General features: G+C 48.9%; 1 long non-coding RNA gene across 1 annotated transcript; it reads left to right on the top strand.

Annotated features, from left to right (window-relative positions):
• The first annotated feature begins 10116 nt into the window (after positions 1-10116).
• On the top strand, positions 10117-33104 carry LOC109272270 (uncharacterized). The gene is made up of 3 exons (XR_002082377.2): positions 10117-10225; positions 11796-11941; positions 32981-33104. It is a non-coding gene; the product is annotated as an uncharacterized LOC109272270 (long non-coding RNA).
• The last annotated feature ends 27891 nt before the right edge of the window (positions 33105-60995 follow it).

Below are 60995 nucleotides of genomic sequence, written 5' to 3'. Positions count from 1 at the left end.
AGGCATAATTGGGTTTTCGGGCCCAATTTATCATTTCCCCCAACCTTAATTTTGAAACATTTCAAATCTGTAGGAAAGGTAAAAGAATAGTATAATAATCCTCTTTATACCTCTCGTTTAGATTCACCGATTGTTGCCATTTGGCATTTTTGCCACTTTTTTTATTTTTTCCCAAACTGTTTGAAAGAAGACCGCAGACGTTATGATCCTTCACTTCCAAATACTGCAGCCTGCCTCCCCTAAGAAGAAGGACATTCTCCTATATAACCACAATACCATTACCATGTTCACAAATGCACTGACTGATATTATAATTTTCTTTAATGTAGAGTTCATATTAAAATTTTCTCAATTATCTCATTATTGTCCTTCGAAGCTATTTTTTTTTCTTTTTTTTTGATCGGATATCCAGTAAAGGATCACAGATTGCGTTTAGTTGTCCTGTCTCTTAGGGTTCTTTAATCTAGAATGTTCCCCACACCCTCCTCCCCTAACCTTTGTTCTTTCTGTCTCTTATGACATTGGCATTTTTGAAGAACCAGCCAATTGTCTTTCAGAGTGTCCAATGACTTGGATTTGTCTGATTATTTCTTTATGATCAGATTGAGGATAAACCTTTTTTGGCAAGTGTAATACACAAGGAATGGTTTTTACTTCCCACTGTGTCACATCGGGAGGTCCAGACTGTCAGTCATGATCCATTACTGGTAATGCTGCATCTGAATACTGAGGCTGTGTCTACTAGATTTCTCCCTGTAGAGATACCTCTTTCCTTTTCTTATTTCTAGAAGTTATTTATTTATATTTAGAGAGAGAAAGAAAGTGAGAGCAAGAGAAAGAGAGATAGAGAGAGCAAGAGGGAGGGAGGGGCAGAGAGAGGGAGAGAGAGAATCCCAAGCAGGCTGCATGCCGTCAGGACAGAGCCTGACACGCGGCTCGATCCCACGAACTGTGAGATCATGACCTGAGCCGAAACCAAGTGTTTGTTGGAGGCTGAACTGACTGAGCCACCCAGGCGCCCCTGTTTTCTTTTCTAATTAACAGTTGAGGCTACATGACTATTCTGTTCCCAAAGGCCTTTCCTCAATGGTTTTAGCATCTACGGATGATCCTTGCCTGCATCAGTTGTTGCATTGGTAGTTACAATCTTCCAATTCTGTCATTCATTTTTGTATTTATTAGCTGATATTCTTGTGTAAAGAAACGAAGGAATTGGTGGGTCAAATTAGGGATTGGGATTGGCGGTCATAGGCATATGTAGTCTTGTTAGATGTTGCCCAAGTTCCTTCCATAGGGATTGTGCCATCATATGCACCTGCTACCAACATATGAAGTACCTATGTCCCCCACGGACTTGCCAGCACATTTGGTGTTAAGCTTTTGAACTTGCAATGTCGATAGGGGAATGTAGTTTTAATTTGCATTTCTCTTATTATGAATAAAGTTGAGCATTTTTTAAATGTAGTCATCATTCCTCATTTTAATTAATGGTTTTCATAGTCTCATAACTTTAGGGTCAATTCTGAGATTTCGCTCTTTTGCATGTCTTTATTCAACTAATTACCAAGACTTGGTGTTTCCTCTTCCTAATATTTCTTGAATCTGGTATTTCCTTTCCACAGACCCATGGCTAACATCTTAGTCATTGTGCCCACATGGCTGTGGGAGCCATTCTCTGGGCTCCAGGTTTTTTGATCCTCTGCTGCCTTAATGATCTTCTTAGACCTCTTAACACGATCCTGAAAGTTTTGGAGGTTCTGTTGATTATTTTTTAGAAATCATTTTTTTCTCTCTTCTTCAGATTAAATAATTTCTCTTGACCTAGCTTCAAGGTAGGCAACTCTTCCCTCTGTTATTTCCATTCTGCTGTTAAACTTGTACACTGAATTTTTTTTTATATACTGTATTTTTTAGTTCTAGAATTTCTTTTTTTTTTTTGCATTTTTTCTTTTCCTGCTGAGATGTCCCATCTTTTCTATTGTCATGAGCATATTTTCCTTTCATCTTTGAGCAGTTATAACCGTTCTTGAGAATGAGTTACATTTTCCTATTTCCTATCATGAGTAATTTTGGTTTATATCTTGGACATTGTGAATATTATGTCATGGAGACTAGATTCTTCTACTTTTCCAAAACATGTTGATTTTTAAAATTTATTTTTAAAAATTACATCCAAGTTAGTTAACGTACAGTGCAATAATGAGTTCAGGAGTAGAATCCCGTGATTCATCCCCTATATACAACACCCAGTATTCATCCCAACAAGTGCCCCCCTTAATGCCTCTTGCCCATTTAGCCCATCCCTCCACCCACACCCCCTCCAGCAACTCTCAGTCTGTTCTCTGTATTGGTCTCTTATGGTTTTGTTCCCTGTCCCTGTTCTTATGTTATTTTTGCTTCATTTCCTTTATGCTTATCTGTTTTCTATCTTAAATTCCAAATATGAGTGAAGTCATATATTTGTCTTTCTCTGCCTGACTTATTTCGCTTACCATAATACCCTCTAGTTCCATCCACGTTGTTGCAAATGGCAAGATTTCATTCCCTTTGATTGCCAAGTAATACTCCATTGTATATATATACCACATCTTCTTTATCCATTCATCCATCGATGGACAATTGGGCTCTTTCCATACTTTGGCTATTGTCAATAGAGCTGCTATAAACATGGGGGTGCATGTGTCCCTTCGAAACAGCACACCTGGATCCCTTGGATAAATGCCTAGTAGTGCAATTGCTGGGCTGTAGGGTAGTTCTATTTTTAGTTTTTTGAGGAACCTCCATACTGTTTTCCAGAGCGGCTGCACCAGTTTGCATTGCCACCAACAATGCAAAAGAGATCCTCTTTCTCCGCATCCTCGCCAACATCTGTTGTTGCCTGAGCTGTTCATGTGAGCCATTCTGACAGGTGTGAGGTGGTATCTCACTGTGGTTTTGATTTGTCTTTCCCTGATGATGAGTGATGTTGAGCATTTTTTCATATGTCTGTTAGCCATCTGGATGTCTTTGGAAAAGTGTCTATTCATGTCTTTTGTCCATTTCTTCACTGGATTATTTGTTTTTTGGGTGTCGAGTTTGATAAGTTCCTTATAGATTTTGCATACTAATCCTTTATCTGATATGTCATTTGCAAATGTCTTCTCCCATTCTGTTGGTTGCCTTTTAGTTCTGCTGATTGTTTCCTTCACCGTGCAGAAGTTTTTATCTTGGTGAGGTCCCAATAATACATTTTTGCTTTTGTTTCCCTTGCCTCCAGAGACACGTTGAGTAAGGAGTTGCTGTGGTCAAGATCAAAGAGGTTTTTGCCTGCTTTCTCCTCCAGGATTTTGATGGCTTCCTGTCTTAGGTTTAGGTCTTTCATCCATTTTGAGTTTATTTTTGTGTCTGGTGTAAGAAAGGGGTCCAGGTTCATTCTTCTGCATGTCGCTGTCCAGTTTTCCCAACATGACTTGCTGAAGAGACTGTCTTTATTCCATTGGATGTTCTTTCCTGCTTTGTCAAAGATGAGTTGACCATACGTTTGTGGGTCCATTTCTGGGTTCTCTATTCTGTTCCATTGATCTGAGTGTCTGTTTTGTGCCAATAACATACTGTCTTGATGATTACAGCTTTGTAATACAGCTTGAAGTCCGGGATTGTGATGCCTCCCGCTTTGGTTTTCTTCTCCAAGATCGCTTTGGCTATTCGGGGTCTTTTCTTGTTCCATACAAATTTTAGGATTGCTTGTTCTAGCTCTGTGAAGAATGCTGGTGTTATTTTGATAGGGGTTGCTTTGAATATGTAAATTGCTTTGGGTGGTATCGAGATTTTAACAATATTTGTTCTCCGAATCCATGAGCATGGAATATTTTTCCATTTTTTGTGTCTTCTTCAATTTCTTTCATAAACTTCCTACAGTTTTCAGTGTGTAGGTTTTTCACCTCTTTGGTTAGGTTTATTCCTCAGTATTTTATGGGTTTTGGTGCAATTTGGTGCAATTTGGTGCAAAATGGGGTTTGGTGCAATTTGGTGCAATAAATGGGATTGATTCCTTGATTTCTCTTTCTGCTGCTTCATTATTGGTGTATAAAAATGCAACCGATTTCCATGCATTGATTTTATACCCTGCGACTTTGCTGAATTCATGGATCAATTCTGGCAGTTTTTAGGTGGAATCTTTTGGATTTTTTTTTTTAAAGCAGGCAGTTAACTTGGTTGAACTAACACTGCAAAATGTCTCCTGAGTGGCAGTAATATCTCAGTTCAGGTTTGTGTTTGTTTTGTTTTTGCTTTTTATTTTTTTTTTAACTGTATCTAGGCAGCTTGGAATCTTCCATATGTAATTCAGAGATTAGATGGAGATTTGTGCAAAGGTTAAATACAGAATTTGGGGGCCTTCCCTCTGTATCTCTTCCTTTCCAAATTTCCTTCTACCCTTCACTTTCCCATGGCTGTGGTTGTTCTGAACTCTGTCTTCTGGTTGTTAAGGCCAGAAAGATTATGGGTTTTCTTTCTTTCTTTCTTTCTTTCTTTCTTTCTTTCTTTCTTTCTTTTTAATTTTTAATGTTTGTTTATTTTTGAAAAAGAGAGAGAGTGAGGGGCAGACAAGGGCAGAGGGAGAGGGAGACATAGAATCCGAAACAGGCTCCAGGCTCTGAGCTGTCAGCACAGAGCCCGACGCAGGGCTCCAGCTCAAGGTGAGGCCATGACCTGAGCTGAAGTCAGATGCTTAACCGACTGAGCCACCCAGGCGCCCCAAGATTGTGGGTTTTCAACCGGAGTTTTAGATGCCCATGCAGCACTGACTGTGACCTGGCCTCAGACTGAAAAACATCAAATGCTGGGAACCAACCTCCTGCCATTCCTTTCTTCCAAATGTCACCTCCTCCCTAGAATCCACCTGCTTTGGTTGACTTTCCAGCGCCTTCATGTAGCTGTGTCTTCTGCTCCCTAAGTTTGTAGTTGCTGTTTGTGGGGAGATCAGTCCACTAGGAGCTTACTCAACAGCAAGCAGAACTCCTATTATCAGTCTTTTAAAAACATTTTCAGCTTTTCCCTCTTTGTCAAAAGCTGGCTCCCCTTTTGCTTGTCATAGGTCATCGGCCAGGATGCCCACAGATAGCACTTGGAAATATTTGTAGTTTTAGTTGATGTGCCTTCATCCACGGGGCCTTTACTGTGGGGATGGACCCATCCACAGAGTCTTTATTTAACTGTGGAAAATAAAAACATCAGTGAGCTGTTTGAAAAGAATATTTAAAAGAATAACAGGGGCGCCTGGGTGGCTCAGTCGGTTAAGCGGTCGACTTCCGCTCAGGTCATGATCTCACAGTCCGTGAGTTCGAGCCCCGCGTCGGGCTCTGGGCTGATGGCTCAGAGCCTGGAGCCTGTTTCAGATTCTGTGTCTCCCTCTCTCTGACCCTCCCCCGTTCATGCTCTGTCTCTCTCTGTCTCAAAAATAAATAAACATTTAAAAAAATAAAAATAAAATAAATAATAAAATATGTATGAATAGGAGGCAAGGACACACAGTACTAATTCTTGCCTAAATTAACAATGCATTTGGGGGAAGTTATGATAGGCTTCTTTTATTACACTTAATAAAAGGAGCTATTTGGGGCGCCTGGGTGGCTCCATCGGTTAAGCATCTGACATCAGCTCAGGTCATGATCTCACTGCTCATGAGCTTGAGCCTCGCATTAGGCTCTGTGCTGACAGCTCAGAGCCCGGAGCCTGCTTTGGATTCTGTGTCTCCCTCTCTCTGTGCCCCTCCCTTGCTCACACTCCGTCTGTCTCTCAAAAATAAATAAACATTTAAAAAAACGATTAACATTTTTAATTTTATGTATAATTTTAAACTAATCTGAAAAAGAAATATAAATTTTTCTCTTAATTTTTTTTTTAAATTTTTTTTTTCAACGTTTTTTATTCATTTTTGGGACAGAGAGAGACAGAGCATGAACGGGGGAGGGGCAGAGAGAGAGGGAGACACAGAATCAGAAACAGGCTCCAGGCTCCGAGCCATCAGCCCAGAGCCCGACGCGGGGCTCGAACTCACGGACCGCGAGATCGTGACCTGGCTGAAGTCGGACGCTTAACCGACTGCGCCACCCAGGCGCCCCATCTCTTAATTTTTTTTTTAATGCTTATTTATTTTTGAGAGAGACAGAGACAGAATGCGAGTGGGTTAGGGGCAGAGAGAGAGGGAGGCACAGAATCTGAAGCAGGTTCCAGGCCCTGAGCTGTCAGCACAGAGCCCGATGCGGGGCTCCAACTTGTGAACTGTGAGATCATGACCTGAGCCAAAGTCAGTCGCTCAACCAACTGAGCCACCCAGGCGCCCCAAGAAATATAAATTTCCTAAAGCTGGTTACTTTTTTAAAGATTTTATCTTTAAGTAATCTGTATACCCAACGTGGGGCTTGAACTCACAACACAGAGATCAAGAGTCCCATACTCCTCCAACTGAACCAGCCAGTCACCCCCAGGCTAATTACTTAAACATTCACAAAAAAAGTTTTCACTTCAATAACACATTAGTAAGTAAGGACAAACTTTCACTATATTTTATTTTGGCAAAGAAAAAAAAAGATAACCTAAATGTACATCAGAAAACTGAATTATTATATATTGATAATAAAATACTATACGGCCTCTAAAAATGTTCACATACTAGGGCACCTGGGCGGCCTCATCAGTTAAGCGTCCGACTTCGGCTCAGGTCATGATCTCACGGTCCGTGAGTTCGAGCCCCGCGTCGGGCTCTGTGCTGACAGCTCAGAGCCTGCTTCGGATTCTGTGTCTCCCTCTCTCTCTGCCCCTCCCCTGTTCATGCTCTGTCTCTCTGTCTCAAAAATAAATAAACATTAAAAAAAAAAGAATAACAAACATGTCTAATTATTTTTAATGATTAGTATTTGCATACTTATTCAGTGGAGGATGGAATTAAGAGCATGTTCTAAAGAAATACAAACCCCTAAGACCGTTAATTATCATCCTAATGTCTTGCATTCTTTATTACCTGTGGTTGCTAAAATTAATTCTGGTTTTTCTTATTTTGCTTGAAGAACCACCTTTTCCTACATGTACCCTAGCTTTGGGCTTGTTCACAGGTTTCCTAGCAACTGGGCTAATGATTGCAGTCAATTTTTTTTTTTGTATTCCAGTATACCATGCTATTTTTAAGTACCAAAATACAGTTGTTGTTGTTTTTTAAATGCGATACTGTTATTGTGGTATTTTAAGAAGTCGGAAAGCTGAATCATTTACATGTTGAGATATTCTAAGAGAATTTTATGCTGCATTAAAAATTCTAATTGAACAAAAGATCATTTAGAAAACGTCTTTCTCATCTCCGTTGTCCTCAAGAGAAAGAGAGGAATCCTACTTGACAAGGCAAAACTCGTGTCGCAAAGATAACGCTAATAAAAATTCCCCATGTCAGTGGGATGTGCACATGACAGTTTGAAACCGATGCAGGTAACTCCGCCGTAGCCGATGTGCATGATTCTGCGGCTGTGTTGACGAAATGCAAAAATACGAAGCTGAATTGGTAACAGTTTCCTTAAAACAAAAACACCAGGCTCCTAGCAATAAAAATTACACTCTCTGTGAAGACATAACTTATTCCAGGGGATCTCAAAGTTATTTGAGTAGGAGACTGTCAAAGGAGAATATTTGGATCAGCTAACTCTCTTCTCTCTGTTCCTCTGAGTTGTGTGGCGGCATAAGCATTTTTTAATAGCTGGGAAAATGTTCACAATGAAATGCTCGGGACTCAACTCTGACATCGCTGATGCACACTTTTTTAAAATTTTATTTATTTTTTTTAAACTGTATTTATTTATTTATTTATTTAATTTATTTATTTAAGAGAGAGAAAGAGAGAGAGAGCAGGGGAGAGGGGAAGAGAAAGAGACAGAGAGACAATCTTAAGCAGACTCCACACTCAGCATGGAGTCTGATGAGGGCCTTGAGCCCATGACCCTGGGATCGTGACCTGAGCCAAAATCAAGAGTTGGATACTTAACTGACTAAGCCACCCAGGCGCCCCTTATTTGATTCTTTAAATGCAGTCATTAAAAGTAAAAGCGTATGGGGTGCCTGGGTGGCTCAGTTTGGTGAGCGTCCGACTCTCGGTTTCCACAAAGGTCGTGATCTCGCGGTTCGTGGGTTTGAGCCCCGCTTCTGGCTCTGAGCTGACGGTTATGGAGCCCGCTTGGCATGCTTTCTCTCTCTGCCCCTCCCTTGCTTGTGCTCTCTCTGTCTTCTCTCTCTCTTTCAAAATAGGTAAATAAACTTAAAGAATAGAATCATGTTTATTTAAAAACTTCTCAATTATTTAAAACTTTAAAAATTTTTTTTTTTAAATTTTTTTTTTCAACGTTTTTTATTTATTTTTGGGACAGAGAGAGACAGAGCATGAACGGGGGAGGGGCAGAGAGAGAGGGAGACACAGAATCGGAAACAGGCTCCAGGCTCCGAGCCATCAGCCCAGAGCCCGACGCGGGGCTCGAACTCACGGACCGCGAGATCGTGACCTGGCTGAAGTCGGACGCTTAACCGACTGCGCCACCCAGGCGCCCCAAAACTTTTAAAATTTTTATTCAACGTTGAATTCAACGTTCGTCATGCGTTATTAAATTTTACCTGCTAGTAATTTGTATTACATATTCAATATGTGCCACCTACATTTTATACGCTCATCGGAGGCTTAACGTTTTGCAGTGTTTATAAATTTATGTATTCAAAATATATTGGATGATTCACTGCAGCGATTTAAAATAGTTTTATTAATTCCATACACTTTTTGATAAAATAGCGGTATTGAATACAAAATGCTGATATAGTCATTTTTCTCTGGTACCTGGACTCATTTATCCAGCCACTAGTTGTGTTCTACCTGAAGTCAGTGTTCAATTCCTAGTTGAAGATTCTTATCTGCGTTCTGTTAATCCCAGGAGGGCTTGCAGAGGGCCAAGGGTCAGCTCATGGTCAGAGAGGCACCGTGGCGAATGAGAAAGAGAATGAATTGAGGTGTTAGAATGCAAACCCAGGTTTATATTCCTGTTTAAGAATTCACTTCTCTCAGCCTCAATTTCTGTGTCTGTGAAGGAGGAATGATTTTGTCTCCCTCCCGGGTTTATTTCGGTCGTTAGATGAGTGTCTGCCGGGGGGCTGCCTCCTCGTAGACTCTCACCCCATGTTAGTTCCTTCTGTCCCTCCCTCCCTGAAAGAGGCTTTGTCTCTTCTAGAACAGAAGAGGAGTTGGAGGGGCTGTGGCTAGAGTGGGGTGTGATATGACTGATGACACATGCCTCCATCGGGGGCAAGCAAGTGTCCTTGACAGGCCAGCATGGAGCCCACCGCAGCAGGGCCCTGGGAGGTGAAACAAGGCAGGTGAGTGTGTCGGGCTCATTATTTGTAGTGATTCCAAGTTTATCAGAATATAAACTTTGGTCTGTGTAGCTGATTCCATGACATAAATCTAATTGGTTTGAAAATTTGGGCTGACAAATCCCATCGCGTTCAGATGCTGCCCAGGCTGTGATGAGCCCTCTCTACAACGTGCCATGCATCCCTTCACCAAGTCAGTTTTTAAAATACTGGTGACGTTGTTTATTTAATAAACTCAAGCTTTGCGCCTGGGCTGGTTAAACAGACCCGCCCACGGGATGGAGATGTATATTTCAGAGCTTTTACCTCCCATTGGCCGTGTCATTGGCCGTGTCTGTCTGCTCCATTCCATTGTGAATAAGAGCTCCAACCTCCTCACCTTCCCCCCCCCCCCCCCCCGCCCCAGCACGATTTAACCCCAAACCAATTAAAACCTGGACAGAGGGAGATGGAATGGATATGTCACAGACACCATGGGACTCTCTACCCCCAAAGCGCCCCTGGCAGGGCAGGGTAGGGCAGTCCTGGGTGGAAAGAAGCAGTGGCTAAAAAGTGTGGAGCCCACCCTGGAGTCTATGCTGTGGGGTCTTTACCTTCTGTCTCTGTTTCTCCCACACCTTGAGATGACCCACTTCTGGTTCTCATTGCTTTGCCTTAAATGATGTCTTTGAATTAATGTCTTTGAATTAATGATATTGACCAGCTGTCTTTGAATTAATGATATTGACTACCTCCTCCTCCCAGGGACGATACACTTTTGGAGTAAGGCACGCTCCTTCCTCACCTCTGGACCTCCACTCTGCTCCGCCTCCCCTGACTCTGTGTCTCAGCTGCCCCAAGAGGCCCATGGGTAGGTAAGGCTGCTACTGACTTAAGCAGGCTGTGTAGCATGACAATTCAGGGCACGAGATTTGGAGTGAACTGCCTGGTTTTGAATCCCAGCTCTTCCAGCTGGATGCCTTTGGGTGCATCACCTGTCTCCTTTGAGTCTCAGTTTCCCTCTCCTTGGGATGAAGATAACAACGGTTCCTACTTCTGAGTATAGTCATGAGGATTCAAAGAGATAGCACCTGTAAAGGGTTAGCACAGTCCTAGCGCATGATCAGCAGTTGGTAATAGCGATTACCGTTGCAGTATTGACATGAGCTGATGTGCTCATGGTGTTGGTTTTCCGAATGAAGGTGGCTGGAAACTGGTGATGAGGCATGGATGCTGAGATCCACTCATTCACTGGACACTTACTGAGCGCCCCCTATATGCCAGGCACCATTCTGGCACAACAGACACAACAGACAAAAATCCCTTTTCTCAAGGATCTGGCATTCTAGTCTGTGAGATGATGGATAAATGGAGACTTGGATGTATGGCTTTCAGCTGCAAGTAAGAGACACCCCAACCAACAATAGCTGAAATCATAGATCAGCCATTATTTCCTTAACAAGGATAGATGGTCCTATGGTTTGCAACTCAGTGATGCCACCGAGCACCCGGTGTGCTTCTATACTTCAGCTCCACCTCCCTCAGCGGGGTGGATTTTCATCCTTAGGCTTATTGCTTCATGGTCACAGAATAGCTGCTGCAGCTCCAGGCATCACATCCGCCTATGGGTGTGATCCAAGGGGGAAAGGTAAGAAAGGTAGCGAGAGTCTTCCTCTTCCTGTGACTCTCCCTTTTATCAGGGAGAACAGGCTTTTCTACAACCCCCCACAGACCTCCCTTTCGAGCTCATTGGCTAGAAGCAGGTCACGTGCCCAGCCCGGCCCATGCACTGACAAAATGGAAAAGGATTAGCAAGATGGGTCTACAATGCTACTGCATCTCCCTTGGTGCTGGGCGCATTGCTGCCTGAACAAGTTAGAGGTACAAGCTGGAGGGGCCATTTGGGGATATGTAGGGTTCAAGACACCACCTGAGGCTTCAGTGGCTTGTTCAGTAGTGAGTTGGGAGGGGGCTTCCTCCCTTTTTGCTGCATGGGACACAGAGGGGGCATCTGGCCTAACTGCGGAGTGGCAGTGGATGGGTCACCTGGATGACAGGTGCTGGAGAGGAAAACAGGCAAGTGAAAGCAGCCCCGCGGCCCCTCTCTTTCTGACTGGGGAGCCTCCAGGAACCGGAAAAATATATACAGAGACTCCTGTATCCGGGGGCCTGCGGGACTCCCCCTCGGGTATCTACAGGCCAGCGAGCATCAGGTGCACAAGACCCAGAGCCTGAACCGACCGGGACCTGGCTTCCCACACCAGCAGCCTGATCCTCCCCGGCCGTGCCCATCTCCGTGACCATCACCGGGCACCGGGCAGCTCAGAACAGCAGCCCGGACATCCTACTCAGTTCCCGCGCCCCCCCCCCCCACCCGCCGCCACTTCCCCCAGATCAGTGCCTTGTTAAGTCCAGAGTCTTTCTTCTTCTGTCTCGAGCAGGTCCGTTCACCATGCTCCACCTCCAATGCCACTACCCGCTCTGAGCTGCCCGGATGACGAGGCTGGTCCGCCAGCTGTGCGCCCGCGGCTCTTACTGGCCCCCGCACCAGAGTCCACGCTGCAGCTAGAGTGACCTTAACACACGTGTATGTCGTGCACGTCGAGCAGCTCTCTTCTCTGCATTTAAAAGTCCTCCCGGCTTCCCATGCCCTTAGGACACGATCCTGTGCTTGGCCCCAGAGGCCCTCTCCCGCTCGCAAGTGCCCGTAGCACCTCTCCCACCCCATCGTGCCCTTCTTCCTCCCCCCCTCACTGTTTGAGCTCCAGCCACCCTGCCTCCTTCCCTTCCAGGAGGGCTCAGGGTCTCTCCTGTCTCATCATGGGTCATGACCGTGATTGTCTTTCTGTCTTTCCCTCCTTCCTCTGGCTTGTGCTTATCCATTCTGTACATTTTAGCTTAAACAGCACATCCTTGGGCAGGGTCGGGGGGGGGGGTTGCTGCTCCCCAGACTAGGCTGAGACCCTCCTCCCAGGCTTTCCCAGTGCCCTGTGTGTCTCCATCAGGCAAACCTGTCTTTTCTGCTAGACTCCAGCAACTGGACTGTGGCTGCACGGCACAGGGGTTGGTCTTTTTTTTTGTTCTCTGACCTCAGGGTCTAGCTCGGTGTCTGGCACACGGCAGGGGCTGAGTAAATACAGAGAGAAAGAATGAATGAAGCTTCACAAAGCATAATGGAAATGCATAATGGAAATGGGGGTAGCTAACTCTGGGGGAAGGGTGGGAAAGTCACACGAGGAGGTGATGTCAGCTAGGTACTAAGGGATGAGTCGGACTCTTCCAGATGGAGAAGGAGGGTGGCTTTGCAGGAAGAGAGAGGTGCAGGTGCAAATGCATGAAGGCACGGGAGAGAACAGCGTGCTTGCAGAGAGGTTTGCACAGCAAAAGCCTAGGGCGGGGAGCCGTGTCGGTGAATCTGAGGGGGTTGGTAGAGATCACACAAAGGACCTTGTGAGCTGCGCTTGGTCGTGGGCTTTACCTTGGAGGTCATTGGAAGCGACTGGATGTTTGTGCGCAGATGGATGAGACGGTGAAGTTTGTGTTGTAGAACGACGACTCAGGCAGCGGCGGCCCGGAGGGTTAGGAGTCGGGAGCAGAGGCTGGGGTGGGCTCCCTCTGATATGTCTGGAAGCCGATTCCCGTCCTTACCCCCAATTCCTGGCACAGGAGGCGGGATGGTGGCAACCACCTCCCTGTCTCCACTGTGAGGGAGGCAGGGGAGCAAATGTCAGCCTGGATCATGAGGGGACTTTCCCGTCACCTTGGCTGTCATCCCGGTGACCGCGTGGGAGCTCACTTGGGGATGCCTCCCCCTCCTCCCACCACATGTGGGGGCTCATCCTGAGGCTCCGCTCCCCTATCTGGCTTCTAAGACAAGTTGAGCCAATTTGGGAGAAGTCTGGGATGGAACCAGAAAGGGCAAGCAATGGAGTTGATAAAAAATTCAAGGTAGGTTGGGCTCCTTGGGGGAATCACTTGCTAATTTCGTACCTGTGAAATCCACAGTCAGCAGCTGCCTGCTCACTGGTGTCTGAAGAGAAGGCTTTCCAAAGCCAAACTTGAAGGTAGACAAAGTCACGGACCCACCGTTTCTTGAGAAGCTCTTATGTGCCAGGAGCCGTCTCGTTTGCTCATCATGCAACCCTCCCGGGGAAGTATTATCACTTTATTAATTTTCAAAAGAGGAAACTGAGGCAGAGAGAGATTAAGGACCTTGCCTAAGGTCACATTGCAGAGTCTCAATGCAGCAGGCAAATGTGGAACCGGTTCTCTTGGATCAAGGGCAGTCTTCTCTGATTTTTGTCCCAGATACATTATCACTGCTCAGCCTACGTCTCTGTGCAAGCAAATAGCCAGTTTTTATTATTTTTTTTAAAGGCGTATTTATTTTTGAGAGTGGGGGGACCATGCAGGACTTGCACTCATGAACCATGAGTTCATGACCTGAGTTGGATGCTCAACTGACTGAGCCCCTATGACACCCCCCCCCCCAGCCAGTGTTTATTAAACACCCTCACAGTGCCAGGCACTGGCCACTGTGTTATTCCGAATCCTTGCAACACCCACTTGAAGTGAAGGTATTTATCCCCATTTCACAGACGGAGCGTTGAGGCTCCAAGCGTTTAAGGGACTTGTTCGAGGTCACTCACATAGCTGGGAAGCCGTGAAAGCAGGTTTGAATCCAGGCAGTCTGAGGCCAGCGTGGGAGCTCATCTGGCTTCCTCTTTCTCCCTCTGCTGCTCTCCCTGAGGACAGCGCTTCTTCCCTGCTTAGCCTTTCCCCAGACCTCTCTTCCCCCCCACCCCTGCGCCCAGCACTTCTGCTCAGACCTGTCTGTTAATGAGCAAAGAGAGTGAGCATGTGTGCGCGTGTTAAAATGAGTCAGCAGGTTGTCCAGGCGGAAGTCTCTCGACGACAGTGTGCAACGCCGTTGACAGAGTCAATTACCGTAGCTCCAGGGAAGGGCTGTTTAGCATCTTGAAAGAATTAACCAGCCAGTGCCTAATTATTGCCGACGAACCGCCTCTTAATTATATCCGCGTTTCTGTTACACACGCCGGTGCGCTCCGGCCCCCGCAACCCCCGTCCCCTTTGCCGCAGCCGAGTTCTCGGAGAGGACGGCAATGCTGTGCGTGTGGGAACAGCGACTCTTCTTAAACTATTAACGTGAAGGTCACGTCTTAGCTTGTGGACGCTTCTGCCAGGAAGACGGGAAAAGAGCAAAGTGGTTTCAACGGGCCCCCCCGGCCTTTCCAGGCTCTCGTGGCGCTGTCTTCCGCCAGGTCTAATTTCGTTCAATAGCAAGAGCTGCCTTTGCTGGCAGAACTCCCGCGTGCCAGGCACTTTCTGCGATTCTCGCCTGCACATACGCACGGTGAGTGTCCGTTTTACAGATGGGGAGACTGAGGCCTGGAGGTGCCAGGGCTTGTCCAAGGCCATCTGTGCGGTAAATTGCAGAATTACTATTTGACCCAGGGTCTGCCTGGGATGTGGGTCTGTGCTCTGGGCTGGGGGAGCTGGCCACCCCCTCCCCAAAGTCGACCCCACACGTGTCCGGGGGCAGGGTGCGGGCAGGTGGCACGGCTCAGCTTCTGCCTACGACGTCTCCACCCTCGGCTGCAGGGAATCCATCTCTCCAGGTTTATAGTTAGACTTCGTCTCAGATCCCGTGTGGTGCCAGGGGCCGGGTTCGTTCTGACCCTCCCGGCTGACCAGCCTTTCTCTCCCCCACCCGCAGGGTAACTCGACATTTGTGCACACAAAGGGCCTCACAGACGTTTGGGGGGAAGGTGAGGAGGTGTGTTATGTGGCCGAACGGCGGACAATTTTCCAACCGGATGTTAGGCATTCTGTTGTCGCACGTACACTTTTTGTTCAAGTACTTACAGAAAGTACGTCACGCATGTGTCGCCTCGTGACTTTGCCACAAAGTGAGCACACCCGTGTTAACCAGTGCCTGGGTCCCCACAGGCCTCCTCCCCAGACTCAGAAGCCCTCCCCGCGTTTCCCTTTGCCATGCACCGTGCGCACAGCGTGCGGCTAATACCGAGAGAACACTTGCCGTGTGCTGAATGCTTTACACGTATCACCTCGTCTCATCTCCCCATTCACTCTGAGAGAAAGTTACTCTTAGTGTCCCCATTTTGCAGATGGGGATGTCAAGGCTTAGGTTAATTTGCCCAAATTGTTTCTGCAGGTGGTGGAGGCGGGATTTAAACCAGGGGCCACCTGGCTCCAGCCTCCTGCCTCTCATCCTCTGGTCGGGGAAAGGACGGTGCCCTTGATCCCTCTGTGTATTCCAAGCCCTCCCGGAACGCCAGCTCCCCTTTCCAAAAGTGGGACCCTCGTAGTGGCCTTTGGTGGCTGATAGGGGGCGGTGCATCCAGAAGGCACCTGATAAGTGCCGGATGGATGACTGACTAAACAGAATGCCGTTGTCTGAGCCTAAATTGTCTACTGGGACCGGGCTTGGAGAGAAAAAGCGACGTAAAGGGCAATGATTTGTAGCTATTCTCAAGAAACCAGCCATTTGCACATGGCTGCCTGCAAGGCGGTGGATTGCCAGGCCTAAGCCATCCTTGGGCGTTTTTTTCATTAACATTCCCTTGTGCTAATTTGTGGTAAGAGGACGTGAAAAGAAATAAACCTAGCGATGAACTTCTCCTTGGCTCCCGTCGGGGCAGTCGTGCAAGATGGATGGAGAACTCTGCCGTCCTCTCAAAGTTCACGCTGTTTTTACTCCAGAGTTGTTTCCCTGAGTGATTTATCGTGCTACCTAGAAAATCAAGTGCTTTTTTTTTTTTTTTTTTTTCCCTCAAGCCCACAGAAGAGTCTCCATGTCCTTAAAACTAACATATTCAGTCTTACTGCCTCTGGTATCTGTGCGTAGACCCATTCCGTGCTATTTTTAGGGTCATTTCCAGAAAAATAATTTACTTTTCATTGTGGAGTCTGTCAAGCTAAGTGGAGTTATTTTCTTTCTGGAGTTGGATGAATAAATCCAATCCCTAAAAGATGGGGATTTAAAACCATGCCTGCAGAGATGAGTCTCATAGTTAGGTTTATCTTGTGGATTAAAATAACGAGGAGCTACCAGAAGGTCTTTGTGTCCAATATGCTTTGTTACCATGTATCAGATCTATTTTCTTAAGTTGTCAGAGCTGTTTGCACTCGTAATAATAATAGCTCTCCCAAAATTGCCTTTGGGGGCTAAAAATAGCTCCTGTCCTAGGGTCAAAAGCTGAGAGTGTAGACTTTGGAGTTGTACTTACCAGGATTCAAATCTGGACATTGACTCAACCTCTCTGGCTTTAGTTCCCTGATGTGAAAAACAGGAAGAATAATGTTACCTGCCCCGTCAAGTTCTATCAGGGGCAAAGCAAGATAAGGCACGAGTATCATGGTGGACGTCTCCATTAGGCACAGGAGGCATGAGGCCATGATGCTTTTAGGGACCCCGCAAAAATGTTTCCATTTTAATTTTTTAAAATCAGAAGAAAAATAGGAATGTCATAATAATGAATACATAATAATGAATCTAGCCCAGATTATAATGTCCTTACACCAACACAGTCGTAAAACATAATTTTAAATATTTTTAATGAAGAAAGGAGCCCATGAAGGCATGTGTCCGGGATCCATGAAGGTCATAGTGTATCGGCTGGGATTAGACTACCCAATAACAGTAATGTCAACAAATGGAGGTATATTTTTCTCTCATGTAAAACAAGTCCAGAAGTTGGCAGTCTCACATTGATTTGGCAACTCCTTGGTCTTCAAGGTCCTGCACTTTTATTTTTCTGTAGCATGGCCCTTACATTTGCCTCATGGCCCAAAATGGCTGCTGAAGCTTTAGCCATCATGTCTGCATTCCAGGCATCAGGAGGAAGAAGGGGCAAAGGGCAAAAGGAACCCACTTCTTAGGGGAGGTCCCTTTAAGGAACATTTTTTTTTTTAAATTTTTAAAGTTTATTTATTTATTTTGAGAGAGAGAGAGAGAACAAGTGGGGTAGAGGCAGAGAAAAGGAGAGACAGAATCCCAAGCTATGTGCTAATGGCACAGAGCCTGATATGGGGCTTGAACTCACGAACTGTGAGATCATGACCTGAGCTGAGATCAAGAGTTGGATGTTTAACCAACTGTGCCACCCAGGCACCCTCCCACCCCCCCCCCACCCCCACTTAAGGAACATTCGAAGAATTTCTGCACAACACTGAACTTATGGTCCCAAGGCCAAGCTTAGCCAGGGGACCAGGAAATTTCATGTTTTGGCTCAAATAATTGCCTTTTTAATGAAAGATGAGTTTATACCAAAGAATGGAAGAACAGGCCAGGGAACACGACCCAGAAGTACGGAAGACAGTAGCTTTCTCTGTGGGGAACGCCTTGACTAAGAGGGAGACAGAAGAGAGCTGGGCCCTCCTCCTTCCAGGTCCCTCACCTGGGGTGTGGGTGGCTCTCAGTCCTGAAAGGGGCGGGGCATCCCTGCACACACAGGGCTTTGATCGAGTGAGAGGGTCGAGAAGGAAGGGGTGGAGGGAATCTGGGAGGTTTGTGGGCTCTGTGCCCCAGGCACCTGGTTCGCTCACTCTACCAGTTCTCAGTACGAGTATCCCTTGCTTGGAGAAGCTGTCCCTGACCCCTGGATCGAAACACCAAGCCTCCTTTCCCTCTGCCCCACTTTTACTCACCTTGGGCTATTTTTTCCTTCACGCACATCTCACTGCCTGTAGGTTTACTCATTATTGTCTGTCTCCCCCAGCTAATGAGTAAGCTGTATTGGAGGCAGGCTTCCTGCAGCATTTCGTGCCCGGCAGGTGGTAGGTGCTCCTGCACGTTGAATGAATGGCCTGATGCGTGACTATCGGCCCCGGGAGACGGAACTAGCATGGGCTCTGGTGCCTTCTCCCTGCTCTGACACACTCTCCTCCATGCATCTCAGTTCTCTGGCTTCATTAATTGTCATTCAACAGAGGGTTGTTGGGAACTTACTCTGTGCTAGGGGCTGTTCTGGGCACCAGGAATCCAGCAGGAAGCAAAGGAGATGAAAATTCCTACCCTCAATAGAGTTTGTCTTCTAATGGGGGAGAGAGACGGATAAATATGTCAGCTGATAACCTGTGGTATGGAGAAAACCAAAGCGAGAAGGGGGCTAAGTTCCGGCAGTGGAGTATTGTCATTTTATATGGAGTGGCCAAAGGAAGGCTTTTACTTGGAAGTGGTAAGAGTGGACTAACTGCCTGAAGGAGCCGGGGGGCCAGCCACGTGTACATCTAGCATAAAAATGTTCTAGGCAGACGGAACAGTAAGTGCAAAGGCCCTGAGGCAGGAGCATGCCTGGTGTGTCTGAGGAACAGCAAGAGGGCCAGCGTGGCTAGTGGAGAAGGTGGGAGATGGGTGGGGTGCCAGGGTTAGGGAGGATCAGTTAGGGCCTTTGGTTTGTATTCTGAAGGCGACGGGAAGCTATTGGAGAGTTTGGGGCAGAGAAGGGGCATGATGTAACTTTTTCTTTTTAAGTTTATTTATTTATTTTGAGAGAGAGAGCAAGAGAGAGAGCAAGTGAACTGGAGAAGGGCAGAGAGAGAGGGAGACAGATCCAAGCAGGCTCCAGGCTGCCAGCACAGAGCCCAAAGTGGGGCTTGAACTCACAAGCTGTGAGATCATGACCTGAGCCAAAGCCAAGATACAGATGCTTAACCCACTGAGCCACCCAGACACCTTTTAACTTTTTTTTAAAAAGGATTCCTCCTGGGGCGCCTGGGTGGCTCAGTCAGTCGAGCATCCGACTTCAGCTCAGCTCATGATCTCATGGTTCGTGGGTTCGAGCCCCGCGTCGGGCTCCATGCTGACAGCTCAGAGCCTGCTTCGGATCCTCTGTCCCCATCTCTCTCTGCCCCTCCCCCCTGTGTATTGCGGATGGGCCGTGGGGGGTGTGAGTATAAGCAGGGAGACCGGTGAGGAGTCAACTGCCTTGTGAAGGTCAGTTCTACGCGTCAGCTTGGCTGGGCCAAGGGATGCCACGTAGCTGGCGAAACACTACCTCTGAGTGTGTCTCTGGAAGAGATCGGTCTTTGCACTGGTGAAGAAGACTGAATGAGAAAGAAACCTGCCCTCACCACTGCGGGCGGAGAGCATCTATCCAGGGGGCGTCTGAAAAGGCAGAGGAGGAGCGAATCTGCTCTTACTCGAGCTGGCACATCCACCTTCTGCCTTGGCCCTTTGGACTTGGACAGGGTCCGAGAGCAAGTCCAGGAGCGTCCCAGTTCTTGGGCCTCCGGGTCTGGATCAGAACTACAGCACCGGCTGCTCTGGCCTGCAGCTTGAAAACGGCAGGTCTCAGCCTCCATAACAGTGTGGACCACTCCCTCGTGTCCCTTTCCGTATGCATCCTCTTGGTCCTGTTCTTCTGGAGAACGCTGCCTAGCGTGTGCCCCTTCCCGCGAGAGGTGACCGTGGCTTGGACCAGGCTAGAGGCCGAGGGGGGGCGGTGAGAAGCTGCGGGCTGTCTTGACAGGTCAGACTTTTCGCTTCTCACCCTGAAGGCTTGCCACAGATGCCCTCCCCCTGGTGACCAAGCTTCCACAGGAGAGGCTCCATTCTGTCGGAGGTCTGGCTGTGTTAATCCCACTTGCGGACAAAGTTCAACCCCAAGTCCTCAGCAGGTGCAGATGGAGGGGTTTCAGTCGCAGGGCCCAAGATGAAACTAGCCTACAGACAAGGCATCAAAAATATTTGCATTTCTTTTACAGCAGCGTGCTGCCATTGACTTTTGCCACAGACCCCACTGCTCTCTACTGCCTTTCACACACTGCCGGTTCCACCCCTTTACGTTATCTGGTTTCTGAAGGAGACACACGAGGCTAGTGTGAAATGGGGTTGCTAACTCTACTTTGTGCCAGCTGGGACCCATATTATACCGATCTCGTTAGCCCCATTTTATAGATGGGAACAAATAGGCCCGCTCAGAGCGATGAAGTGACTCACCCAAGGCTCTATGGTTTGAGCTGGTGATTATGACTCTCTGGCTTTTGTGACTCTCGCTCTCTCCAATCTACTGGCTTTTGCAGTTAGTGAGACTTGAGAGAGAATTCTCTCTCCATCAGACAGATATCCTACCCTACTTGTCCGTAGATGATTCCAGAAACAGGGTAATAGAGAAGGGACCGTGTTCGTATTTCCTCCCCACTCTCCAGTAAAGAAAGGAAAACTTTCCCTGGTGTGTTGGCCACTGATATCACAAGGCCTGAGCGGCATGCCGCATGGGCTTACTGTGTATAACAAAGCTCGCATGAAACTGTGCACTTATATTTCCCCAAATGAAGGGTTTCTTTCCAAAAGACAATATCTGCAGCATTTGTGTGGTCAACAGCACTTATTACTATGCTTTTGCATCCGTAGTTCTGTACCTTCTTCTTTTGTACCTCTGGTCTTCGAAAATGATCTCTAGAGGGTGGTTCTTAGTAAAACTTGCCATATTCTAAGTTAAATTTCAACCACTTGATAAAACCCTTGCCAGGGAATAAGAAGGCAACAGAAGTAGAATCATACTCCCAAGTGTTCCCAGAGCCTGTTCCAAGGACCAAGGTATTCAGAAGTAAAAAGGCATTTGCCCTCTGTGGGTTTCCAGGAAAAAAAAAAAAGACATCGAACAGTCATTTACCCTTTTTCTACATTTTTCCAATTTCTCAACTGTTCCTATAGCAACCTGAATAGAGATTGGGTTGCTAGAAAAGCATTCGTTTCTATAGAAACAATTCGTTCTATAAGAGAAAAAGTTTACTTGGTAGCACATGAAATCTAATATTAGGATGTTGGTTTCGTTGGTGGATTTTTTTTTTTTTTTTTTTTTTTTTTTTTTTGTCAGCCAGAAGAATATTTCCCAGGCCACCTACAGACGTATGGTGCATCTTCAGGCTCTAATAGTATGTTGTCATATGGGTTCTGGATAGAGGGTGCAGAGTCTGAGTCCCTTGGGATCTTTGCTGAGACTCTACAGTTTACAACATTTTAGTCCTCTCGTATGCTCAGACACAAGGGGCTGGACCAGATGATCTCTTGAGATTTTTGGGTCAGGAATTCATGGTTTCTCTTGACTTTCCTGTGAAAACCATGAGGGGGTTTTACTAGAAGCAGATAGATGATTAGGGTGGCAAGTGACAGGCATCAAACTCAAAGCTGGTTGAGAAGGAAAAAAAAAAAAGAGGAGGGGTGGGATATATTAGTTCTCCTATTTTAGAATCTGGAGGTTTCAGGTACGGCTGGATCCAGGGCTCATTGACGTCCCGCCTTCCACTGTGTGGATCCAGGGCTCACTGACGTCCCGCCTTTCACTGTGTTCTTCTTCATTCTCAGTATTGGCTCTTCTGGCGAAGTGGTCTCCAGCCTTATTCTCTGCCACATCCTCTGCATCCCAGCTAAGCATCTTCACTGGAAAGAAAGTACCTTTTTTTCCCTACTAGTTCCCAGAGACTTCCTGGGGATGCCGCTACTGGGACTGGCTTAGGTCACATGCCACACCCCTGAACCCATCCTTAGGAACCTCAGAATGAAATGAGTGGATGGGCCAGGGCTGGATCAGAGGCTTACCTTCGGGGTCAGAGGTGAGGTCAGCAGTCCCCAGCCTCCACAGACTGAGAGAAAAGGAGCAAAGTTTCCATAGGGGGAAAATCAGGAGGCAGAATTAGAAAAAAGGGGGGTGGTTGTGATCCCGGCACCAGCCAGTCACGCCAGCGACCCAGCTGACCACATTCTAGAATTAAAGGCTTGGCCCTTAAAAGCTGCTTCCTCCCAGCTTGGGCAGAGAGAGACGGTTCAGTTTTCCAATTTTCCACCTCGAGACCATCTTTCAAGCAAGATTTTTTTTTTCTTCTAAAAGGAGTTGGGAAAAAAAAAATCAGAATACATTTGCATGTTACCTAAAACATTTTAAACTCGTGTCTTATCTTTGTGACTGCACAGTCTTGTCTTTTCAGTGCTGGTAGCTATATAATTACAGTCACCTTCAGCCTCACTGATTCCTTCTTGAAAAGGTTATTGTGAACAGGGGACAAAAAGTCATTTGGAAACACCACCGAGGTCTGTTTTCCAATTGTCTTTTCATCCCAAAGTTCAGAGATTTCTAGAAAATCATATGTCAGCAGAAGCAGCATATAAACAACCTCATATACGTTTTTTGGGTTTTTTTGGGGAGGGGGGAAATACATTCCCCGAGACGATTGAAGGTGTGAATTATTTCAGGGAGCGTGTTGGTGTGTGGCCAGTAATTTAAATTAACTGGATTTCCAGGGCTTATTAAGAGCTTAAAATCGGATTGTTAAAATTCAGAGAGCGTTGTAGTTCAAATTTCATGTCTGCTATAGGGGCTTGTTCGCTTTAAAAATGCTTTGTTTTCCTTGTTATTCGCTTGCAACGTTATTTAAAAGTTTAAAATGTCCTTAGGAGTATTTTTTTTTCCTTGTTAATAAACTGGGTTACTGATTTCCATGGAGATTACTCCCAGCAAAGCTCTTATGTTTAGGCAAGGAGCTATCATGTCGGGATCAAAAGGGAATCCCTTGAAACCTTTAATCCTGTGGCAAGACTAAGCGTTACTTGTGAATGAATCCTGGGGTCTCCGTGGGGTGTCGAGAAGCCCTTCAAGATACCCAGCCTGTACTTGAGAAGAGAAAACCCTTGCAAGTCGGGGTCGTACACGAGGGACTTCAAGCCTGGTGGTAGGAAGTGTGCTTCTGTGCCCTGTGTTGGAGGGATTTGGGCTCTGTTGCTGGGTGAAGGTGTCCTTGATGCGGCAAGAGTGAGGGTTGATGTCCAGTTTTAAAACCCCCCTGTGCAGCCACCCCAGAGGCCTTGACATCAGGACAAATTCAGGTGCAGATGGAGAATCGGGGACCAGTGTCGTAGAGCAGTGCCCCCCCAAACCCGAGCGTGCCACGTCCCCTGGGCATCTTGTTCAAATGCACGTTCCGATGCCGTAGCTCAGGGGTGGGGCCCAGAATTCCGCACTGAGAGCAAAAAGTCTGACAGGGCCCCCGTGCTGCTGGTCTGTGGGCCATCCTTGGAGCAGGGAGATCGGAGACCGCTTCTCTCTTTCGCCTCGACTGGGAAAGAGCCTGAAAATCAGATTTTGGATGTTGCCGGTCTTTGGCAGTGCTAGCTCTGGCATATCTTGGGACTTTACGTCATATCTGGAAAAGAAATCCCATTCGAAGGGTAAGGCTAAATCAGAGGCGCTAGATGATGTCTTAATTCTGGCAGAGTATCAGGCTGCAAGCAGAGAGAGAGAGGAGAGAGAGGACAGATCAGCAACGATTCAGGCAAAACTCACCTTTCAAAGCAGGAATGGAAAGGAAGCCTGTTGTTCCTTCAGAATTTCTTTAAGAATCTTAACTGTGGGGACTGTACTCCCCAAGGGAGTGGTGGTGTTCAAGAATATCTTTGTTCATTCAGCTGAAGGCAGCTTTGTCTGTTCTCCTCACTGGGGGCTGATCTTGTACCTGACTAGTTAGGTAAGAAGCAGCCGTGCTGAAGCGTTTCATCAGAATCCTCGACGTGGCTGATTCGGAAGAGAGAAAGGAGCAGGTGCCTCTGAGCTTTTGGGAGAGTCGCCAAGCAGGCAGGCTGCATCGGGTAGCGACCGCTGAGTAACAAACCACCCCAGAACTTTGTGGCTTTAAGCAGCAACCTCTTATTATTTCTCATGTGTTTAAGGGTGAGCTGGGCGGGTGCCCCGACCTCAGCTGGTCCCACTCACGTGTCTGTGGTCAGCAGGTGGGTCGGCTGGGTGGTCTAGCATGGCCTTGGCTGGGATGGCTCAGCTTTCCTCCATGTGTTTCCATGTTCTTCACAGTTCAGGCGTGTTCTCATGGTGGTGGCAGTGGTCCAAGAGAGAGCTAGTCATTCAAGGGGACAAGCAGGAACACCCACCCGCTTCTCGAGCTGTGCTTGTATCACATTTGCTAATGTATCCCACGGGCCAAAGCAAGTCATATGCCGGGCCCAGCAGAGGGAGGGACGGCAAAGTGGGGACAAAGAGTATGGAGGCAGGGAGGCCTGTAATTGGGGCCACTGGTAAAATCAGACGAGTGCACAGCTCTGACTTAAAGCCTGAGGTTGAGTCTGTAAAACTCCGAGCATAGGTGGGATTATTCCATTCATTCACTCACTCACTCATTCATTCATGAAACATTTATTGTCTTTCTCTTATGCAAAGCACCAGGCTCTGTCAGACTTTACTTGGACGTTTTAGTTGCTTCAAGATTCACACCCACTTAAATTCCACCTCCAGACCGTCTCCTTGTGGAAACTGTGAAAAGCTTTTGCTCACTCTTCTGGAGGAGCTATAGGGCCTGTGGAGTGGGGAAGAGGGTCCACGTCCCAAAGCCCATGGGGCCCCTACTGCCTGTCACCGTGGAGACGCTGGGTAGCTTTAAGGAGACCCTACCGGCCACTTACTCTGGGGCCTCCGCCTTTCGAGACCCAAGGGCCTGGCTAGAGCTCAGAAGGTCTGTGGTGCACTCAGTTCCTGGGGTTTCTCTCCCTCTGGAGCCTACTTTCATCATCATCGATGTAAATAATTTTTATTTCACGGTTTTGTTCGATTTTGATGGATTTAAAAGCATAGTGTGAACCCCAAAGTGACATGAAAATGTGAGGGTTTTTTTTTAACTTTTTTTTTATGTTTTATTTTTGAGAGCAAGAGAGACAGAGCATGAACGGGGCTGAGGCAGAGAGAGAGGGAGACACAGAATCCGAAGCAGGCTCCAGGCTCTGAGCTGTCAGCACAGAGCCCGACATGGGGCTCAAAGTCACAGACTGGGAGATTGTGACTGGAGCCGAAGTCAGACGTTTAACCCACCGAGCCACTCAGGCGCCCCAAATGTGAGGGTTTCTTATCCCCACGTGTAGGAAGGAGGACCCAACGGACCCTCCTAGTGTGGTGGTTAATGATGCGCTCACAAATTGGCTGTGGGTGGGGGTGCGGTGAGGGATGAAGGGAGAAAGAACCCAGATTTCTAACAGCTGCAGATTTCCTGGGTGTAAATCTTCACATCACGGCTGATTTCTACCATGGTTGCCACCAATGATTTAATAACCTGCTTGCAGGGGCGCCTGAGTGGCTCAGTCGGTTAAGTGTCTGACTCTTGGTTTCTGCTCAGGTCATGATCTCACGATTCATAGGTTCGAGCCCTGGGTTGGGCTCTGTGCTGACCCTGCGGAGCCTGCTTGGGATTCTTTCTCTCTCTCCCTGTCTCTCTGCCTCTCCCTGGTGCCTTCTCTCTCTCCCTCTCTCTCCAAATAAATAAATAAACTTAAAAAAAAAATTCTAAAAAAAAGAAAAAAATAACCTGCTTGTAAAATTCTTGCCTAGCTAATACCGGAATTCCTGGGTATTGAACCACTGGCTTTCTCAAGCTCACCCAGGCCCACCCTGGGTCTCAGATTGCCTGGATTGAAACAAAGTTTAAATGAGATGGTGCATGTGAGGTGTTTCCCACGGAGTAAGTGCTCAGTAAAGGCCAGTCGGTGTTACTCGTGCTGCCTTGCTTGGTCAGCTGCTGGTGCAAGGGTCTGGGTAGACACACTCACACCACAGGGTCAGGCAGGCCCATCCTGAAAGTGGTTGACATACCCCATTTCCTGCCCAGGCCCCTCCTGAGCCACCAGCCTCTTACAGATCATTTATTCATGCAGAGCTCAAGGCACTTGCCTGGGGTCAGGCTCCTCACAAACAACACCCCACTTAGTCCCCACGGCAGTCCTGTGAAGGAAGTACACTTGTAACATACCCATTTTATGGATGGGACAATTGAGGCCCAGGGAGACTGAGTAAGTCTCACAGCTACAAGGAAGGAGAGGCAGGATTTGAATCTAGAGTGCTTGGATCTAAACCTCCCCCTCCTACTTTTTTAAAGGGGGAAAAAAAAACACATTTATTTACAGTAATTTCCTGGTTTTCTTTATTCTTTTTTACAGCAGCTTTATTGAAATTTAATTTGCATACATAAAATTCCTTTTAAAGTGTGCAGCTGAATTTTTAATATAATCACAGAGCTGTGCAAACATCACCATTTTCTAATTTTAGAATCTTTCCACCACTCTAAAAAGAAAACCCCCGGGGGTGCCTGGGTAGCTTAGTCGATTAAGCGTCCAACTCGATCTCAGCTCAGGTCTTGATCTCAGGGTTGTGAGTTCAAACCCCGTGTCGGGCTCCGCGCTGGGTGTGAAGTCTACTTAAAAAAAAAAGAGAGACAGAGAGAGAACCCAGATGCCCCCTCTTCTTCCCAAAGAAACTCAGAGACACTGGACGTATCTCTCGGCTTCCCCAGAAACCAGCCTCAGCTCAGCCAGCTGGCCCCACCGGGACGTGGGGAGACTCAAGCAGGAGAGTTTTGCCCACATTCACTGAACACCTTGTGCAGTCCCAGAAAGCGTCACCTGATTATATTGAGCTATTTATTCTGTCCCCTGCCCCGATGTGAAGGGGGAAAATGTAATTATTTCCAGGGCCACAGGCTGTTCCCGTTTTATTGCCTGGTTCCCTCTCCCCACACATCTTTCTTGGTTTTAGGAGAAAGAAGGCAAGTGGGGAGCACTGGTACCCTCTTTGCCTCTGATGAGAAGCCCTTCTTGCTGAAGCTTTTGCTCTCCTGTCCCCCCCGCCTCCTTTCAGCCCCCTTTCCCGCAGTCAAATAACATCTGATTTTAGGTGCTGGGTGAAGGAGGCATGATTGGGACCCCCCGGCGTGCCAATCAAATACAGAAATCAAAGAGTAGTTTCTCCAGACCAACCTGGAGGCTGCTAGGTGGTACTTAAAAATCAGGCTGTGTTTAATCACTGGGGGGAAAATATGTATCCACTGCAGTCTGATCATGGTATTGTCTAAACAGCCCTTGAAATTTGTAAATGACATGTGGCAGCGGTATTTTTAGCTCCTGTGTTTCAGAAGGTGAGCGGTCCCTCCTCCACCCCCACCCCCACTCACGTGATAACCTCTGGTTATGTTCTTTCACCTTCCACGGGGCTGTTGAATATGCAAATCGCGTTGGGCTCCCTCACCTTCCAGACTTTTCCTGTGTTTCCTGGTGGTGGGTGTGATGGAAGAAAGGTGGTTGAGCAAAATAATTTATCTTTGGTTGTTTTCGAGGCTGAGAGTCTTCGATTTGTAAGCAGTGCCTTGTGGGTGCAATCGCGTTTCCTGGAGGCTTTTTATTTTTTGTTTTTTTGGTTTTTTTTTTTTTTTGCAGTGAATCCTGTTGGCATTTGGAATGAAAGAATTTCAGCAATATTCCCATGGATCCCGCGGTTAGAGAAAGACCCTGTGGCAGGACCATCTCAAGACCCATGAAAGGTTTTCCGGGACCCTCATCCCCCAGTGCCCTTGGGGATGATTTCCTGGATTTACGTTTAGGCTGAAAGCCCAGGGCTTGACCCTGTCCTCAGGACAGGACATTTCTCTTGTCTGTGGGCCACAGCCCCTTTCCCGTGGAGGGAAGTCAGTGAATACTTGATTACATGAGTGAACTTAAGGACTGAAGCGTGAGGGCGCTCCCAGCGTTTTTTCCTCTTGTTGTAAATAACCCGGACCCCACAGGTGCAATAGTGTGTGAGCAACATCATGAACAAAAGTAGTCATAGCTGGTTCCAAGTCTTTATACGAACAGAGTTTTTATCTTCCTAGGGTGACAGGGTGTCTCAGATTTGGCACTGTTGACATTTGGGGCAGACAGCTCTTTGTTGCTCGGGACCGTCCCGTGTGCTGTAAGATGTGGGCAGTATCTCCAGCCCTACTGTGCCCGCCAGCCCCCCCTCCCCCCAGTACAACCACCACAGAGGTCTGCAGCCATCACCAAATGTCCCCTGGGGGTGGGAGCGTTTGAGGAAGCAAAAAAGAAGGAGAAGAAAACCCGCAGGGAGAAGTGAAATAGGAAAACAGGAGAGAAATCCACACATTGGAAAGGCGAGGTGTGAGAACAGAGGGAGAATGTTCGGGGCGGAGTCAGGCTCAGAAGACCTGGCCCTGGGGCTCCACCCCACGAATGAATTGGCTGCGGGCGCCCTGGGTAGGTCTTCACCATCCTTGTGGCTTGGTTTTCGCATCTGTAAAATGGGCATGTGGCACACAAGATTTGTGGCAGAGAGCACATGAAAAAATTGCCTGTCGGGAAAGCGCAGCGGAGATCCATGTAATTCTTATTGTTGCCTGCGTGCTGGCGACATATGCGTGCAGTCAGATGGGTTATGTTTGTCTGAGTCAGTTGGGCTGGAAAAGAGGCTACTCCTGAATTTGCTGTCCACCCTGCAAGGATCAATAGGACACCACGGCAGTCTCATTTACGATCAGGAAGTAATTGGATGGAAAGCACTGTTGGAGAAGGAACAATGCAAAAAAGCACGGATGGGCCAGCCAGAGGTGAAAGAGTTTTGTGCAAGGGAAACCAGGTTTGGGATTTCCAGGTGTAGATGCTTCTGGATGCCCCCCCCCCCCCCCGCCCCGTCCCTTCTCTGCAAAATTCAGCCGCAGGAACTTCTCAAGTAGTCTGGAAAATGCAGCTCTGAAAATTATACTTGGCAACAATGGCTCTCTGTCCAGGCCCTTTGGAGAACAAGACATGGAACATTATTTTTGTAAATCTACTTCAGGCCCACCTCCTCGGGACTCCCTGCACCACCATCGCCCCACGGTGAAGAAAGGTTGGGGGGACATAGCCCTGAAGCCCTGGCCAGGCCCCTGTAGTTATCTGTCCACAGTGCTCACTCTGGAGACACATATTTACCCAGACGTGCCCATGTCTGCTGCTTCTTTCCTGGCCACTCTTTGTCACGCTGGGACCCTGTGACCATTCCATTCCAGGGGCACAACACTCTTCCACACACCTGCAGCACGGCCAAGGACCAGGGTCCCGGACCTCTGCTCAAAGGCCCATGGTCTCACGGAATCTCTTCATGCCATAGGCTCCTCCCTCCCTCTCCCCTTTTCTGTTCCTTAGGGGCACTGATGTCCTCTCCTGGTTTTCCAGGAGACATGGCTGAATCCCATCCAAGAGCCATTTGTCCTCGCCAACAAAGCTGGTGGTGAGATTGTCTTCTAGACCATTCCAGCTTCTGTCCTACAACCCTCTTGCCTCTCCCCTTCTCTCTGAAGCCGAGACAAGCAAGCATAGAACTGACCCTTTGCTAGAATGGGAGACAGGAAAGGGAATACATAGGGAGAAACCCAGATGTTCAAATTAGAAAAAAAATGGTCCTACATTCTATGTGTCACTTCCAGAATTCTTGGCCCACATGGCCAAGGTTGCCAAGCATGGAGATCCATGCAAGACCAGAGCCAGGAGACATGGGCAGTGCTGGCACGTAGTACGTGCTCAACAAACGTCTGATGGGTGAGAGAGTGAATGGAGCTTCTTTTGCGAAGTCAGACTCCATGCCCTGAAAAGGAAACTCACCCAGTGCGGGAGCAACGAAAGGGAGATTGGGTTCTGCCATGTCCCCCGGTTGCCTTCTTCGTGTCACAAAGAGTCATTTTTGTTCAATGTGCTGCGGCTTGGTACAAGGTGAAGATCTGCTCAGTCATGCCAAAGGGGCTTTTTTCTCCTTTAACGTAGGTTTGTGGCTCTGACATTTCCCCAACTCTCTGTCCCCCTCCATCTTCCTGGTTGTCAAGGAAACAGTTTCCTGGACAACCTGTTGACTTATTTGGCTGCCTGGTTTGTATTATCCAGTGTGGGGAGCTGTTGTGGAGGCTTTTTTTTTTTTTTTTTTTTAATGTCACCAAGGTAACCGCCAGCAGCCGCTTAATTATAGTTTTAGGTAAAGATGAATTCTCTTTTGCAAATGTTAGTATATTTTGGGGCTGGGTGGGGAGTGGAGAACTGCCCAGAGATTAACGTTCTCTAATTATATGCTTCGGTTTTGGACAATTCAGTTTTATTTGCAACTAAACTTGGTTTCATTCAGGATTGGGTTTTTTTTTTTTTTTTTTTTTTGGTCTAAAAAAAACCAAGGAAAACAAATAATGAAAACAGAGAGGAAGAGGGGATCGGTGTGGTAGGAGGAGGCTTTGAGTGCGGTGGGCATGGCGGGGGTGCAGGATTGCTACGTGATGTCTCTGGCGGCTGTTTCCTGAAACACGCATTCGTCTGTGGTTCCGAGAAGTGGTCTGTATACTGGTTACCGGATCCCATCTCCGCAGCCTGCTGGCTGTTTGAACTCGGGCAGGTGACTTCGCCTGTCTGTGCTTTAGTTCCCAAAGCTGAAACGTGGGGAGATGGGAAGGAGTTCAGCTTCACTATAGGTGTGTTGTGAGGGTTCTATGTGAGGGATCTATTTGTTGGGCCCCTAGGAGAATACCCAGCACGACACAGGCGCTCCAGCATATCAGCCACCATTTAAAGGCACGGCCCCCTACGAAACCATACTTTTCGGATGCCTGCCTACGCGTGAATCATTTCAGCCGTCAGTCACTGCATCTGCTAATCTTAAGGGTGCCTTTGTTAGAGGGTAATAGAGTGACTATAATCGTATCTGACATTTCTTGGAGAGTTACACTGTTGTGAGCATCTCACAAGTCTTTACTTCATTTCTCGTTCCCAAGGGCCCTGTGAGGTACGTATTACCATGATCTGCTTTAGGTCAGTGAGAAAACCGAGAGGGGAAAAAGTAAGTTGTTGTTGTTGTTTTTAACTTTTTGAATGTTTATTTATTTTGAGAGAGAGAGAGAGAGCACGAGCGGGTAAGGGGCAGAGAGAGAGAGGGAGACGTAGAATCCAAAGTTGGCTCTGGGCTCTGAGCTGTCAGCACAGAGGCTTGAACTCATGAACCATGAGATCATGACCTGATCTCAGGTCATGTCAGACGCTTAACCAGCTGAGTCACCCGGGTGCCCCAAGTGCTTTTTTGTTTTTGTTTTTTAATTAAAAGATCAAACTTTCAAGGAATTCTTTGAGCTGTGAGTCACTTTGTTTTATGTTTCCTCCTTGGTGATGCGGTACTGCTCAACCCAAGTGGAGCCTTTGGAGTTGACCCACGCGCCAGGATTTGGTCCGGGAGGTTCTTAGGGAGATGCCAGATACTTGCAGATTCCTTAGGCCCTAAGCGGTTGCTGTGCAGCTCAAGAAGTCCTGGGTCCTCCTCAGCTTCCTGTACCTCAGCACCCTTTCCAGGTGTGGGGATAGTCAGGCTGCAGAACCACTGAGGAGGGGGTTGCACTGAGGTCGGGGATCCCCCCCTCCAGCTGAAGGGTGATGGGGCCCGTTCGGCCCCAGCGGGACCTGCCAAGTGTAGTTGTCTGAGCCGCCACAGGAGTTTCCCTTTTGCTCCCACAGGTCTGTACTTGGGAAACCAAGGAGTTTAAACAGACCATCTCCAGCGTTGACCAAGGTTTTATTTATTTATTTAAATGTTTCTTTATTTGTGTGTGTGAGAGAGAGAGAGCATGAGCAATGGAGGGGCAGAGAGAGAGAGAGAGAGGGAGACACAGAATCCAAAGCAGGCTCCAGGCTCTGAGCTGTCAGCACAGAGCCTGACGTCGGGCTTGAACCCACAAACCACCAGACCGTGACCTGAGCTGAAGTCGGAGCCTTAAGCGGCTGCGCCCCCCAGGCGCCCCCATCCAGGTTTTAAATACTGCGGTGCCATGGCAGAATTGAGGGTTGCAGACCCAGCACGCACACCCAGGCCCGTCTGCCTCCAGAGCCGTACTTTCAGCCACTGCCCTAACTCCTGCTGTTCTGATCATTATGGACCGTGTGGCCTCCGAAGTCAGTGTCCTTGGGTTAGAACCCGCCATTTTCCAGCGGAGTGACCTGGGCAAGTAATGCACCTGTCTGCGCCTCCGTTTCCTCCTTGGCCAGATGGGGACAATGACAGTACCTACCCCTGAGGGTTGTTGGAACAGGGAATGAAGTCAAGACTCCTGAAGTGCTCGTAGCACCGTAACCCTCCACTAAATGTTAGGTGTGGGTAGAATCACTCCCGAGCGCTGCAACACAATTACCATCGGTGCTAGTGGCTGAAACAGTTAACAGGCAGCCAGGTGCCCACCATCATTCGTATGTTGCTTGTAGTATAGTTCCCACATAGATTTCTGTATCATTAATCTCGTTATTTTGTAACCTACATTATGTAGGCAGGCGTCTCTCTCTTCTTTATAAATCTCCCACTGGGGCCCTCTTTTTTAAAAAAAGAAAAAAAAAAAAAACAGCTAAAAACCTTCTTTAATTGAGATTCAGCTCCACAGGCCAGCCCCCGTCGGATATGCCATACTAAGCCCACCGGGGAATATTTGTTTTGTGTGTTTTTCCCCTCTTCCCGTGGATTATGTATACTTCCATCATTTTAGAACGAGGGCCGGAGTAGCAACAAACATGTTGGTCCAGAACAGCAGGAGCAGTTGGGTTTTGGCGTCAGATGCCCTGTCCCCACGGAGATGGATTAATTGAGGTCCCCGAGGCCGCTTCTCAGGCCAGTGGCTTCAGAGAGTGTGATGAGCAAGGAGCCATACGGCCCCGGTCTGTCTACTCCCGACCCCACCCCCTGCCTCATATCTTTTATTCATGACAGTCTTTCGCAAGGAACAGAAAAATCAACAGCACAAGCGTGACCTCCTTTTCTTCTCACTCTCCCTCCAGGGACCGCAGAAGGTTCTTTCTGGACACTGAAAACATGTCTCACCCGTTCCCCACCCCATTTCTCAAAAAGCCTCAGCGCTGGATTGAAAAGCACGCATTGCAACAGGATGATTGAGGGAAGGTAATTATGTATTATTAAATGCAAAAAAAAAAAAAAAAAAGAAAAGAGAGAGAGAGAGAGAGAGAAATTGTTCTTTGCAACACCCCTATGGCTTGGCAGAAATGAAAATAGCAAAATGCTAAAATGGTTTTCCTGCCAGTGGGATGAATGGATGCCTGCCCCCTTGATTTGGGGTCATTGGCTGCAGGGGCTGCGCTCAGCACCAGTGGAGACCCTGAGGAGTGGGGACGGATGGCTCCAGCGTGGGGGTCTTTGTGGGGACGTGGGCCGCAGAAAGGGAGGGGTATAGAAGCCCGGAGGAGATGTTTTCTTGTTCCCTTGGCTCGGAAGGTGGGTGGTCTCTGTGTCTTTGGTTAAGACCTTTCTGGGTAAGATGAGGGTGATGATACCCAAACGTCAAAATCATACCCCACGTGGCCCAGCACTTTAAAGTTTACAAAGTGCAGGGGCACCTGGGTGGCTCAGTCAGTTAAGCGTCTGACTTCGGCTCAGGTCATGATCTCACGGTCTGTGAGTTCGAGCCCCGTGTCAGGCTCTGTGCCTGCAACCTGCTTCGGATCCTGTGTCTCCCTCTCTCTCTGCCCCTCCCCCACTCACGCTCTGTCTCTTTCTGTCTCAGAAATAAATAAAAACATTAAAAAAATTAAAATAAATAAAATAAAACATTAAAGCTTCTGTGCTGACAGCTCAGAGCCTGGAGCCTGCTTCAGATTCTGTGTCTCCCTCTTTCTCTGCCCCTCCCCACTCACGGTCTGTCTGTCTGTCTGTCTCTCTCTCTCTCTCTAAAATAAATAAACATTAAAAAATGTAAAAAAATAAATAAAGATTCCAAAGTGCAGTGGTGTGCAGTGGGAATAAGCTTGGGCTGAAGGGCCCAAGTGCTTGGGTTGGAATCAGCTCTTTGCTTATCAGCTGTGTGACTTTGGGCAAGTTGCTTCAGCTCTCTGAGCCCCCATTTCCCCATCTGAAAACCGAGGGCGAAAATGGTACCTACTCGCCTCCCAGCTGTTGCAAAATGGGCTAATACACGTACAGCAATCGGAACAGTGCCTCCTGGATGGACACTCTCCTGTGTTCGCTCTTAGGATTACATTCTCCTTCTCGTCACCAATGTTTCCAAATAGACCAAATCAGCAAAGCTGGCTCCATGTCATCCCAGAACTGCCGTGGAAAAAAACCCCGGGATTGAAACTCGAGACTTCCGACTCCAGATCTCGTTGAATTTTCCTCATGCCCTATGGTTGCATCGTGGAAGGTGTTCTATGTTTGCAAACACTCCCACACCAGTTACACTGTCAACCAGACCTAGATACAAGGCCCTCCACGGTTAGAGGACTCCAACAACTTTCCGAACTTCCTGTCTGGTTCTCTGCATTTCTCTCTCTGTCTGTAAAATCGACTTTGTGATCCCAACCAGGATGTGACATGCTCGGGGCAGACGCTCAGTCCAAAACAAGACCAAAATGACAAGCTGCAGGGAGGTCAGAATCAACCAGGCCTCTGTCCACTGGGCCCTGGAAGGTCAGATGGTTTTTCGCAGGAAAACTGTGTCTCTTCTAAGAAGCAGCTAGGAGTTCAAGTTCAGTTTCCAGAGCTTCTGGGTTCTCCGGTTGTCCTTTTTTTTTTTTTTTTTAATTCAAAAATACTTTTAAAATATTTATTTATTTTTGAGCAAGTGAGAGAGAGAGAGGAGGGAGGGGCAGGGAGAGAGGGAGACACAGAATCCGAAGCAGGCTCTGGGCTCTGAACTGTCAGCACAGATCCCGACCCAGGGCTCAAACTCACGAAACGTGAGATCATGACTTGAGCAGAAGTCAGATGCTCCTTTTGACTCTGGAAAAGGGAGTCAACTCAGACTCCCTTTTGCAAGAAGGTGCTTTCTCTTGTCAGCTAAATTCCCACACAAAGTGGCACCTGCTGTGCGTCTGTCTCCTTTATACAGCTCAGAGGAGGGCAACAGACCCAAGGAGGACCCCACGTTGTCTTTTATGAGTCTAAGGCTGGGGTCAAGGACAAGGTCAACGGTTGAAGTTGGAAATCCACCCCGTCAGGGAGCTATGAGCAGCAAAGAAGGACAAGCAGCTGGGCCATTTATCTTGGGACTTACCTCTAACTGTTCTGCCCCAGGAAGCTTAGGTATTGAGCCATGTGAACGCTCTCCTTGAGCTGTGTGAGGCAGTCCCAGCACCCTGAATGCTCTGCCCAGCTCAGGAGCCCAGCTCTCCCGGAAGCAAGAACCCTGTGCCCCTGGAAAGCGGCCCCCACCCCCATTCTGCGTGGGGTTGTTTGGGGTACGGAGGAGGGGAGGCTGATGGCGAAGGCTGCACCTTGTCCTCTCTAAGGAGACGCTGATGAGCGCACTGCTACCATCATTGAGAGTTCACTTGGTGTTACGTGCTTTATTTATGTAACAGTGTGGAGCGTTGCTAGAATGTTGTATCTGCTCCCCAGTGTCCATCCTTTCCTTGCTTGCTAAATAAACCCGATCTCTTGCTGGGTGGCAATACGCCCAGCTCTGGGTGAATCATGATTGTTTTAAGGTTTAAGCCTTAAACCCAACCTCACAACCTTGTTTTTCGTTTTTTTCCCCCCAGCTTCCAGGGAAGGCTGTGAATGACTGAGCCGGGGCGGGACGTGTAGACCAATGGCGGCGGGGGGTGGGGGTTGAGAAAGCTTCATTTTTCTCCCATGAAAGAAGCAGATAGGGCTGGCACTGCTCCTTTGTCCCCTGCTTGCCAATGTGAGGCTGGCTGCTGGAGTGGCCCTTTTGCAGCCACGGGAGAAAGGTCAAGTGTCTTGTTATTCACAGTCTGAGGGCCAGGTTGTTGGAGATGCAGAACCTTAGACTCCACTCCAGATGGACTGAATGCGCCCGAGCCTCCCCTGCCTGGAGAGTCACACAAAGACCTCTGTCTTCATGATGTCGAGCTGCTGAGTTGTTGCCAGGAGGAACCGACTTCTGGATTTTTTGACATCGGTTTTCTGTTACTTGCAGCCAAGAGCAAAAGTTCTTAGCCGGTGTAACCACTTACAAGCTCAACAGCCTCTGGGAAACCCCACCCCCCAAATCTACCCAAGAGCCCCCTCAAGTAAGGACTATTATGCCCCCCGTTTTGCAGAAAAGGAGACAATCCCCACGCTATTTCCCCGCGTAAGACACTGGTGAACTTGGTGAACCCAGGTCCGGCTGGGCCCTGAACCTGGGCTCTGGGGCACGATGCGGTGCCCCCTTTCAGTATAGCTCTGGTTGAGGGGTGTCCTCTCCGAACGGCCCCTCCGGCTCCCTCCTGCCCTGAGCACAGATCACTGCTCGGGAGGACTCCATCTGTCTTCCTCTGTGGTGCTGGCTTCTCTTCCTTTTCACCAGTAATCCTGCCCTTCAGCTACTGCCGCCCCAGCAGTTCCAGGGCTCAGAGCAGAGCGCCCTCTGACTCCCTTCACGCAGGCGGGTAAACCTTTCTCATCTGTTACCCTCAGGCTTTACAGTTGCAGACACCCCTTCATTCATTCATTCATTCATTCATTCATTTTTTTCTTCTTTTAGAGAGAGAGAGAAAGAACGCAGGAGCAGAAGAGAGGGGAAGAGGGAGAGAGAGAGGAGAGAGAGGGGAAGAATCCTAAGCAGGCTCTATGCTCAGCTTGGAGTCTGAGGTGTTGCTCGATCCCACAACTCTGGGGTCGGGAGCTGAGCCGAAATCAAGAGTTGGACGCTCCACTGATTGAGCCGCCCAGGTGCCCCTGGAGACACCCTTTTAAATGGTGTGCATGTGGGGCGCCTGGGTGGCTCAGTCAGTTGAGCGTCTGACTTCGGCTCAGGTCATGATCTCACGGTCCGTGAGTTCGAGCCCCACGTCGGGCTCTGCGCTGACAGCTCGGAGCCTGGAGCCTGCTTCGGATTCTGTGTCTCCCTCTCTCTCTACCCCTTTCCTGCTGAAAGAAGAAGGAAAGAAAGAAAGAAAGAAAGAGAAAGAAAGAGAGAGAGAGAGAGAGAAAGAAAGAGAAAGAAAGAGAAAGAGAGAGAGAAAAAGAAAGAAAGAAAAGAAAGAAAGAAAGAAAGAAAGAAAGAAAGAAAGAAAGAAAGAAAGAAAGAAAGAAAGGAAAGTGCATGAGAATCACATAGGGGGAAAGGCAGACGCATTTAAAACCCAGATTGCAGGGCCCGAATGCCCAGAGGGTCTGACTCAGCAGGTGAGGCCCCAGGAATCAGGCTTCCTCAGCTGTGGCTCCTGGGTGCCTCTGAGGATCACATCTGGAAGGAAGACAGTCATCCTGCTTCGAAAGTCTGGCAGGGAGATGAGGGCAGCAGATGAAAAGTGAAAGGCACATCCCCCCGCCCCCCCGCCCCCAGCCCCTGGATTAATGTTTGCTTGGGGTACTTGCAGCCTGGTTAGTGTTGGCTGCACATACATTCATCAGAATTCTTTGTGGGTACAGTTTTCTTGTAGAGAAAATAATCAAACGCCTCCATATGGGTCCCAGCTTGGGAGGCTGGAGTCGATCGGTGCCTTCCAGCTCCGGGCAAATGTTTCGAGATGGGACAGCTCAGGCTTCTCTGGGTTGGGTGCAGAATAAGAAGCCCCTTCTGATGTAAGGAGTCAGGTGAGCAAGAAGGGGGCGCGGGTCAAGAACTTTTTGGGGCACCTGGGTGGCTCAGTCGGTTGAGCATCCGACTGTTGATTTCAGCTCAGGTCATGATCTCATGGTCATGGGATCCATCAGACTCTGCACTGGGCAGGGAGCCTGCATAAGGTTCTCTCTCCCTCTCCCTCTGCCCCTTCCCCGTTCACATCTGCTCTCTCTTCCTCTTAAAAAAAAAAAAAATAAAAAAATTAAAAAAAAAAAAAGAAAAGAACTTTTGAAATTGGGAGGAAAGAGTATCAGGTCCGCGTTAGGCAGAATGACTCTGCAGAGGCGTCCGCGTTCTAATTCCTAGAGCCTGTCAATCTGTTATGCTGCCTGGCAAAAGGGACTTTGCAGATGTTAAGATTATAGATCTTGGAATAGGGAGAGTAGCCTAGATCATACAGGTGGGTCCAACCTAATCACATGTGCCCTTAAAGCAGAGAAATTTTTGGTGAAAGGGGCAGGAGGGCTCTCTGGGATCTCTCTCTCTTTTAGGTTGTATTTATTTATCTTTGAGAGAGGGGGAGAGAGATGGAGTCTGTACATGTGAGCAGGGGAGGGGCAGAGAGAGGGGAGGAGAGAGAGTCCCAAGCAGGCTCCACGGATGTCAGCGCAGGGCCCCGAGTGGGGGCTCCAGCTCAGCAACCGTGAGATTACGACCTGAGCCGAAAAATCAAGAGCTAGATGCTTAACTGACTGAGCAGGTGCCCCCCTCGGGTCCTATTTCCAAGAGCACTAATCCCATGCCTGAGGGCTCCACTCTCATGACCTAATTACCTCTGGAATCTGTCACAACCTAGGAATTTAGGGAGGACGTAAATATTCAGTCCACAATATTCGAAACCCATTACCCTTTCTCTGCTGCCAGACCTCCTGCATTTCCACGCTATTTCACCTGACTCACGAAAGGCAGAAAGAGACTCAGGTTAGAGGCTGCTTCTCTTCCTCCCTTGTAATAGCCCCCCAAGGCCAGAAAGCACAAATGGGCCCCCATGCCTTCTAGGAGCAGGACCTGGGAAAAGGTAGGGAGGAAAACACCCACACGTTAATTTTTTAGAGAAAAATTATCCTTTCATCCTCAATAAAGGTGCTGAGAAGTCCTGCAATAAAGAAACGTGCCTCACTTCCTTTAGTCCAGTTTTTCCAAGGTTATTTTATGACGAGGCGTTGCCTTTTGCTTAACATTTCCTAATTGACACCCCTTCTATGAGCCAGGACTTAAATGTCTGTCATCGGAGAGAGACTTTCCTACAAAGGGCGAAGTAAATCAAACTCCTTTTCAGGCAAAACCACACTTTCGTTCTGTTAAGGGTTCACTGAAGGAGTCCCATTTCAAATTTGTTTGTCATAAAGCAGGGACTCCAGCTCCCCTTCCAGTTTATCATTTGTGTGTCTGGATTGCATATTTCAGCCTTTGCAGCCGCCCGGCTCGGAAGGGTCTCTGAGGACTCGAGAAGCCATCTCAGAATCAGGGATCTGACATTTCCAAGCCTGAGAACCCAGTTTCGCTCTCTGAAAACTGAAGAGCGGCGTGGCCTTCCTTGCCCAGGAGGTGTCGGTCTGCAGGGCTTTGAAGCTGCTCTCAAGATGTGAATGGCTGATAACGTTCAGGCAGACAGAATGTGCCAGATAAAGAAATATCCTGTCTGAGGCTCGCTGAGAGTGAGTGACAGGGGAGACGGGAGTGGGAATAGAATGTACGGAGAATGTTCCCAGCCAGACAATGTGATAGGTGTTTATTTTTAAAATCATATTTACTCTTTAAGTAAGTAATACATTACCAGGGCACAAACTTCGTACACAGATGCAAACTTGTAAACTCGGAGCGTGTATCCCTCCCACGCACGTCCAGCTGGTCAGTTACCCTCCCAGAAGGTCACTGTGCCCTTCTCCTGCCATCGTATACGTGTAAAAGCAAATATGCAAATAAGTGGAACCCAAAAGTTAGCTTACTATATATACTGTTGTGCACCCTGACTTTTTCGCATGAAGATCGTTCTGTGGCTTTTCATATGGGACTGATTTATCCCTGCTGACTGCATGTGCCATTTATGGCACATGGATTTATTTCCTAGATCCCCTAGGAGTAGACTTTTAAAATGTTGTTAATCTTTCTACACTAGGTTAGTGGTCCTCACCTCAGGGTGATTTTTGTGCCTCTCCCAGAAGGCATTTGGCAATATTTAGAGAGACTTTTTTTTTTTTTTTTTAATCCAAGTTAGTTAACATATAGTGTAATAATGATTTCAGATATAGAATTTAGTGATTCATCACTTACATATAACACCCAGTGCTCATCCCAACAAGTACCTTCCTTAATGCTCCCCACCCATTTAGCCCTTCTCCCCACCCAACACCTGGCCAGCAACCCTCAGTTTGTTCTCTGTATGTAAGAGTCTCTTACGGTTTGTCTCTCTCTCTCTCTGTTTTTATCTTTTTTTTTGCTTCCCTTCCCCTGGGTTAATCTGTTTTGTTCCTTTTTTCTTTTTTGAGGTTTATTTATTTTTGAGAGAGAGAGAGAGAGAGAGAGGGAGAGAGAGAGCATGAGTGGGGGAGGGGCAGAGAGACGGAGACACAGAATCCGAAGCGGGCTCCATCCAGGCTCTGAGCTGTCAGCACAGAGCCTGATGCGGGGCTCGAACTCACGAACCATGAGATCATGACCTGAGCCGAAGTCGGACGCTTAACCAACTGAGCCACCCAGGCGCCCCTCATCTGTTTTGTATCTTAAATTCCACGTATGAGTGAAGTCACATGATATTTGTCTTTCTCTGACTCATTTCGTTTAGTATAATACATTCTAGTGCCATCCACGTTGTTGCAAATGGCAAGATTTCATTCTTCCTGATGGCCGAGTAATACTCCACTGTATATACATACCACATCTTCTTTACCATTTGTGAATCGATGGACATTTGGGCTCTTGCCATACTTTGGCTTTTGTCGATAGCACTGCTGTAAACACTGGGGTACGTGTGCCCCTTCGCAACAGCCCTCCTGTATCCTTTGGATAAATACCTAGTAGTGCAATTCCTGGGTCACACTCAGTAGTTCTATTTTTCGGTTTTTGAGGAACCTCCAGACCGTTTTCCAGAGGGGCTGCACCAGTTTGCATTCCCACCAGCAGTGCAAAAGAGATCCTCTTTCTATTTGGAGAGACTTTTGGTGAGGGCAGTGGTACTGGCTTTTTTTCTCCTGCCGTCTAATACATATATAAGCAAATATACAAATAAGTGGAACCCAAAAGTTAGCTTATGATAGATGCTGTTATGCACCCTGGCTTTTTTGCATGAACATCATTCTGCGTCTTTTCATATGGGACTGATTTATCCCTGGTGAAACAGGTTCACTAGATGCATGAGGCCAGGGTTGCTGGTAAATACCCCAGGTGCATGGGACAGCCACCTGCAGCAAAGAATGACCTTGCCCAGAATGTCAGGCCTGTGCTTGGTGACATCCTCAGCACGTAGGTTGGGCGTGGGGAATCAGGGAAGGGTCACGTGTCACATCCGAAGGCACAGAACTGGGGCAAATGCTCATGCCATGAGAATGCTTCCCTTTTCAGAAAGGAGAAGAAAGCTCTCAAGTCTATATCCTGTCAGAGTCCAGAGGAGACATGTCTGGAAGGGGTCCCCACCCTCAGCAGGGAAGGATTCCTCTCGTCCCTCTGTGCCATTTATCCCCTAGATTCCAGCTAGGAACTCCAGAAGAGTGGGTAGCAGATGTAACCATCCCCAACGAACCAGACGCCGTCATTAAATGGAATCTTGAAGCTTTTAATTACCAGCATATTAGCATATTACGAATGGAGAAGCAGCGTTTAGTATATAATAGCAGAGGCATCGGGAAGAAATGCCTATTTTTACCGCTAATTAAGAGAATATTACTGAATAGTTAGAGAATTAATTGTACTTTGATACATCTTGGTAAGGAAGCTAATTGGATAAAGATTGTTTTTTCCTTTCCATATCATAATATTTGCAGGCGGATGGCATTGTTCGGGCTGAGAAAGTGTGGTGATATCAACACACACCGTCTCCTCCCTCAGAAGTATTTAATGCATTAGCTGGCCTCCTCTGCACAGGATATTATTACGATTATTTACGTCTGCACGGCGCTTCACGGTTTCCCAACACATCCACGCGCACTACCACGGGTGGGATGGCCGGGATATTATTATCCCCTTTTTACGGGCGATAAAACAGCTGGGAGGGACTTAAGGGAGTTGTTAAAGGTCAACAGCTCAAAACAGGTGCAGCCAGGATCCGCACGGTGGCCCCATCACGGAATGTCTGCTTCTGGACTATGGATGATTCTTCATTTTCTCCGCAACCTGCAGGGCCCGGGGCCTCCCCGGTGGATGCGTGCAAAGCATATGACCGGGGAGGGGGGAGTAACATAACAAAGCCAGAGCAGAAGAATCCTCGTGGTCAAGAAGACCTGGGTTCAAATCCCAGCTCTGTCTCTTCTGGTCGTTTGACTTCGGGGACGTGAATCAATGTCTTTGAACCTCAGTGTCCTCACCGGTAAGAGATCATGATCCTCATGGGTCTGTTGTCAGGTTGCTCAGTGTGACACCTGGGGTGAGGTGGATTCCAGTCATCGTTATTACCGCTGCCCGAATTTGCTGGCTTGTCAAATGTTTCTGATTGTAGCTGGGGCTTCACGCGTGCACACACATCAGTCCCAGGTGCACGTGGCTTCCACATGTGGGTGCCTCTTCTGGGATGTTGCTTGACTCTAAGCCCTGCTAGTCCTGCCCATGCTGGGGAGCAGGCCCCTTTGGTCACCCCGGCCACCAGATTTCCGTCCTCATGGTACCTGGTCAGCCCGGCAGCTAAGGAGGTTCCCGCCTTTGGGGCATCTCCTAGCGGAGGCCACCCAGGGAGCTGCTGGGGCCCCAGCACGGCACCGTCTTTGGGGAGATGACTGTCCGAGTTATACACACTGCCTGTTCCTCCTCAGGGTGAGTGCACGCGGTCAAGGTCATCTAAGGTGAAGCCAAAGTCTACACCTCACAGTGCACCTGGAAGTACTCCTTCCCTTCAAATCCCAGGTTCGGTTGCTGAGTCAGATTCCGTCCTTGAGACGACTCTCTCCGGAGCCCATCCGGATGACCATGGTTCTGGTCTGCCCAGAATCCCGGCCTCTTTATTTTGGTAACTGACCCTTACTTTTACTTTGGGGAACTACCTGTTCTCCACTCTCAGTCCCTGCTGCTCAAGAAGGGCTCACTCCAGATCTTTGGTGCCAAGAGTGGCCATGTGACCAGGCCCGACCAGTGAGATTGCTTACTCCCGTTAGCCACAGAGACTGATTTAGGGATTGGCATGTGACCAAGTCAGGCCAATCGCAGCCAATCCCAGGACTTTTTTTGCAGGAATGATTAGCAAAGACAGGACTTCTCTGCTGTGGTTGCTCAGTGGGTGGGATGTACACCTGGGACTGCAGAGGCCATTTTGCATGGACATGGTGGGGTACTTTCCAGGAAGGAAGCCGACACAGGGGATAACAGAGACCAGAGATGGCCAGAGACACATTCCTGATGATATCACAAGCACCTGGATCCACTCATTCCTGAAGGTTGCACGTTTGAGTTGAGTTTCTATCATTTGCATTCAAGCCAGTCTCTGCTAGTTCCAGGTCCCATGTCTACCCCTGGCATTTGAGCTCCTTTCAACTCCTCCCCCTCTGGCCGGCCAGAAATGCAGAAATTTCCCTGAATTCCACTACGAGGCTGACCTCAAGGCCTTTTCATAGGCATCTAAGCAAACAGACACCTTCGAGAGGGGGATGGAGAAAGAAAACGTGTGTCCTAACTTTCCATGTCGAATCTCCCCAGCCTGGCCGAGACACCGTCTTGCATTTTATTAGTCTTCTTTTCCCCATTTATTTTCCAAGACCATCTTTGAAACTGGCCATTTTCAAGAGGAAATGACATAGATTATTTTTTCATGATGGCTGCCCTTTTGTAACCCGGCAGATGTTTAATTAAAATTTTCATTACCTCCTAAAGTTAACATAGAAATTCATCTATTATGGCAGTGTAAGGACCCATCTCTGAAACTCCCCTTTGGTACTTCAGCTAAGCATCCTATCCTTAGCCAAACCCCAGCATTTTGTCCCTCGGCGTTGCTGGGTCGTGCAGAAGGCAGTTGAATAGCCCTGAACTTCAGCTTAGATCATCCTCCTTTATGGCATTGCTCTTGAACTGCCCCCCTCCCTGCAGCCCCAAACATGTCTCCTTTTTCTGCTCCATTGTCCCCTCACTGAGTCCTCTCAGTGCTGTGATGCTCTATGCTGACTTCTTTACTTGTCTTCCTTCCTAAGCTCCTTGAGGCCAGTGACTCCTACCAGAGTGCATAGGCATTTTGCTCTGGTTTTTATTCATTGCCATCGCCCCACAGCTTAAAACAGTGCCTGGTACTTCATAGGTGCTCAGTAAATACGCACCCCATGTGCTTTGCAGAGGGCTCGGCGCCTGTAAGAAGGAAGCAATAAGGAAAGTTGTTCCCAGTGTCTCCGATACCATTTTCTCCAAGCTTCAACCACCGCGGGCTTTTCTCTGTCCTTCCGTCCCATCAGACACCAGCTGCCTGTCTTTTCATGTATTCATTTCATGTATCCCCCGCATGCTTCCTGGTGCCTGGGCTGTGTCAGCCTAAGCTGGGGTAAACGGAGAACGTCTACCAGATATCCTGCACGACCTTTAATCGTAACCACAGTCCTGTGAGGACGGCATACTGGTCCCACGTCACAGATGTAGAATCTAAGATTCCAAGAGGTCAAAGGGCCAGAGACCACCCGGCTGAAGTGGGAGACCTTGGCTGAATCCCCTTCTGCTTTTTCTCCGGTTCTCATATACATGCATCCTCTTTACGGTTATGGCACCTGTTTCTGGAGAGGCGGGATTGGTATCTTCCGTTTCGAGGGAAAGACTGGATGAGCCTCCCATAGGCTTTCAGAAAACAGTTCAAACTTGCTTGTGTGGGTTACTCTGCCTTTTTTTTTCCCTGCAAGGGGGACCCCGCCATGTCTCCTTTTCTGGGAAGCATGAATCCCTCTGTGTTTCCTGACAGACCTGATTCTGAACCTTCTGGGCCCTGAGCAGACACCCTTAGCTATTCCTGACTTCAGGACGGAGAGGGTAGCTGATGCCAGAGTGGCAAGGGAGTTTGCAACACTACTTACAAGGGAGCCACTTATAACAGAGTTAATGTGGATATAACATGTCAATATTGCACATACATAGCTGTATATGACAGTGCTAAATAATTCAGAGAGAAAGCTGCCAACTCAGTGCCTTTTAATAGTAAATAATTCAAGTAGCCTTTACACTTCCCCCGCCAGTAGATCAGTATATCTGCCTGCTGTGTGAGAGAAGCAGGAGCCAGAGAATAAAAATGTAAGGGCCATTATGGCTAGAACATTCTCCCCCATGTGTGTTTACATAGTGCCGTGGGCAACACAATCTGCATCTGCCCTTTGATTTAGGGGCATGACAGTTCACACTTGGAGCACGCTGGCTCTTATTACACATTTTAAAGAGCAAGGGAACAAGGAAACAATTTGCCCAGACGTCTACTCCCATTAAAGGCTAGCAAGCACGCTGTTGTGCATATATGCATTTGTTAGCAACTTAAGTAACTCTCCGCCAACTGTTCAAAGTGAGTTATAGGCTTGAAAGCTGTGGGCATCTTGAGTAGTACAGCATCCTACTGTGTAACCCAGGAGTCTGGGTTCTAGCTATGCAGCCCCGGGCAAGTGATGAAACTTTCTTATGCCTCAGTTTCTTCACCCATATAATGGGTTCAATAATAGTACCTACTGCATGTGATTATCAGGAGGACCAAAGGGGAGTATATATGCCAATGGCTTGGCCCAGGGCTGGGCACGTACAACCAGCTCCATAAATAGGATCCCTTGCCAACAGTAAATCAAGCCCCTCCCTCTACTAAGGAGCTTGCTTAGGCTCAGAGCGGGAGGTGATAAGCCCACACAGCCATAACTCATAGGACAGGGGCAGAGGTCAAATCTTCCCCTCAACATCTAATTGAACTTACGGCACAAGCAAGTGACAGCGTGCTCCAGGGAGCTGGGATGTGGCCAAGAGACGTGTCGTAGCTAAAGAATTCTTTCGAGTATTCAGTTTTGTCATACAGAGGTTGCGTTTCTCTGTGTTTTAGTATCAAATAACATTAATTCCTTTTATTGAACACATACTTATTTAGCCCCTTGGCACTGGGAATATAGCCATGAACAAGACAGATCAGGTTCCCACTCGCACGTAGACAGTAAGTGGATCAACTGACAGATCATTTTATATTACGGTAAGGACAAGGAAACCGTAAAATATGGTAAGGCCTAGAGAGTGAGTGGTAGCTCCTTCTATTAGGAACTGGGGGTCAGGGAAGTCTTTTGGCCTCCCTTGGGAAGAAGGGAGGTGACATTTGAGCAGAAACAGGAATTATGAGAAGGAGCTGGGCATGCAGTGAGCTGGGACAGAGAATGGCAGTGGAAAGGTCAGTATGTGCAAAGGCCCTGAGGTGGGGCAAATTCGATTACTTCTCAGAATATGGAATAATTTTCTTCATGGTTGCATTAGCTTTGGGGGCTGCTACAGTGAATCACCACACGCTGGGTGGCTTTAAACAACGGAAGTGTGTTTTCTCATAGTTCTGAAGGCCAGAGTCTGAAATCAAGGTCAGCAGGGCCATGCTCCCTCTGGAGGTTCTAGGGGAGAATCTGTGTTTTGCCTCCTCCGGCTCGGCTGGCTCCTGGCAATCTTTGCTGTTCCTTGGCTTGCAACTGTAGTATTCCAATCTCTGTCTGAGCCTTCATATCACCTTCTCCTCTCCCGTCTGGCAAACACGTGCCTTTGCCTCGCTCTTAAAAGTAGATTTATAAGAGTGATTTTGTTATTGGATTTAGGGCCTGCCCAGGGAATCCAAGATAAGCTCTTCCTCTCCGTATCCTTAAAGCAATCACATCTCTTGCCATACAAGGTAATATCCCCTCTTTTACCCTGTAAGGTAACATTCACGGGTTTCAGGGATTAGGATGCTGCACGTCTTTCGGGAGCCACCCTTTAGCCCCACTACAACAGTTGAGGAAGGTGGGCCAGGTTCTCGACACTGAAAGCAACCACAGAAAGGCAAAACCTCACCTCTGTTTTGAGTTGAGCTGAGAACAACAGTCTCCAGCTGTGACAACCTCAGCTTTTACAAATTCAGAACCCGAGCTGCAAACCTGCTGTGGGGCGGGGGCGGGGCCCTGCCGGCAGGGGTGTGGCTGTGTGGCCCGAGGGGCTTTTCCATCTGTGTCGTCCGTGGTCCTGTTTTCTTTCACGAGGCCTTGCGATGTGGCAGGCCCTGTGCCGAGCTTAAACGACCTTCCTCCTCCGGGAGCTTGTTAGGTGCGGGTTGTGGGCTCCTCTCTTACGGATTCATTTAGTAAGATTCCTGGAGGCTGAGGTCGGGAGGCTGCATTTTAAAGGAGCACAGCAGGTGATTCTGCTTCAGATGCGGGCTCTCTGTGGACCCTCAGAACCACGGGGAGGGATGCTGGTGTAGCGGGGAACTCATGTTGAACTGCTAGATGGTTGTGAGGGAAAAAGTTTCCAGTCTCACACTCCATTTGGTGCAGGTTGAAAAAACACACACGATTGCAGGAAGGCTCAGGTTACCCGGAATGCTTTTGCTCCTGGACAGTGCTCACCGAGGGGATGAATCTGACGCAGGCCCCCGGGGTTGGAGAGAGCTTTGCAGGGAGGGACGCGGGGCGCGAGCACTGCTCAAGGAGCCTGACTGAGCAGGCTCGGTTGCCTCGGCTGTACATGCACCGGCCCTAAGGTCCTGGCAGATCACGGCCCTGCCTGAGCCTCGCTTTCCCAGTCTGTGAACTGGGCTCGCAGGCTACCTGATCCACGGCACACATTTGCCTCCAAGAGTCATTAGGGTTTGGAAGTTAAAAATCCAGAGCACGTCTGGACTTTCCCAGCCCCTGAGGGCTGCTAGGGTTAGCCTGAGTCAGTGTTTCTCAAAGGCTGTGACACGGGTGGTGTGCTTGGGGGTTTCTAAGACCACCTCCTGGACTGATGATTCGAGAAGAGACTCCTAGCACGTGGCCACCCTCAGGGCTTGTTACAGTGAAAGACGCAAAGAAATCAGCAAAGGGAGAGTCACATGGCTGAAGTTTGGAGAAAACAACGGCCAGTTGCCAAGGGTCTCCTCCTGGGTGACTCCCACCAGCGATTAATTCCCCCAGCAACGAATTCTGACCACATCTATGCGATGTGGTCAACCAGGGGAACTCGTCAGGGACTCACGCGGGCAGCCTCTGTCTGGCACGGACCAGAATTTCAGGCTCCCAGAGAGAAAGCAGGCGTGCAGCCCAAACTATCCTGTTTGTACCAACACTTTCGGCCTAGTGAGCCGCCGTTCTCGTTGATGGTGGCTGGGACCCCCTACAGAAATCTAAGTTCTGGGTACCAGCCGAGGGCCAAATTTACAGGTAGGCCTTTCACAGAGCAGCTGGGGCTGCTGTGGGAGCTCTCCTCTGCACGAGCCGTGTACGTAATGGTCGTCTTCCATTCCTTCCCTGACCTCCGGGTGTTCAAAACCCCTTTCCGTGCCTGGGGAGTGTCCCAACTTGCAAGACAAAAATCCACCTCTCGTGAGAGACGCCGAAAATCTCAAATACTCGTTTTCCTAGCCGCCTTTGAAGCTAGGGGACGGTGACGCGACCTCAGTTTCTGCCAATCAGACGAGGCCACCCAGATTTGGAACTGGAAGCCAGTGACAGGGACAAGAGGGGACCACGCTTGTTCTCCTGTTTCAGGGGTGGTAACGGCAACAGGTGCACTGTCAGAGGCCGGGGTCCAGCCCTGCTGGTGGTGGTGGTGTGCTGGGGCATTCCGGAATCTTCCCTGGGCCAGTTCCGCAGGGCGATCCGGGCACCACTCCTGACGGAGTGAACACATTCTTGTCTTAAGTCAGACAGGGTTGGGTTTTGTTTCTTAGGGAGGAAGGTAATCTTAAGATGATGCTAAACGAGATCAAGTCACAGAGAGAAATGTTCCCTTTTCCATTCTCCTTCGACCTTTCTGATTCGTTAGGAGGAGGTCTGTTTGCTTCTAGGTCCTTCAATCCCTTTAACCTCCTTCTAATGCCTGTGGATCTCCCTTTTATTGTATTTTTTCCCCAGTTTTATTGAGCTATAGTTGACATATGAAACTGTAAGATATTTAAAATGTATACCGTGGCAATTTGATCTATGTGTACACCATGAAAGGACCCCCTCCCCACCCCACCCCACCCCCTCCCCACCCGACCCCACCCCCACCCCACCCCACCCCACCCCCTCCCCACACCCCTCCCCATCCCACTCCACCCCACCCCCTCCCCACCCCCACCCCACCCCCACCCCACCCCCTTCCCACCACCACCCCACCCCACCTCCTCCCCCACCCCCACCCCACCCCACCCCCTCCCCACCCCCACCCCACCCCCCTCCATGAGAATCTCCCTTTTATTTTATTTATTTTTAATATATGAAATTTATTGTCAAATTGGTTTCCATACAACACCCAGTGCTCATCCCAAAAGATGCCCTCTTCAATATCCACCACCTACCCTCTCCCCCTCCCACCCCCCCATCAACCCTCATCTTCTTCTCAGGTTTTAAGAGTCTCTTATGCTTTGCCTCTCTCCCACTCTAACTTCTTTTTTTTTTTTTCCTTCCCCTCCCCCATGGGTTTCTATTAAGTTTCTCATGATCCACATAAGAGTGAGAGAATCTCCCTTTTAAATAAGGACAGAGCAGGCTGGAGGCCAGTGTCAGTATCCAGCTAGGATTTTAGGATTTAATGATGCGGGTATTACAAAGTGTTTATTTCGCGGTTACCTCCTATTTATGGCAAGTATTTATTATATGGTAATGATATATTGTTTCCTTTTAAAATCAAAGCACTTAAGGAGTGCCTGGTGCCTCGGTCGGTTGAGTGTCTGACTCTTGATTTCAGCTTAGGTCGTGATCCCAGGGTCATGGAATCGAGCCCCGCATTGGGCTCTGCGCTGAGCATAGAGCCTGCTTAGGATTCTCTCTCTTCCTCTCTGTCCCTCCGCTGCTCACACTCACTCTTTCTCAAATTAAAAATAATAAATAAATAAGTAAATAAATAAATCAGAGCACTTAAGTAAAAATCATTATCTAATTCACGAAAAATTAAATAATAGTACAGTAGTATATGGTGAACATAGTTCTTGAATGAAAGGCTTTGGGGAGCGCTGCATGTGGGACTCAAATTTGGCCTTTCGGGGTCCACTGAATTTTGTGGAGAAGCTCTCAGCAAGTGCAGCCAAGCTCCCTGGAAACCAGGACTATGGGGCGGGGCCTGTGGTACCCCTGAGCCGGGAGCCCCTCAACCCAGGCCGGGAAGACACAGCAGGTGGCCCCTCCTCCCCCAGCACCGCCTCTGTGGCGTGGGGACAGGGTGACCCTCCCGGGATGATCACGCCCCTGAGCTGACCCAGTGCCATGCTGGGCGGGAAACGTGTCACAGACTCTGCTAGGACGGGAAGACGCTGTGGGGGTCATTCAGTGCACCCCCTCGTGGCAGAGATGGAGTGGTTTTCAGGGGTGGGGCTCCGTGGCTCAAGAGCTGGGTTTCGGGACCCGGTCAAGCTGCCTTCCACAGCCCCTGCTTGACTTTGGGTGGAGTGATGGGGCCGAGGGTGGGGTGCAGGCCTGGCCTGGGGGCTCCACCTCGCCCTCCGGTTCTCCAAGCTCAGGCCACACAGGCCTCCACCCGTCCCTCCAACTCGGCAAACATGCTCCTGCTTCGGGGCCCAAGTGGCTGCTCTCCTTTCCCCTTCCTGGAAGGTTCTTCCTACCCATCTCCCACCACTGCCTGGGTGAACGGCCCCCACCATCGCCTTGTTAGGGACGGCTTCTCTGCCCACCACCTGCCAGGGTCACCAGTCACTCGCCAACACGCATCTTAGCTTCCTTTCCTCATAGCATTTCTCATGGCCTGAAATTAGGTTCTGTGCAGTGTCTGTCACCCCACTAGAATGTGAGCTCTCTGAGGGAAGGGCCAGGGAAGCTACAAGACTTGGGGGCCCCAGGAGAAAATAAAAATCGGGCCCTTGTGACTAAGAACTGATTGATGAAGAATTTCAAGACCACGGGCACCTGGGTGGCTCAGGGGGGTTAAGTGTCCGACTCGTGATTTTAGTTTAGGTCATGACCTCAGGGTCATGGAATCGAGCCCCACATGGGGCTCTGTGCCCTGCGTGGAGCCTGCCTAAGATTCTCTCTCTCCCTCTACTGCCCGTGCTCTCTGCTGACTGACTGACTAACTGACTGAGCTATGAGAGTCCAGAGCTCATGGCTTTAGCGGCTACTTCATCTGCAAAACAGAAAGGAAATACTCCTAACCATTGATTACTGAGGTCAGCTTATCTGTTAAGATTTAAAGGCAGGGCTGGACCAGGAGGGCCCCGGAGGCTGGGCATGGGTGGGACGTTTATTCTGAGAGCAATCCTCTGAGAGGCCGTGCGGCTTTACAGCAGGGCTGGGACAAGGGGAGGCCTCATTGTAAACTATCGCCCGGGCGGGAACTGGAGCGAGCCGTCCTCTGTGGCGGCCCCGACGACCGGATGGAAAGAAGTGGGGTTTGATGGTGTAAACCCACGTCGGGTAGACCCCTGGGTCCTGCCGTACCCGCCACGGATGCGCTGGGGGAGATCCGAAGGCCGTCGTTTAGCTGGGGAACGGCCCAGTGGTGCAGGTCCCGGACTGTCCCGGCTTCGCTGCGCGCACACACGTTCCCTTCCATGTCCCAGCCCTTCCCCAGATCCCGAGGGACGGAAGAGATGATTTGTGCTGAGCACACTACACCCCCCATAAAAGTTAAGTGTATTTATACGTATCAGGCAGGCCTGGAAGGCCTGCAGCAGAGTCGGGACAGGAAGCAAAGCAGCCCTTGGAAGAAACCCCTGAGAAGCAGTGACATGTGGCCAGGGACTCCAACTGGAGGAAAGGTGTCCCCTCGGTGGAGCCCAGAAAGTCCCAGTTTCAGCTGAATTACCTCCAATGTGCAGTGACTCCAAGGCATGAGGGGGAGGGAGATTTCAGACGAGCTGACGTTCTGGGGTAAGACAGCAGTGTTTTCAGGTGCGCGAGGATGATTCATAATCCCTAGGGCACCTTCCCCAGCAAAGAGCCACTTCTCTTGGAGGTCACAAAACACAAGGTGAGAAAAAAATAATACTTACAGGAAGTCCCTCTCCCTCCCTTGAGTGTTTGATATGCCCAGCCCCGTCCCAAGGCATTGACGCATCTGTGAGGTTGATGTAATATCTCAGGTGCAGGAAGGCTACATTTGCCCAAGGTCATGGGCCAGAAGGCCTCAGAGCCAGGGTTCGAACTCAGGCATCTGGCTCCAGGCTCCTGCTTTCACCACCATGCAGAGGCGTCCCTGCCTGGTGTTCGGATGGCCCTGGCAGTAGGGGTTTGCCCTGCTGGCCAAAGTGCTCGGAGGCCTTTGCAGATGCCTCCCTCCTAAAGACTGATGCCCAGAATCAGCTTAGTGGTAGGACTTGATGGGAACGATCACATTTGATTCTCACGCCTACCCCTTGTCCCCATTTTACAGATGAGGAAATAGAGGCCCTGAATGCTTATGCACATCGCCCAAGGCCCTCAGCCACTAGGCAGCCAGATAAGCCTGGACTTTAGGGCTGACCAAAGCCTTCTCTGTTTTTTTTTTTTTTTTTGAGAATTCCAGAAATGCAACCAATTTCTGTACATCGATTTTACATCCTGCGACTGTGCTGAATTCACGTATCAGCTCTAGCAGGGTTTTTTTTGGTGGAGTCTTTCGGGTTTTCCACGTAGAGTATCATGTCGTCTGCAAAGAGTGAAAGTTTGACTTCTTCCTTGCCAGTTTGGATGCCTTTCATTGTCTTTTGATTGTCTTATTGCTGAGGCTAGGACTTCCAGTGCTCTGTTGAACAACAGTGGTGACAGTGGACGTCCCTGTCGTGTTCCTGATCTTAGGGGGAAGCCTCTCAGGTTTTCCCCACTGAGGATGATACTCCGGCGCGCATAGGCCTTTATTTCTGTGTTCTTCAAAGCCGCGCTATCCTTGTTCTTTTGATAGGTGGGCGTGGTGACTCAGAGAGGTTAAGCACTCTGCCTGAGGTCACACAGCCGGTAAGTGGGGAGATGGGACTCGAACACAGGTTGGTCCAAGTCTAATACACTCTTTCTACTCTTCAGGCTGTTTAGGCTGACCGTGATTTAGAATTGTGGAGCATCTTCCTTTTTAAGATGGATTTTTCTAGGGGGAGGTGTATAGGCATGGCCTTGATAGGCAGACCAAGAGCTTGGACTGGGGAGGCAGAGGGACCAGGATTCTAATACAAGATCTGCCTCTCACTGGCAGTGTAGCCTCCGTGGGTCATTCTCTCTGAGCGTCAGGATGACAAAAAGAACACCACCTCCAGGCTGGTGGCCAGGATGAGGTGAAGGAGCCTACTAGAAACACACAGACTCCCAATGGCAGGGCTTTGTGTACGTGTGCTCCCGTTATCCAAATTAGTGCTTGACAAATGCCTCCGGAAGAAGGAGAAGGAAGAAGGGAGGGAGGCAGGAGGAACCCACGAAAATGGTGGCTACTAATATAATCTCATCCATCTTCCGAATATCCTCCTGAAGAACAAAGGGGGCAGAAGAAATTCTACCCATGTCGTAGGTGGGGAACAGAGTACCTGCTTGGGTAAGAGGAGGCCAGAGCAAGCCCAGTGCCGCTCCGATTTCTTTGCCTCTTTGTTCCTAACCGTGATCTTTTCCATTTTTTTTTTTCTTTCCCCCGCTGCAAAATGTCAGAACTTCAACATGACAAAGTGCAGGACAAAAGCAAGGAGGAGTGGCTTGGGCTCCCTCGCGGCCCCGCCTCATCCCTCTGGGCTGGGCTCCCAGGCCTGTCTGCCCAGGAGCAGAGCGCCCACCCACCATCAGCGTGTCCTTGCACGGAACAGCTGCTCCCGGGCTGGGGGGAGGGATCCTCCACAGATCACACCTTCCCCTCCAGAGTCCTGGGGGCTCGGAGGACACACAGCCCTTGCACGCCCAGGAGGCAGTTCCAGCAGGCTCTGCGTTTCATCTCAGAGATTCCAGATTGAGCTGTCAACCTGGACACCTGCCCCAAAGGGGGGCCCAGGACTTCACAAGGGGGTTGTCGCCGGGGACGGGCTGCCCGTTTGATTAATTTCTAGCTAATCCGTCTTTACTAAGTCTAGCCTCGATTTCTAGAGGCTGAAAATCTAGTGAGGGGGCAAGCCTTGGCTGGTACGAACCATTTGGTTTTAATACTAGTTCTTCAAATATTGACAACAAATACTGAGCTTCATCTCGAGCCCCTGGAGTGCCTTCCTCTACCCAGGCCAGCATCCCCCGCCCCGCCGGGAAATCCACACTACCCAGCAGTGAAAGGGTTAACGCCTGGCTTAGTGGGAGACCCTGCCCCAGCCCAGGAGTCATCATCCGTTCTGATTGGTCAGCCCTCCAGAGGCTCCTGATTGTTAAACATTCTGTACGTGACTCTGGAAGCAGTGCTTACTCTAAACCAGCCACAGGGTAAAATAGTGCAGATGTCATAGGGGCCGAAGCAAGTCGACCACTCATCCATCCAGTGGGCAGAAAGTTTCTTTGGAAGATGTCCACCCTCACCCATGCTGGGCCAGGCCCCTTCTTGTGTCACCTGGTTCTTTCCTCCGCCTCCAACCTTAGCCTTTTCCCCCCCGGCCTCCCCGACTTCACTACAAGCTCCCCAGCCAATGCATCTTCCACTCACGGCCAGCCAGACGGATCTGGTCACACCAGCTGGCTTCTTGCTGTGCTCAGGGTGCGACAGAAGGTTGCTTTGGGGCTGTCACTGCAGTTTGTCTGTTTTTGGTCTCCCCTGTCGGATCTCAGGCTCCACCAAGGCTCCCCAGCATTTATATCCAGTGTCAGGCAAGTACCTGGAAAGGTAGATGCTCGGCAGATGTGTGCCAAACAGCAGAACGAGAAAGGAATGGATGAAAGGGCACTCAGTGTGGGCTCTGTAAGCGCCTAGAAAGGACCAGAGCTGTTTCCTGGCTGGGTTACCACCAGCAGGTAGAGACGAGACTGGCCTTCAAGACAGGGGGACAGCCACGTAAGACTGGAGGACAGCCTGGCCTCCTCTCTAAGCAGAAAGAGAAAATAAAGAAGAGATTGAGAGCCTGGGGCTCTGGAGCCCCAACACCCCAAGTTCAAGTCCCGGCTCCACTATTAACTAGCTGGCGACCTTGAGAAAGATGTCACCTTTCCCTTTCAAATGGGGACAATGATGATATCTACCTTATAGAACTGTTCTGAGGACTAAATGAGATCACAGGTGTGGGTGACAAGTGAGCCAGTGTGCTTGACTCTGGGGAAGGAAGTGACATTTGCCATGTACTTTCCATGCGCTGTCCGAGCTGAGCTTTTTAGGCCTTTCAGCGATCCTGTAGGCTTTCCCCTGGTGTCTGTGTTTGCCAGACGAATCCCACATCCACCCCTGTGGAGCCCACCATCCCCAGCACTCGGTTCATTGTGGGTGGCCCAGCGTGCAGTGACGGTTAGCCCTACGTAGACATTAGGGCCGCCTGGGGAGGAGCTGGCATAGAATACCCACCCTTGGGCCCGCCTTGGCCGAATGAACCAGAATTTCCGGGAGTGGACCAAACGCGAGTATGATTTTGAAACTCCCCAGATGATCCTAATGGGGCTGAGAACTGCTGGCCTGCGTCTGGGTCCGAAGGCCGTGTGGTGGTCAAAACGAGTCCCAGGAAAGCAGGGATGGCGTAGGGTGGGGCTGTGGGGCTGGGGGCTGTGAATCACTTCTCACCCTGACTGCTGACAGCCAAGCCAGACTCAACATAGAGGGAACTCAGAAACGTGCTCGCACCCAGGGTGGGCACTGCCCAAAGTGTGGCTTCAAAGTGCTCAGCACTATTGCTTAATGGGGTCTATGAGTCCCAGGCCTCTCTCACTTTTATGGGGCTCTCTGCTCCAGGCAGCTGACCTGTACCAGTCAGTGAAGCCTCTCTCTCTCTCTCTCTCTCTCTCTCTCAATTTTTAAAAATAGTTAACCAATTTTTTTTAACTTTATTTATTTTTAGAGAGAGAGGACTGTGAACGTGGGAAGGGCCAGAGAGAGAGGGAGAGAGAGAATTCCAAGCAGGCTTTGCTGACGCGGGGCTCGAACCCATGAACCTTGAGATCATGACCTGAGCAGAATTCAAGAGTCGGTCGCTTAACTGCCTGAGCCACCCAGGTGCCCCCAATTTTTTTTTAACTCTAAGCAAAACCATGCATGTAAGGCATATATTAATCTCTCAATAAGCAGTAAGTGTTATTAGGAAGCAACATCAAAAACAGTATTTTCAATGTCAGCCTTTAGAATTCTAACAGTAATACATGCTTTCTATAGAAAATTAGAAAATGCAGACAGATATGAGAAAGAACCCCCCCCCCCCCCCCCGGTATTTTCACTAAAGATAGATACTTTTAACATTTTGGCAATTATTCTTCGAGGGTTTTTTGTTTTGTTTCTGTTTTGTTGTTTATTTGTTTTTTTGGTTTTTTTTTTTATGGTCTTAAAAAATGTATCTATATATACACAGAAAAATCTGTTATGTGCTCTGGGTCCTGCTTTTTTTCCCCCTGCTTAATATTATGTCATAAGTGTTTTCCCAATTTATTAGATACTCTTTGAAATCTAATTTTCACTGTATGGTTAGATACACATTCATTTAGCCAGCCTCTTGTTGATCATGCAACTTTTTATCTCTGTTATAAACGGTGCTGCCGTGAGCGCTTTACCTTTTATTAAAAACTGTGCTTGAGCTTGGTCAGACTTTCAATGGGCCTGTCCCAAAGGGCAGTCTCCTGGCCACAGTTCCGATTGGCCGGGCTCAGCTTTTGCCAGCACGCTTTGTGTGTACATGCCAGAGACCAACGGATTTCAGCCTTGACTGGTGGGCCCGGGGCTGCTCCGAGGCCCAATCTGTCACTCTCTGCCTCTTGGAAGGAGGGTCTGCTCTCTGCTGAGATGTACAAACACGTAATCCTTTTCGATCAATAGGGAATCCTTTTCCTGGCATTTAAACTCAGTCCATTCTGTTTCTGTTGCATGTGTGATATCTTCATTTATTGCCCTGGTCTTTCTTGTTTCATAGAACTTGGTGGGGGGCGAGGACAAGGGGGCATCTCCTAAGGTCCTCAAGAATTCAGGCCCTTAGCCATCCATCTCTAGAGGGACATGGCTCTCTGTCTTCTGCTAGGACACAGAAAGCCTTAAGCTCCCACTGCTGACGCTGATTGCCAGCCTTGTTTTGTCTTACAATATGCATTGCTAAAGCCTTCTGACTTATGAACAAGCAGCTAATGGCTTCAACCATTCTCAGGATTGTGCCCCCGGAAGCCTTGGGGAGAACGACCTCTCAGGATGATGGTTATATTAATCTACTTTGGGGCTCTCCTTGGCCGAAGGACATTAATGACTTCTGATCATCCTATGGCTGTTTGTCTTTGGGGAAGTGGGACTAAATCCAAAGGCTGATGTCACTTGGGAGCATGACAACCCAATAACTCAGTTGCAACAGTGGTAGGAGCAAAGAATCTCTGGATACAAACAAAGTCGCGAAGAGAAGAGCGCTGGCAGGCAGAAATGAGGCATGCTGAAGCAATTCAGCCCTGTTTTATGTTTTTTTGTTTTGACATTTCAAGTTCAGAGAACACAGCTTGGTTTTATAAAATAGTTTCAGTCCAGAGGGCAGACCACATGAAAATGTCCAAATGAGTCCTTACAGATGGAGGCCAGGACGAATGGCTCTTTACCTGCTTTGCCCTCCATTTTTTTTGCCCCAGAACCTTCTGGAATGTAATCCCCAGAGCAGATTGGAGATAGAGCATTGACTTAATTGTCAGGCTCACGTGAGCCCCCAGGGTGTCTTCCTGCATGCGCTGATTTTTTTTTTCCAAATTGGCCGAGTTAAAACATGTAATAATTATACCCAAATTTGCACAGCCACTTTCTTCCTGAAAATCGATGTAATTTGCGTGCGTTACTTAGCTGTAGGACATCCTGGAGCCGTGTCCCTCTTGCTGCTTTTGCAGAGGTGCTGAATGCCTTGGTTGAGGCGTCTGGGCCCTGGAGGGCAGCCAGGACGATTCAGGGCTTGTCTGTTCCCAAGTGAGCATGCCAGCTGAGTACCAGCAGCAGGTGCCAGTGACGCTTGGGCTGGTGTCCCAGCTTCAGCCCAGGCCAACTTTGAGACCTTGGTCTTTCTGTGTCGCACTTTTCTCATCTATGAAATGGGGATAATAATAGTCTCTGCCTCATGGAATTGTTTTGACTCATAAATGAATTACTAGACATCGAGCACTACAAACACGGCCTTGTCGGTCGTTCGCTATTGTTTTATTATGCCCCGAGTGGTATTTGATGTTTCTTTATTTTCGAGACAGTGGGAGAGAGAGAGAGAGAGAGAGAGCGTGAGCGAGAGGGGGAGGGGGAGTGGGCCCAGCGAAGGAGACACAGAATCCGAAGCGGGCTCCAGGCTCTGAGCTGTCAGCACAGAGCCCAACACGGGGCTCGAACTCATGAACCGTGAGATCACGACCTGAGCCGAAGTCGGCCGCTTAACTGACGGACTTCAAGTGATACTTGGATTCCTTAAATAAGAATCACTGGGAACAGGGCTTCTCAAACCGAAACGTGCACAAGAAACAGTGTAGGTCTTGCTTAAATATAGATTCTTACTCGGTGGGTTGAAAGTGGGACCTGCGTCTACATTTGCAACAGGTTCACGTGACAACCAAGCTGCTGTCCAAGGACCACGTTTTGAGGCGCCGGGACCTAGAGAACATAGATGAAAACTGTAGATTCCCAGGCCCCAGCTCAGACCCACAGATTCAGGATTATTCTCAAGCCTTAAATCTCCCGGAATCACCTTCCTACGTTTTAGATGTGCCGCCCCTTCTTTCCATTCCTTGCTTTTGGGCTGAGACCGTCTATTTTACACCTGTCCCAACATTGTGTTTCAGGTGCACGCAACTTGTCTGCTGTCACAGGCTCGCAGCTGGAGAGGACCTCCGCCTCAGGATGAGTGGTACGTACCCTGGGTCTCACTCACACCTGAAAGATCATATTTAGATGAGACTTTGGGCGTCAGGTTTTCGAGTGGATGCCGGAAGAGTTCAAACTCTTGGGGGGTGGGGGGATGGAATGAATGTATCTTGCGTGTGAGAGGGATATTAATTTCGGGAGCCGGGGGGTGCAGAATGAACTGACTAGCGATCCCCCCACGCCCCAGATTTGTATGTTGAAGCTCTGACTCCTAAGGTGATGATATTTGGAGATGAAGCCTTTGGAGGTCATTGGGCTCAGCGGAGGTCACGAGGGTGGAGCCCTCGTGATGAGATTAATGCCCCGATGAGAAGAGACGCCTGAGCTCTTCCATGGCGCCTCGACCACGGTGCCTTGCCTTGTTCTTCTTGGGATCTCCTCCGCATAGAACTTCACATTTGGGGCTCACCAATGCTTGCCGAATGGTTGGATAAAAGACAAGGTCCAGCCGCCAAGTTACAGACCGCTGAGCTGTTGCAGCCTAGAGGGAACTCGAAGGTTCATACCTACCTTATCTCAGTTCAAGCCAACAAATATCAGTGATCACGTGCCTAGAGTGTCACGGCCCATACCTGAGGCCACAGAAGGGCCCGAGGGAGGCATGGAGACTAAATAACTGTAATCTCTTCCAAGGCTTTCCCACTGCTGCCTTGCATTTGGGAAGTGGTTAGACTAAAATGCAGCCAGTTACTCAATCAGGTAGTTGTACAATACAAACAAAATCGCCTCTACATATTGTTGTTTCCAAAATGATGTTAACCAACATGCTCTCATTTAATCTTCAAAACAGCATTGTGAGATAGGTATTATTCCCCCATTTTACTGATGAGCCAACTGAGGCTCTGAGAAGCTAAGCTGGCACCTGGCAGCGTGGGACTTGAATCCAGAGCCCAGCCTCTTCCACACACTGGAGGTGGGGCGTGGGAAGGAGAAGAGGAGGGTCTGGGCGGGGGGAACAGAGGTGCTGCTTCCACGGGAGAGGGAGGGACGCTGGGCAGGTGGACACCAGATGTCTCTGCACATAATGCCCATCACGGGAGGGGGGTGGTCTGTCTCCCCCCCCCCCCCCAACTGAGCACATAAATGAGAAGCAGGTCCTCAGTTTGCAAAGTGGGAACAGGTTCAGCAGGCTTGTGAGTATTGAATAGATGCCTGAGCTGAATCTTATCTAACTTCTGGCTTCAAGACCGTCATCAGGGAGGGAAACGAAAGCCATACCCGTGTTTACACACAGCCCCCTCCCCCTGCCAGCCCCAGGGAGAGGTTCGCACCAGCAGCCTTCTCCGTGAGCACGGGAGACATTCTTGGCACGGGAGACATTCTTGGCCGTACTGGGCGTACTGGGCCGGTGGAGGGAGGAGGTGAGGGGCCTGGCCCACGAGCCAGCTCTGTATTGAGTCCAGGCTCGATAGCCACGCGGTTCAGCCTTAGCGGAGGTCAAGTTGACAGAAACCAGAGCAGGGCCGAATGCCACCCTGGGGTGTCTGGGTTGCAGGGAATTTCGTCCAGTCTCGGCCCACCTCTGAGGTCCTTTAGGACCCCGGCAGCTGGGCAGTGTGTCCTGGGGGGACCAGTCAGCCCGTTCTGGCAGAGGCCCACTGGCCAAACACCTCCCAGTCCTATGCTGGCTGGAACCCCCCTCCCCCCCCCGGGGTATTTTGTGCCCTTAGAGACACTGCGGTAACGTTCAAGAAGCCTAAAACAGGCTGCCCCTGGCTGACGTTGGAAGAAATTCAATCTCACTGGTAATAAAAGATAAGCACATTAAAACAAGATGTAGTTTTATTGTTTTATTTCCCTGGCTGAAAGACAGGCCAGGATTTAAACGAAAAGATAAGAATACTCCATGTGGGTTGGGGGTGGGGAAACGAGTCCTCGTCCACACTGCTGGCTAGTAGGAGTGCCTGGATTCTTAGGAGGCCTTAGGGGCAGGCATAACCTTTGACCCCAACCATTTTCCTTATGGGCAGTAATCTAAGAGGTAGCGGGAGACGTGTGCAAAGATGTACCTGCCAGGGTGTGTGCCGGAGGGTTTATATTTGGAGAAAAGTTGAGGTCCAACAGGA

Source organism: Panthera pardus, unplaced genomic scaffold (genome assembly GCF_024362965.1).
Source record: "Panthera pardus isolate Hobbes unplaced genomic scaffold, ASM2436296v1 HiC_scaffold_25, whole genome shotgun sequence".
Lineage (NCBI taxonomy): Eukaryota > Metazoa > Chordata > Mammalia > Carnivora > Felidae > Panthera > Panthera pardus.
The sequence above is the reverse complement of the archived record's forward strand: the minus strand, read 5'-3'. Positions and strand labels throughout refer to the sequence as shown.